General features: G+C 36.5%; 6 protein-coding genes and 1 non-coding gene across 9 annotated transcripts; 5 read left to right on the forward strand and 2 right to left on the reverse strand.

Moving 5' to 3' along the window:
* The first annotated feature begins 289 nt into the window (after nucleotides 1-289).
* Nucleotides 290-10,825, forward strand: LOC147866791 (kinesin-like protein KIN-UB). Of its 2 annotated transcripts, none has more exons than XM_087317279.1 (20): nucleotides 290-431; nucleotides 917-1,309; nucleotides 2,497-2,597; nucleotides 2,689-2,811; nucleotides 3,471-3,656; nucleotides 3,968-4,189; nucleotides 4,331-4,493; nucleotides 4,656-4,805; nucleotides 5,927-6,015; nucleotides 6,097-6,309; nucleotides 6,394-6,531; nucleotides 6,865-7,011; nucleotides 7,149-7,280; nucleotides 7,534-7,654; nucleotides 7,728-7,820; nucleotides 8,078-8,203; nucleotides 8,838-8,963; nucleotides 9,812-9,955; nucleotides 10,032-10,160; nucleotides 10,441-10,825. In XM_087317279.1, exons 2-20 carry the CDS (start codon nucleotides 1,099-1,101, stop codon nucleotides 10,599-10,601), a joined length of 2,775 nt encoding a protein of 924 aa, XP_087173405.1. In that variant the 5' UTR covers nucleotides 290-431; nucleotides 917-1,098; the 3' UTR covers nucleotides 10,602-10,825. The 2 variants fall into 2 exon arrangements, with proteins under 2 accessions (XP_087173405.1, XP_087173406.1); XM_087317280.1 differs by having other exon boundaries at nucleotides 291-431; nucleotides 7,158-7,280.
* A 3,418-nt stretch (nucleotides 10,826-14,243) lies between these two features.
* On the reverse strand, nucleotides 14,244-15,374 carry LOC147866792 (pentatricopeptide repeat-containing protein At4g18520, chloroplastic-like). The gene is made up of 2 exons (XM_087316780.1): nucleotides 14,913-15,374; nucleotides 14,244-14,489 (listed from the first exon to the last, which is right to left on the reverse strand). The coding sequence occupies exons 1-2, from the start codon at nucleotides 15,372-15,374 to the stop codon at nucleotides 14,244-14,246; spliced, it is 708 nt and encodes a 235-aa protein (XP_087172906.1).
* Nucleotides 15,375-21,632: 6,258 nt separating this feature from the next.
* On the forward strand, nucleotides 21,633-26,541 carry LOC147866793 (UDP-rhamnose/UDP-galactose transporter 2-like). Its single transcript, XM_087317281.1, has 5 exons — nucleotides 21,633-21,943; nucleotides 23,954-24,138; nucleotides 24,385-24,585; nucleotides 24,891-25,052; nucleotides 25,884-26,541. The coding sequence occupies exons 1-5, from the start codon at nucleotides 21,796-21,798 to the stop codon at nucleotides 26,238-26,240; spliced, it is 1,053 nt and encodes a 350-aa protein (XP_087173407.1). The 5' UTR covers nucleotides 21,633-21,795; the 3' UTR covers nucleotides 26,241-26,541.
* Nucleotides 26,542-30,832: 4,291 nt separating this feature from the next.
* Nucleotides 30,833-36,574, forward strand: LOC147866794 (tyrosine sulfotransferase-like protein). 2 transcript variants are annotated; one of them, XM_087317283.1, is made up of 5 exons: nucleotides 30,833-31,025; nucleotides 34,890-34,970; nucleotides 35,052-35,109; nucleotides 36,046-36,110; nucleotides 36,262-36,574. In XM_087317283.1, exons 1-4 carry the CDS (start codon nucleotides 30,874-30,876, stop codon nucleotides 36,091-36,093), a joined length of 339 nt encoding a protein of 112 aa, XP_087173409.1. In that variant the 5' UTR covers nucleotides 30,833-30,873; the 3' UTR covers nucleotides 36,094-36,110; nucleotides 36,262-36,574. The 2 variants fall into 2 exon arrangements, with proteins under 2 accessions (XP_087173409.1, XP_087173408.1); XM_087317282.1 differs by having other exon boundaries at nucleotides 36,046-36,574.
* Nucleotides 36,575-45,767: 9,193 nt separating this feature from the next.
* On the forward strand, nucleotides 45,768-45,839 carry TRNAG-UCC (transfer RNA glycine (anticodon UCC)). Its single transcript has one exon. It is a non-coding gene; the product is annotated as a tRNA-Gly (tRNA).
* A 3,318-nt stretch (nucleotides 45,840-49,157) lies between these two features.
* LOC147866796 (Radical SAM superfamily protein) lies at nucleotides 49,158-51,655 on the forward strand. Its single transcript, XM_087317284.1, has one exon. The coding sequence runs from the start codon at nucleotides 49,208-49,210 to the stop codon at nucleotides 50,972-50,974; it is 1,767 nt and encodes a 588-aa protein (XP_087173410.1). The 5' UTR covers nucleotides 49,158-49,207; the 3' UTR covers nucleotides 50,975-51,655.
* A 622-nt stretch (nucleotides 51,656-52,277) lies between these two features.
* Nucleotides 52,278-54,124, reverse strand: LOC147866797 (transmembrane emp24 domain-containing protein p24delta4-like). Its single transcript, XM_087317292.1, has 4 exons — nucleotides 53,796-54,124; nucleotides 52,986-53,195; nucleotides 52,815-52,891; nucleotides 52,278-52,623 (listed from the first exon to the last, which is right to left on the reverse strand). Exons 1-4 carry the CDS (start codon nucleotides 54,090-54,092, stop codon nucleotides 52,479-52,481), a joined length of 729 nt encoding a protein of 242 aa, XP_087173418.1. The 5' UTR covers nucleotides 54,093-54,124; the 3' UTR covers nucleotides 52,278-52,478.
* Nucleotides 54,125-54,708: the final 584 nt, after the last annotated feature.

Here is a 54,708-nt window from a genome sequence, read left to right on the forward strand (position 1 = left end):
ATATATATATGTATATGTTATTGAAGATATATAGAATATAGATATACATACATATGTATGTATGTATGTATATCATATATGACATGGGGAGCCTCATCCAAGATGGGTGGAAAAAATAGAAATAAAAAATGGATTAAAGAACTTTGGGATTTAAATAAAAATTATATTTAGGACAGAAAAAGAAATAGAAAATAATTAACACAAAAAAATGTTCACACAACAGAAGAAGAAGAAGAAGAAGAAGAAGAAGAAGAAGAGGAAGAGGAAGAGGAAAAAGAAGAAGAAGAAGAAGCAGGAAGGAAGAAAGAACGAAAGAGAGAGAGAGAGAGAGAGAGAGAGAGAGAGAGAGAGAGAGAGAGATAAAGAAACTGGTCTTGATCTGCTTGACCAGTATTCCTTTTTCTCGCCATAGCTGACGACAACCCATCACGGTAATTTCTCTCATCTTTTCTCAGTCTCCCATCCCCCCCCCCCCTGTTGGAGTTGGGTCTTCCTCTCCTCAGATCTTCGTTTTTTTTACTTCGTCTTTCCTGCTCGCCCATTTTACACACTCACCGGTACCTTCAGCTATACAATCCACCCGTCTCGAAGTTTAATCTTCCTTTCTCCCTTCTTTGGATCCTGCATTTTGTGTTACAAACTCTTGTTCTTTGATTGGCTTCCTTTGATAGCGGTAAGAGAAAAACTTGTCAGCTCACAGAAAAGCTACATGTAACCTCGGGTTTACTTATAATGGGCAATACTCTACCTTACTAGGAAATTTTGATTTCCTTCAATCATTTTATGGGGAAAATGGTGGTATTCCGGATACATGGTTGGTTTTGATCTCTCTTCTGCTTTGGTAGGGATATTTTTCTTTTCTTTTGGCCAAGGGCGTGACTTTGGTTTGATTATACTGTTCTTTTGGCAATGGCAGTACTCTGGCTCAATGTGCAGTTTTGATGTCTTCCTTACTGTGATGGGAAGTTTCACTTTTTGCTGCGCAAAGGGAGGTAATTCAGATACAATGGGTGGCTTTGATTTCTTGCCAAGGTTCAAACAGAGAGGATAAGGTTCGTGAGAAGCTACAAAGGAAGCTTGATCTGGTTGGGAAAAAGAATGGCTTATAGGAATGGACCAATTCGGGCTATTCCGAAGCTTGAAAGACCTCTTTCAGTGAATAGTAGTAATAATGCTCCTAGTAGGCATTATGGGTCTTCTCCACCATCTACTCCTTCGGCTAATAGATTGAAGAATGCATCGCCTTCAATACCTTCCAGCAGACGGCAAACTTCTCTGTCTATACGGAATGGAAAAAATGAATCAGAAGGTCAGTAGTTTGCATCTATGGATGTCACATTTAGCTGATTTTTTGTGTGGTTGTTTCTCTAAATGTGTTCTAGTTTTAATTTGAGGGAAAATGCAATTTGGGAGGTTAGTGTTACATTCACTGAACCGAACATTTTAAATGTTTTTGTTGGTAGTTAATCTAGAAACGTTTTTGTTTCTGTGTGACAGTTTCAGTTTTTGCATTATAGTTAAGCTACACATGTTCTAGTTTTGCATTGAAGAGAATGTGAATTTTAGTTTGCATCCATTTAGTCACACATTTTGATGATGTCTTGTATTATAGTTAATGAAAACATCTTTTAATTCAGGGTATCATAAGTAGGTGGTCCAAAGAAAGAAATGGAAGAAGTGAATAGGGAGGTTAGTTACATTCACTTAACATGTCATAGTTTGCATCCATTTAACTAGACATTTTAGCAATGTTCTGTATGATAATTAACCTATATATATTTTATTTTGAGGAATATCATATATACCCTGCAGGGTATAGAAGTGAATAGGGAGGCAAGTTTTGCACCCACTTAACCAGGCATTTAGTTGATGCTTTCTCAATAGTTAATCCAGACATCTTCTTATATGACAGTTAATCTAATCATATTTTAGTTTTGTATGCTAGCTAATCTAAAAAACTCTTCAGTTTTTGTATAATGACTAGTCTAAGCACGTTTTAGTTTTATTTAGTGTATATCAAGTAACTGGGAGGCTGGTTTGCATATACTTAATCAGGCATTTAGCTGAAATTGATTTGTTAGATAATTGGAACATTTTTTAGTTTCAATATGAGTATATCATAAGATGTCTTTTGATAGCTTTGAAGCTCATACTTCCGATTAGAGTTCTTCTTGTATTTAGCTGAATTTTTGTCTGATAACTATATTTTAGTTCTAATTTAGCGATACTTTAAGATAGTGTCTAATGGGATGTGGATGTTATATTTTTCATCTTCTGATGTGATGAATTGATGATCTTTGTCAATAGCACAAATGCTGATGAAAATAGAACAACTGATCTGTCTGTACTTCAAGAACAAAGCATATATGTTGTGTATTTTCATTATATCTGGTTTCATGCTGTCAAACTTGAACATCATTGAGGCATACTTTGTTTAGTAAGTTTCAACAGAATCACATTTTCTTTATTCTGAGTGATTTCATTACTTTTGCTCAGTATCAGGAAGAGTTCGGGTAGCTGTGAGGTTGAGACCAAGAAATGCAGAAGAGATGATTGCAGATGCAGATTTTGCAGATTGTGTTGAATTACAACCTGAGGTACTCTTCCTCTCTTTGTCTTTTGCATGCCATTTCTGGTCGATGTCGTATTTATTTTTTGATTTTTCTGAGCAAGTTCTCTTGATTGCAGCTAAAAAGGTTGAAGCTAAGAAAGAACAACTGGGACTGCGAAACCTATGAGTTTGATGAAGTTCTTACAGAATTTTCTTCCCAGAAAAGGGTTTATGAAGTTGTTGCGAAACCCGTAGTTGAGGTTGTCATGTTGCTCCTTTAGTGTAATTGGTTCTAAGAAATTTGTTTGTAGTGCTTGTTTTCAAGAGAGTGTGTGTAATAAGCTCTTGTCATATTTTTGGTTTAAATTTATGCTGGAGAGAAGCTATTATGGCAGCACAAGAAAGGAAGATAAGTGCAACACTCAGGGTAAGTGTCTAGCTAAAAGCTAGAAACGTATAAAGCAGAAAAACAAAAAGACAGATCTGTGAAACCAGGTTTAGGATTTGTGTTTCTGTTTTCTGTTTTCATCCTATAAAGCAGAAAACCAAAAAGACAGATCTATGAAACCAAAACTAGGGTTTAGGATTTGTGTTTATGTTTTCTGTTTTCATCCTTTGGTTCAGTATTCCCAAACCATGGTAAGATCTGTGAAGCATAATCTGGGATCATACCTCTCATTTATGTCTTCAAATTGTACATTGATGGAGGATTTTGACCTCAACACTGTAATATGTACATAATTTAGAACATGATGTCAACACACAAATCTCAGAGCTATAGTTCTAATAGCAGGGAATTTATGCGGCTTTTAAGTTATTACACGTGAAACTTTAGTCAGGAGTTGGTTTTATGGTGCATTTTAACTTTCCTTCAACAGAAACATAATCAACTGATCATCTCTAATTGAGTGTTTTGCAGAGTGTCTTAGAAGGATACAATGGTACAGTCATGGCCTATGGGCAGACAGGAACAGGGAAAACCTTTACATTAGGAAGATTGGGTGATGAAGACACGTCAGATCGTGGAATAATGGTACGAGCCATGGAGGATATCCTTGCAGACATATCTCCAGAGAATGATTCTATCACTGTATCATATCTACAGGTGAAGCATTGCTGTTTAACTGTATTGGTACATATTTTAACTGATGTGGATATTTACACACCCTAATATAAAACTATGCTTAGTTGGACTTCAATGTCTTGGAGATGAGATTTTTATTCTGTTCACATCATAAATCCTGTAACTTTATGATTGGCTTGCAAAATATTAAAATCCTTGCACTGATGGAATAATGGCATTATATACACATATATTAGTGGAATATTGTCGTACTTGCATGGGAATTTTCTTAAATTATTTGTAATAAAGTTGTTTTTATAGATAAGTCAAAAATTTCTATTGCTTGCAAACAGCTATACATGGAAACAGTACAAGATCTACTTGCTCCAGAAAAGTACAATATACCAATAGTTGAAGACCCAAAGACAGGGGATGTGTCATTGCCAGGTGCCAGTGTTGTACATATAAGAGACCAACATAGCTTTTTAGAGCTCCTTCGAATAGGCGAGGCAAATCGTTTTGCGGCTAATACTAAGCTTAATACGGAATCTTCTAGAAGCCATGCAATACTAATGGTTAGTTTTGCTATGTGGAATCCTTTATAATCTGCTAGATTTTGCTCTATCGTTTGTTAAGTGTACTTTGTTGATCATGTAGAATTTCAGAGAAACAATCTGTGTTTCAACTTTGCTTTTTCTTTTGCTGACTAACTGTAGGTTAATGTGAAGAAACATATTAAGGGACAAACAGGAGACTTGATTGCTATGAATGAGAATGGAATTGGTGTACATATGGTCAAAGAATTCAAAGCTCCAATAGTCAGAAAGAGCAAGCTAGTGGTGGTGGATCTTGCTGGATCTGAACGACTAGACAAATCTGGTTTGTGACCCAAGGATACAATATTATTTATATATTTTAATACATTTGTCTTTTCTTTCTGCTTTGCTGTTGGTGTTTATTTGTTTCTTTTGCAAACTATTTTAAAAAACGAATTCAAGCTACCGGGTTATGAAATTCAGTTTTCTATTTTTGACCTTATAGGGAGTGAGGGCCATTGCTTGGAGGAGGCAAAATCAATAAATTTGTCACTAACATCTCTTGGGAAGTGTATCAACGCAATAGCTGAAGGCAGTTCCCATGTTCCAATCAGAGATTCAAAGCTCACAAGGCTGCTTCGTGATTCCTTTGGAGGTTATTTCCTACTAATTTCTATACAAACTCAACAACTATGTTTTAAAGACACTTCAGTTTAATATGATTACTGTTACATAATGATGAAGATTTAGTAAAGTTTTCACTTTTGATTTAACCCAATATCTGACTTGATTCCTTTGAATTATCACATTCACATTAGATGCTGTGGAAGATGCCTTTATTCTTGGCATTTAAACTTCTTGGATGAGAAATTTAACGATGAGTGCTTTCTTCAGCAAATTGTGTAATGAATACCATTGAAACTTTTGACTTCAAATTTTTTGAGTCACGAGCAGGCTTTAGACTTCACGATAGAGATATATATGACATTACCTCATTTCTTGCCTTAGCTTTTTGGCTATCACAAAGTCAGTTACTCCCATTATCATCATAGAAATTTTGTCGCATGTGTCCTCTTAAATTTCCTCTATATACCATACATGGAAGTTAAAAAGTGGAATGTTTAATAGAGTCAGAAAAAGAAAAGATTAAGCATAATCTCTTAATCATAGAAAAGTTTGAAAATTTGAGATTATTAGAAGACGAGTTCTATAAAAATAGTTCACCTTATCATGCAACATTTCTTTTGACTGGAGAAACAGGCTCGTACACAACTTTCTATTCTAGCCCTTTCCACTGTTTGCTTCCCCACTTTTCTTCATGTTGAATCACCCTATCACCCTGTAAAGAAGTGTTAGAAATTCAGAGAAGCGTTGCCTCCAGTGTAAAATCAAATCTTCACATTGACTTTGGATGAGTTTTCAAATGCAAACCTATGCGTATATGGGTCCATTGTCTTTGAGCTACAAAACATATACATAAGTACCAGTAATGCCCCAATCATCTTTTTTGACCCTAACATTAGTTTTTCACTATATTTATATGGCAAATAAGTGTTAGAAATTCATAGAAGTGTTGCCTTGTGTAAAATCAAATCTTCACATTGACTTTGAATGAATTTTCAAATGCAAACCTATGCATATATGGGTCTATTAACTTTGAGGTACAAAACATATGCATTAGTAACAGTAATGCCCCAAACATCTTTTTTGACCCTAACATTATTTTTTCACTATATTTATATAGCATGGTATTAAAGTTATACTGTGATTTTTCAGGTACTGCACGCACGTCTTTGGTAATTACTATAGGACCTTCTCCACGGCATAGGGGAGAAACAGCAAGCACTATACTATTTGGTCAACGAGTACGTGATGGTATTTTACCTGAAGTAACCACTGTACATTCATGTACAGGTTCTGACTTCCATCACTTCCATGCAGTGCAGGCAATGAAGATCGAGAACATGGTGCGGATAAAAGAAGAATTTGATTATAAAAGCCTATGTCGTAGGTTGGATATGGAGCTTGAGAAGCTGATAGCAGAGAACGAGAGGCAAGGCAGACTTATGATAGAACAAAAGGAGGACTTCCAAGAAAAATTGGAAGAAGCATGGAATTGTGCAAGTGAAGCTGAAAAGAAGCTTGCCAATGCTCTGGAGGTATATACATTTTACTTTGTTTTGTTGCCAAGAAGTACTGATTGTTCAAGTAATACAGAAATCTTATTGGAGTTACATCTCCAGACAATGGCTGCTGAAATGGCTAAACTTGAAAGAGAGCATTCAGAAGCACTGCAAAGCCTTGAATGTGAACGAACTGAAAGACAAAGGATAGAAACTGAGCTGAAGAAAAATATTCATAACATCCAACATCAGAAAGAGGTATGTAGTGCATATGTCTGATATTAAAAAGAAGAACCTGAAAATTGATCGAATTTGCACTTGCAATATTAAAAAAGCTACCTTTAATTCGTTGTACATATCTATATGCCTCTCAAAATTTGCGATCTTTTAACTAAAAATCTTCCAATATTTGGAATTTCTGCTCATAAATAATCTCTCAACAAATTTTGATAAAGTTTTATTATCCTTTGGTATTATAATTATTTGTTTTGAATAATGAAATGTTTAGGTCTTTTTAGTTCTTTTATCTATAGTACTTATGCATAGTAGCAAAAGTAAATGATACTAACAGTTAAAATCTATATATTCCAGATGACTGATTCATCTAAAGATTTCAGTGATGAAATTCTTGAATTAAAACTTCGATTAGAGAATGAACGTCAACTGAGGCTACAAGCAGAAGCAGAGCTCCAGGCTAAGTGCTCTGGATTTTCCAATGGCAACATTGGATCTGCAGAGGTAAGAATTATACTGTACCTTGACTGGAGGATCGCTAGAAGAATATCAAAGATAGTTCTTCAATCTATTTTTTCTGCTGACAGTGAAATCCTCAAGGTTTAAGGAAGTTTGCTGAAATGTTTACGGTCTTTGACAAGGGTAAACAGGGACAGGAGCTTAGAATGCTTAGCATAAGACTGGAAGATGAAACGAGTCAAAGGAGAAAACTTGAAGATGAGATTGAGCAGTTAAAATGTCAGCTAGGCCAGATCAGTTTTGGAGCAGATGAGGTAGATGCCTATCTCTCCTTCGAAATGAAAGTATAGTGTTTATCAATGTTCACCAATATGGGCTTATGCATATGTCCGTGTCCGTGTCTGTGTCCATATCCGTTATTCATTATCTGCTATCTGTTATATGTCAATACATTATACAATCTTATTAATAATTGTGGTACTAGATATGTGCATGCACACATACTGTTACTATTGTTATTTACAATGCTATAATCTATGGACGTTGCTAAATGGCTGTAATATACAGACTAAGAATTCTGGTCGAAGCTCATTTGGGTCAGAAAGCCATAGAAGCACACCAAGCACTCATAACACCTTTGAGACCTCTGTGGGTCAAAGATTGACCATAAGCAAGCCCCATGATCATGGTAAAAGTTTGACTGTCCTCTTCAGTTTATTGAGTGTATCTTTTGAATTGGGTCTAACCATGCACAACTGCAGTGGGATTGCAGAAAGTTCTTTCATTACTAGAGTCTGAGGAAGTTGACATCCGGGTACATGCTGTAAAAGTTGTCGCAAATCTTGCTGCAGAGGGTATGTAGAAATCCTTGTAACCTGCTATATATATAAGAAAAAACACCAAACTATCCCACTTTTAAAACATGACCAGCATATCCTATTGTAATACAAAATTTACTACTCTAAAGGAGCTATTCTGAGAAATACTCAACAAATTAGCGTATTTTGGTGTGTTTTGCCATATATATAGTCTTGTTTGCTGGAATGTAAGGCAAATATTTGTGGCCTGTATCAAGATGACAATTTTTCTCTGTCCTTTAACATTTAAGCAGAGAAAAACCAGGAAAAAATAGTGGAGGCCGGAGGTCTTCACTCTATGTTGATGCTGCTAAACTGTTCAGAAGACGAGACAATCCGTAGAGTTGCTGCTGGAGCCATAGCCAATCTTGCAATGAACGGTATGGATTACTTCAATTGCTGGTTACAAGCATTCATTATCAGTTTATAATTGAGATGATGTTGGATTCTTTAGTAAGCGTGCATAGTGTTATGACTGTTTAAGCATGACCATTCTATTTATTTATTTCTAATTTTTTGTATCAGCCTTGTATTAACTCAATACTATGACATTGGGCATTTTGCCTGTTGTGAGGCTATATGGGTTTTTTGTTTTCAAGATTGTACAATGTGTCTAATGTTATATTGAGTAATTGAGATTGTGGTAACAATTGTGATGGATAAATCTACCAAGTTCTCTTGATAACTCTTTGAATAAATCGGGAGAAACATAATGGAAGTAAAACAATATCGCACTGGGAACCACTACCATTGAAACATAAAGAAAGAGATCTGATCTCTCACCCTCAAACGCTTCACTTGGAGTTTATTTAATGCAATATCTCACCCTGAAACGCTTCACTTGGAGTTTATTTAATGCGATATCTCACCCAGGGATGCTTAACATGGCCTTTTTGTATAGCTCCAGTCATTATGCATTTCCTCCCTCTTGATATAGTGGCGTTTAGTTTTTTTTTCTCATATTTTCGTGTATAAGCTAATGATAATGTTTTCTTCTGCCATTTTTTTCTTCAGAAACCAATCAAGAGCTGATAATGTCTGAAGGTGGGATTTCATTGCTTTCTAGAACAGCTGAGGATGCCGAAGATCCACAGACCCTCCGAATGGTAGCTGGTGCAATAGCAAACCTTTGTGGCAATGGTATTTTAGCTTGATTAAAAGCTTTTTTTAGCCTCCCTTAATGGTATAATAATTAATCTGTGTGGGAATGATATGTTAACTTGATTGAACGCATGATGGTTTTTGCCTTAGTGATGCAATAGCTAACCTTTGTGCAGATGATATTTCAAGTGGATTAAAAACTTATCTTTCTAAATGGTGTAATAGGGAAACTGTTGTGGAAATTGTATTTTATCTTTTGATTAAACGCTACTTTTGTCTCTTAGATTGTGCAATAGGTAACCCTTTGTAAACCCTATTTACCTTGATTAAACTTTTTTTAACCTCTGATGGTTGATGCTCATTTTGCTGCAACCAAAGGGTAGGTGCAGGAGTTGATCCCCCGACCTATGGTGTAAAGGGCAATGATCCACTTTATCCCTTGATTAAACATCCATAACTTCTGAATGTTACTTGTATTTATGAGTTCTGGTAGTATTTATTACCTACAACCTCGAGTGGCATTTCCAGAAATCATTATGAAAATTTGATGTTTGAGCTTTTGTCAGAGTTGATTTGCTTGAGATTCTGATTAAATATGTGCAGCCAACTTTGATTAATTTAATCATCTTTAATACTTTAATTTGGATTAATTGATTGCTTATTTCTTGATTAAAGTGGATTAATAAGCAACCAATAAGCAGCTATAAATGATAAAATTAAGATGTTTGATCCTGAGGTTTATCTTGATGTCACACAAAAAATTGTGGCATTTCTTACGAATAGGTAGAAAATTGAAAATATTGTTGCCATTTTAAAAAGAAGAAAAAAGTAATTTCTATAATATTATTGGAACTTGGCTTTAAAAACTATTCAACCAATGTTTCCAGATAAGCTACAATTGAAGCTAAGAGATGAAGGTGGCATTAGGGCACTCTTAAGCATGGTTAAATCGAGGCACCCTGATGTGCTTGCTCAAGTTGCCCGAGGTATTGCAAACTTTGCAAAGTGCGAGTCTCGAGGAGCTGTTCAAGGTATAAAGAGAGTTTTATGTTCTTTTTTTCAAAAGATTTTGTATAGATATTTGTTAGATTTGGGTTTCTTGGACAGGATCAAAGAGAGGTCGGTCATTGCTAATTGACGAGGGTGCACTCCCATGGATAGTTGCTAATGCTAATAATGGAGCGTCACCCATCAGACGCCATATTGAGTTGGCTCTTTGCCACCTAGCACAGCAAGGTATTATATATCATCATCCTTGTTATTATTTATCTCTATAGTAGCAGAAGTGGTTAATTTGATAGGAGAAAAGTGTTGTATGAGAGCATCTTGTACATTTTGATTAAGGAGTTGATTTAAGATGGTTATTTATCCCATCCCTAAGATACTGTTTCTCGGGGTAGTAATTAAAGCAAAGTGCCACCATAATATACTAAATATAGTATTAATATGCTACATAAACATGTGTTCATTCGCCTCAGACAACTTGTTTTTTTTCTCTTTTTCTTTCATTTTGTAGATGTGAATGTAAAGCATTTGATAGGAGGAGGGGCGTTAAGGGAGCTAGTTCGAATATCAAAGGAGTGTTCGAGAGAGGATATACGGACATTGGCCCATCGGATGTTGACTGGAAACACATTATTTCAAGCAGAGTTGAGAAGGTTGCATATAGTTCTTTAAATTACCTCTCATCCTTGATGACAAATGTTTCTCAAGGCGAGAATATGAGATGAGGGTGAGGCCTTCATTCAATATACACGTAGTAACATATGATATGCACAAAATGTTGTAATATATTATATCTTGTTAATACGGTGTATCATTTTGTAATCGAGGGAATGAATGCTTCAACTTAAAGAAACGGGGAAATGAGATTATTTTTATTACACAGGTGATGGTTTTTTTCAGCTTACTCAATTGTTCTCCTTAGATGAGCCATATTTTGAAGCTTAATGTTGAGATATACCTTTTTTGTAAATGGTATTGTATCTAGTATAAAGACGAGAGAATTAAAAGAGAAGTTTGAAGCAGTGTCTATTCCAATGGGCTGAAATTATGCAAAACTTGGATTTGCCACCGCATCGAAAATTAGAAATAGTGAAGACACCTGAGAAGTTCCATGTTTTGGAGATATTTCTTCACTTGTAAGCTTGGTCAAAGTGGCGCATAATTACAATACATTATTGAAGAAGAACAAGAAGAAGAGGTTGGCTGATTGAGATGGGTATCCAACCTTGAACGAAGGAATGAGCACAACCATGAAGTCAAAAGAGAATGGAACCGGTAGAGGGATGCAATAGATTAGCTTCATGATGCACCATTACATTCCTTTGTAAATGAGGCCTTTTTGCAATGCCAATGTATCATGACATGGGACAAATGTGGAGTCTCAAGCTTCACACATTATACTACCCATGTTGCATTGCTTCCATGTGACTTAGCTCACATGCATTGCTATATGAGATGGGGTGTTGAGGCACAAATGATAAGAGTGTTCACACATGCACACACACACACACATTATATCAAAAATATATTTGTGAAAATTATTAATATGGTAACACAACTTTGTGGTGTCATTGTAACATGTGACATGGGTATTGGGTCAAGATGAACACTTGCATTGAGGAAATAATTTCAACTTGTCTAAATGAACAAAGCTACTACTGTCAACTTTTGTAGATATGTTCTAATTCTATGCGATCAAATACAAAAGCATTACACACAAAGGTCTCCATCATCTTTGACTTTGAATCAAGCTAAGTGAAATGTGAAAACACCACTTTTCTTGGTGTCAATTAACAACACGACAAAGCTCTAGCCAAATCAAAGAAATACGGCACCAAATTTGAAAATAAATTTAAAGGAAACAATTGCTTGTTGCTATTCCACATATTTATACAGGTAAATCCCCAATCAATACTCTTTGAATGAAAACCTTTGTTCAAAGTGGAAATTGAGAAAATATGACTATATTTCAAGATTTGGCACCATCCATACATACTTAACGTTGCTGCCTCATATCTAACATAAAAGTCATAAAATTTAGAGAACCTAATTTCGATCCTCTCCATTGGCTAGGCCTCGCTCGTCATGTAGATTGCAATCAATCACTGGTATACGTTATATATATATATATATATATATATATATCAAATACATTTGCACCCAACTATGTCTCTCTATAAATCAATGGATATCCAACACAACAATGATGAAACAATTCATGACATGACCTTGAGGTGTAGCTAGGGAAAGTTTGACAAAATTATATTTCTTTAATTTTGTTGGCCAATAGCAAGTTTTAAATGCATAATATGAAAGCCATTGAATTTGATTTTGATGGGGGCATCAACGATCATTGAGTCTTAGGTCTATCATGTTTGAAATATTCACAAACTAGGGTAACTTTACAAAGATGTATTCCTTCATTTTTGTTACCCAAAAGAAGGTTTTAAATCCATCACTATGTGAGGATTCTGTGGACTGGAAGGAATTAGGGCTCACATGCACAACACGATTGCTCGATCGTTTTGTGAAAGGAGAGGTGCATGGGCAAGCCCGAATCAACCCCTAACCGCAAGTTGAATGAATGCACGTTAACAAGGCACGAATATTCGAACGTCTTGTGACTACGGGTTGATTCGGGCTTGCCCATGCACCTCTCCTTTTCACACTTAATTATGTCGTGAAAATTTGTCACTATGTGCAAATCGTGAGGCGGAACGACCGGGGTTATGGACTGGAAGGAATTAGGGCTCACACGCACAACACGATCTCTCCTTTTCACACTTAATTATGTCGCGAAAATTTGTCACTATGTGCAAATCGTGAGGCGGAACGACTGGGGTTATGGACTGGAAGGAATTAGGGCTCACACGCACAACACGATTGCTTGATCATTTTGTGAAAGGAGAGGTGCATGGGCAACCCCGAATCAACCCCTAACCACAAGTCGAATGAGTGCATGAGAGGAAGGCTTATACACACAAGGCACGAATATTCGAATGTGTTTGTGAAAAGGAGATGTGCATGGGCAAGCCTGAATCAACAGTAGTTCTTGTGTGTTTGTGTGTCTTGTGACGAGGGAACGTTTCGGGCTTGCCTATGCACCTCTCCTTTCACAAAGGCATTCAAACTTTGACTTTCCTTATGACCTATATAACGTGGTGCACAACATTCATCCTAAATTTGAGAAGATAGAACCAAATATTCATACTAAGGCAATCAACTTTAATGATATAATCTGGATGGTGATTTGTCTATCATAAAATAGCCCCATTTTTTTGTGATATCAACATCTTTATAATTGATATTTGTCATCTCTTGAAATTCTTCAGGATAAGCCACTATGATAGTTTGTAATCCAAAGCTCTATGATATATAAATAGATTTGAAAATGGGACATAGAGACTAAATTTCCTCATGGTGCATGTTTTCCTTTGTTAACGCTTTTGGATTTTGAAATACTTTGAGTTGTTTATCAATGTCCACAATAAATTCATTGCCTAGACTACATTATTTCAATATCGTCAAATAAGGAACCCTGTAGGTCTAAAACGCTTGATGAATTGGCTATAGTTGAAGCAAAATTCCAAGGATCACATTTCATGCACATTGTCATGATTGATCTTTAACCTTTTTGAAGAAATCACATGGCCAATATCATTTATTTTGTGTATGAACACCGACTTTGCTAAATATTCCTCGAATGTGAACAATGCTCCTCTTCATTCTTTCTAATACAACAATGTTGTATCCAAGGTCCAATATATTGGTAACAATTGATTTTCACCAATTTCATGTGATGTTTGTCTTACTTTGTGCCCCTCTCACACAACAAACACAACTCTTTATCAAATGTCACTTTCTCCCATCAACCAGTCTCTACTTTGTGCCATGGTATTATAAAATCATAAGAAATACAAAAGTTGTGTTGGATATACCAACCGATTCCCTTATACTCTCATCATGGCCAATTTGATGTGTATATACAATAACCACACATAGTTTTTTGTACATTGATGTTCAATATTCCTTGCTTTCTCGAAGCCCTGAGCTTGGGTTCATGACCCTTGATTTGTGAAATCAAGTTCCCCTAGTTCTATGCATTATGGGCAGAAATTTCATTGCATGTTCATCAACATACATGAATATTCATGTTCATAGGTTGTAGATTTAGGTTCCCTTATATACAACCACCATCGATATAGAAATCCATGTTAATCTCATCAGTAAATGCATCCATGACATGCTCATTGATATAGATATTAATGGTGTGTTCATGTTTATGAGTTGTTAAAACTCACAAGATCTATCAACTCATCCATGATCAATATAGGCATCCATAGTATGCTCATTGACATAGACATCCATGGCACGTTCATATTCTTGCTTTCTCCAAGAATCATGTTTTATTCTAATCATGTTCTCGATTTTTTTTGCACCCTCTAACATACTAGCACTTCCAAATATATCAGCCATGCGAACATATACCGCCACACCACTATTATCTAGTTGTACGGCTTGATCAAAGTCAATCTCCCAAGCTTCACATTGCCCCATTTCCTACAAGCACCCAATAGTGAAATCCCTATGGCTGAATACTCAAAAAATGGCATTGCCTTGATCACTGAAATAGCCTTATCAAATTGCCCCCCCCATCCAAATACTACAACCATGCAATTAAGATGCTCTAAGTTTGGAGAAATACAATATTTTGTAGTCATAATCTCAAAAAGCATTTTGGCATCGTTTACGAGCCCAGAGTGAGCATGTGCACTTAGCACACATAATAATGTTATGTTGTCAAAAGATATGCTCTCACTTTTCATGTGTTTGAGACACTTCAAGGCTTCATGTCCTTGTCCTTGTTGAGCATAGCCAGCAATAAGGGTTGACCAAGCAATCACATCTCGAAGATGAAGCTCTTCCAGTACTTTTCTTGCTTTCTCAAGCATACCACATCTAGAGACTAGCATACATATGAACCAAAGCATTGCCAAGAACTATATTCTTCTCCAACAATTTCCTTTTCACGACCTCATCATGAATTTGTTTGCCCTTGTTTATAGCACCCATGCTTCCACAAGCCTTTAGAGTGCAAATAAACGTAATAACATCAGGTGATAAACCCTCATTTTGCATTCTTTTGAAACTATCGGGTGCGTCATGGCTTTGTCCATGTTGAACATACCCATAAGTTATTGCCGACCATGTGATGACATTGTGATTAGAATGGTCTTCGAGTGCTTTTTGGGCTTTGTCAAGCATTCCACATTTAGCATACATATCAACTAAAGCGTTACCAAGCTCAATATCCTTCTCTATGAAGTTTCGGCTTCGAATTTGATCATGAATTTGTTTGCCTTTTTCTATAGCCCCTAAATTGCCACATGCCTTCAAAATAGAAAGGTAAGTGACTCCATTGGGAGAAAGACACTCATTTTCCATTTGTTTGAAACAATTAAATGCCTCATGGTCATGCCCTTGCTGAGTATGCCTTGTGATTAATGCATTCCAACAAATAGTGTCAAAAAAAAAACCATTCTCTACTTTGAGTTGATGTGACGAGGTACATATTTGCGCAATGATTTTGTGCATACCATGGGTAGAGATACATAAGGGCAATCTAGGGTAAACCATGAAACAATTAGAGGAGAGATGTAGAAAAGTTTGTATGGTGTATGGTGTTGTGTCACCATCAACCCATCAAGTGTTGGGGAGTTAACACATGCCTTTTTGGTGTTCAAGTTTAGTATGTGACCTTTAATCAAGGAGAAAGAAACTTTATTACAAGTTGAATTTAAGGCGAATGTAGCTTTATTAGGTGTTGAAGTTCCATAGAAACTAATGCTATGGGATACTTTCTTTCCTACCAAGGATATGTATCATCCTCCTTATAGGGTGCATTTTTAACTATGATTTTCATTGCTCAAACCTAAGTCAATGTACTTGCACATGCATGTGCACATTCTCATCAAGCTTCCTTACTGATACTATGCATGCATCAAGCACAAGTTCATGTAATAAAATATTATCAAGTTCTTTGTATTGTTCTAGAATACTATCCTGATTCCTAACCACTTCATAGATATTTTTTAACAAGTTTTTGTAAAAATAAACGGCTTTTGCAATGTTTCTCCACCACAAAAAGAGTATCTTGTTATATATTTGACCATAAGGAAAACACAAAGTATTATTCGAGATATAGTATGTATATGCTAGTATTGACCTTTGTGTGTACATTGACATCTGCTTGTTTTGTTGACTTGTTTGCATTTTATAATTACAATTTACAACTGGTTCCAATCACTTATTAAAGAGTTCGTTTTGAACAAAAATCATTAGTTAGAACTTCATATTTATAGTTTCCATAGATATTTACAAGCTAGCATTCACATCCATCAAGGCCCCTCGAGAATGCCTCTTTCTTTGTCCCATCCCTCACTCTACAAATTTGTGTACATTACATGTGTCAAGTACGTATAAAATCACACTACAATAGGCCACGTCGGTTGTTTTCGTTCAAATCAATACCGTTGTACTCATGTTGTTCTAAAAGCATTTGTGAGAGTTAGAGAGAGACATAAAGATGATTTATTAAAAACTAATCTTGATATGCCAAATTATGTTAGTATGCACCATTGACGTGGAAAATATATTTAGTGCAAGCATATAGGCCGCCCATATGCATCATTATTTTGTGTTGAACATTAAAAGTAAAGCAAAACAAATCAGAGCCAGACAAAAGTTTTACATAGTACAAAAAATGAGAGAAAAAATCATTCCAATTTCCATGGATATATCATATCCATATAAGAATAAGAAAGAAGAAAATCCAGCTTTCACTAAGACAAATTTCCCCAAACCATCAAATGCTTGCACATTGTGAGCTGATGGTTTTTAATGACTCCATGATTGGTGAAAGGTAACCATCAAATCAAGAAGATATGCAATTGCATCTTCTCAAATGGCTTGTACTCACACCAATTCACAACTCTTCCATGTTGAAAATTATACATATTGTGGGGACCCCACAATATATGTTTGTCCACCAATTCACAACTCTCTAAATTTGTCAAAACCAAACCATGCATTTGAACTTTCAACTTGTTACCATGAATTTCAAATTCCAATGTGCTTTATACAATCAATGTAATAATAATATGCCACAACTTAATTATATGGAGTGTCCAAGCAAGTAATAGTGCACAAAAGAGCCATGGCCATGGGTAAGATAAACCTGCAACTTTATCAACACAAGAACATGATTACTTGTACTTCAACCACTGTAAAGTCAAACCACCCGACTTGGGGAAGGGGGGTGTTAGAAGCCAAAACATTGGTAGCAGCCCAACAAGAAAAGTAAAAAATCAAATTGATGAGATCATAATCATTTGTCCTCCCCATGCCATTTGATTGGATACACCTCACTTGTCCATTGGCTATGCGGAGAACCACATGCTATCTAGCATAGACACATACTTTTATGTGCCATGGTCATATTCACATACATTAACACATGCATACATATACGGTATACCATACTTGCTAAGAAACTTTGATTTTGTTTTCATATCTCATAAAACTTATACTGAATTGTTTACTACACAAAAAAGAAGAAGAGAAAAGTTGTTTTGGAGGGTGAATCATGAATCTACATGTTTTAAAGAAACACGATTGTATCAATTGGAGATCCAAAAGTGTTTTTCTTTCTTTCTAATTAATGTGAAGGATCACAAATTAGTGTGCAACCTCTATCTTTATCACAACATTTTATCATGCTTTTTTAATGTGCATGATGCATGATGTATGTTTTTTTATCGATCCAGAGGCAATGATTTTATGTGCTGGCAATTGAGATTGAATATACTTATTTTCCAGCACACGAGGGGAGGTATAAAGTTGGTGGTCACTCCACCTTTTTCGATTTTTTTTGAAGAATATAGAAGTGATCGCAAAAGTACACAAATCTTCCGTTTCTCTTTAGCCGAGTTCGTCATGACAACTCAAGAATTCATTTTCACCCAACAAATTCCACCTTGCTTTTCTTGTGTTTTGCAATGGGCTACACACAATAACTTGAATTATAGTGTGAGTGGCATGTATCAACTGCAAACATAAACTTTAGTCGGTTTTTCTTTTTTAACCATAGCTCTATCCATGTCAACATAATGATGCAAATAACAAGTGACAATTTCTCGCATTTACAAGCTTCTATAATCACCATTGGCATTTGAATCAATGATTGTGTATAATAGGACTCAGTTTAGGAAAGCATCATTGTCGTCGTGGTACATAGTTAAGAGTGTTGAATATCTTCCTTTATGAGAATGGTCAATAAAGTAAAAATATTATGAAGGAAGCATTTTCAGCTCAATCATTACGAGTTTGAAGATTGATAGAGTAAAGGAGTGTGCCCCATAATCGATGTCTACATTTGAAATGCACCCCTCAAACTTCATGGACACACGTATCTTTAATATGATTAGTCCTTTTGGCTTGGCACCTCTTTAGTTTGCTAGTTCATTGACATTTTATTGATGTCCAAAAGCACATATGCACTAAATACATTTGTTAAATCATTTTCTAAACGTAAATGGTGACATGCGATATTACATTATGAATAAAAGACATGGAAATGAAACTTTAAAGATGAAATATAACACTTTAAAATAACTTATTGCAAAAGGATCGTGTTCATGTTAAGACCAAGAACACAACATGGTGAAGATGTCTTCAACGATGCACTGCTCTTCTTCATTCCTTCCAGCCCACAAAATCAATGAATTGAAACTTCCATAGAATAGTTTATTTCTAAGCCTAGGTTTAAGCACATACTACCGTAACATCCTCTACGACATGTATCCAACTGCACCAAATGGGTGAAATCGTTTAGTCATGTTTAAATGTTTCTTAAATATAAGCTTCAAACCCAAGCTAATTTATAGTACGTGCACACGTGTGTTTTATGCATGCATAGTCTCAATATGTACTTTTAATTATAGTATATGCTATATAGACTATCGTGGGTATTAAGTTATAGCTTAAAAAGTTTATAACCACGTCCATCTTGACTTGAATAATGTATGTGTACATACTACGTGTGTTTTATGCATGCATAGTCTCAATGTGTACTTTTAATTATAGTATATGCTATATAGACTATCGTGGGTATAAGTTATAGCTTAAAAAGTTTATAACCACAACAATCTTTACTTGAATAATGTATGTTTACATACTATACTATATAGCATATCAATATACTCGAATTATGTATACATGTATCTATGTGTGGGTGTGTTTTAGACGGCATTTTCGCCACTCACACATCGGTTTACACTCATAAAATAAACATGTGTCTTTGTGGAATCTAATTTTTAGTTTCCATGTACATTGAAAGATCTCCTCTTCATTTGCATGTCATCATACACATTTGCAAACCTTGGATTGTCATCACCTTGATCTTGTTGAGAATATCCTGAGATCACCGTTGATAAAGATGTATCTTTCAAAAATTTGTGACTCATGTACTCCATTTTAAAATTAAAATATCCGTTGATATGGTTTTCTACTCTATGTTCTTAAAAACCCCTTGCTACCATCCTGCATAGTTAATATGTTTTGAGTCATACATTGTGTCAAGGGCATTGCCAACATAGCAAAAATACCCTTGTCGAAGGCGTTGTGCCATCTTGTGTTTCCAATTTTTTAAGTTTGGTTCAATCAAGCTTGTCTCAACATTGAGCTTCCCATTTGCATATTCACATTCATCTTGTTGCATTCTCTTGTTCTTAATGGGCAAAGATGTGATGGTGATCTTTCACTGATTGTGCTTTGTAGCTTCACGCCAAAGCGTTAGTGACCCTCAAGTTGATTTGAGCAAGCCAGTTCTTCTCGAACAACAACATCAAACACAATAGACAAGAAGTGATAAGCTTACATATAAGCATTTGACTTGGAATCAAAATTTGGAACATGCAACGCCTTGCAAATGTTCCAATCTTGAAATCTAGAATCTTGATGCATACGAAATTCTTCGTATTCAAAACTTGGTAAATGAAAATTTCTTATGATTATAAGAACGTGGGATGCTTTTTCTTGAGGCTATGATACCATGTTAATGCCTTATATAATGGCACAAGGTTTAGTAAGACAGCGCAGAGCCTAACTTTTCACAATCAACTATTATTTTCGCAACTACTAGACATTGGAGTGCTAATGTCAAGTGTTTATGTAAGGAACAAAGAACAAGCATACTTTATTTGAGTACATGTAAAGATAGCACCAGATAATGGGTTGCGCAAAATGTTATGCACATAAAGTGGGGAACCCCTAAAGTAAAAGGATTGCAACGAAATAAAGTTAAGCATTGAAAGAGGCAAAGTATCTCAAGGCACGTTCATGAAATATAGCCATGGTATATGGAGGATGAGGTCACGATGTCTTGGAGTGGAAGTGGGTATGTGGGCAAATGTTCCGTAGAATGTTAGATTTGGAGTGTTGGAGGATGATTGTTGCATGCATTACTAGATTGTTCAACATGTGCAATAATTAGACTCAAATATCCAATTGACTTAAGATTGACCGGCTAGGTTTTTATTGATTTTATTGGACTCCCATAAAGGAGCATACATAGTTTAAAAACTAGAAAATATGGCCCAACTTCTTAGAGACAAGGCTACAGTAGTGGGGGCCATTTTTACGATGTTGGATAACCTTCTCGGGCAACAAAGTTGGCCCTCACATAGATTGCAATAATATGATTTTGCTCAATTCCATTTCATTTATCTATAAGAATGCATGAGACAACCCCATTTCACAATTCTTGTACTCTCTATCTAAACAACGTGACACGCCTCTCTTTCCCTCTCTCAACCTCATGCTCTAGATTCATCCCTATCCAATTCCCATCTTTCTTGTGAGTCTAACCTTATGAATTGTGTTGTTATTAGGTTACCAAATTGGTTTCTAGAATCTAGAGAACCCAACTTCGACACACACCATGGGTTCATTGTCCTCATTCCCCTCCCCTCCCCTCCCCTCCCCTCCCCTCCTTCCTAAAAAGAGAAAAAGAAAAGCAAAACCCCAATTTCAAATCTCACCACGAGGTCCAAATCGTCGGTTCAACAAAGATACATCTACATTGTGTGCGCAGGTTGTTGGCAAAGGCCTGGTGGGACCACCAAGACACAAAAGTGGGATGAAAAGTCACACAAAGCGAGAGAGAGAGAGAGAGAGAAGCTCAAAGCCATGGGGCTCTCGGGTGGACTGACTGACTAGAACTAGAGAGGTCGAAGGCGTATTTGTCTTGGTCAGGAGTAGTATTTTCGGTGCTATGGGTGGGGTATTTTGTCTTGATTAGACTAGTAGTATTGTGGTGGTGGTGGCAGGGCAGGTTGGGCGAATCCGAATCAAGTGTTCCCATCTCTTCTCTCTTCTCTTCAATGTGTGTGTAGTAAGTACATAAATCTAATGATTAATCTCTCTTTTTCTTTCTTTGTAATTGTAGCTACTTTCTTGGCTCTCTCTCACAACCTTGATGCCCCCTCCTCTTCTTCCTCCTCCTATTTTAATACTACTACCACTATTACTACTACTACTACTACTACTACTACTACTACTACTAATAATAATAATAATATCAAATTACAATAATGCCCTTTTTCTTTTTCTTCCTTTTTTAACTAGAAAAACAGAGGAGAACAGAGGAAGAGAGAGAGAGAGAGAGACAGAGCTTTTAATCTTCCTTTTGTCTGTCTTTCATTACAAGTCTTTGCTCAGAATTAAGGAAGAAAGACAGAAGGACACAACGAAAGAAAGATCGAAGTAAGTAAGGAAGGAAGTGAGTGAGTGAGGAGGAGGTATCGCCATGGCTAATTCTTCTTCTGATGAGGCTCCCAAAAACAGAGGAGCTGTTTCGGATGTAGGGGCATGGGCCATGAACATCGTTAGCTCTGTGGGAATCATCATGGCCAACAAACAGGTCATGTCCGCAAACGGATTCGATTTCCGATTTGGTAAAAAAAACAGAAAGAAGAAGAAGCCCTGTTTCTATTCTCCTTAGTTTGCATTCTCTCTTTCTTGTTCTTCTCCCATTTCCAATTGTTCACATCATTCTTTGCCATTCTATTCTACCTCCTTTTTCGTTTTCTTTTTTCTTGCCTTCTTTTGGTTGAGGAATCTCAACCAGTGGTAAGATGTTTAGGCTTTCAACATAAGGTCCCGGTTTCCAATCGGTCGTGCATCTTGCATATCTTTGGTTCATACCATCCATATAATCTCAACAATGGTTGGATTATATTGGCAGTGGAATTATTCCCTTGTCTATTTTTCTTTCTTTCTTCATTCATTCCTTTCTTCCCCATTACATCTCAATGAATCGGTGAATTGAGTGAGTGAGTGAGTTTTTGTTTTCTGCCTTTTATGATGCTGGTAGTCCGTGACTCTTACTCTATCTACTCCCCCCCTTCCCCACATTGTATCAATCCATTTGAATTTAGTATTTTTGTTTTCTTGATTTGTCTTTATGTGGATCTTGATGCATGAGATCAATGAATCTTGTAAGAGATTTCAATCAATTCATAAGGTGTACCAGGGTTTTCTTGATCGAAGGATGCTTGTAAGGATTTGTAGATTGGTGGATTATTGTGTAAGGATTTTAGACTGAGTTCTTGATGTATGCTAAAGCTCTTAATGACATTCAATTAGTGGACGATTATATGTGCATCTAGTTGAGTGGGTTGTAAGGCAGTTTGGACTGATTGATGCAGAGTTAAGATTGATGATGGATTGTTGCAAGGATTCAAGATTGTTGAAAGTTAATATGGATGTTAGATTGATGATGGATACTTGGTAAAGATTTATGATTGATGGACATTGGATAGCTATATGGGTGCTGGATTGATGATGGCATTGCCCAAATAACCATCGAACCATCCAATATATATATAGACACTGGTCAATCTTAGTATATCTATCCCTCCAAGTTAGGCTGTTTATTCATCCCATTACCTCATGCACTCTAGCACCTAGGCATAAACACCTCGTGTGATGCATATTGTTAGTCCACACTCAGATTAATGTCCAACAGACAGATGGATGTCAAGCCTTTTAGATTGATATAGATGGTAAGCCTTTTAGATTGATATGGATGTCAAGCCTTTTAGATTGATATGGATGTCAAGCCTTTTAGATTGATATAGATGTCAAGCCTTTTAGATTGATATGGATGTCAAGCCATTTAGATTGATATAGATGCTTGATTAATCATAGAATAGCCCAACAGTTGTTAAATATGACATATTCAGCCATAATTGAGCATATTTATGCATAATGAGATATGCTTTTATGCATCCTATTACAGTACATGATTCTACTCAAGTCGTTAATATGTATCCGAGTACCTTCTATTCACATGTGTATGAGCTTCATGTGGCTTTTCCATTTGTGCACATTTCATTACGTTTTTTGAGTGTATCATCTTACTTGCACTTTGCTTGATTCATTACATACTATTACCAATTTCAAACAGGGCCAGAAAATTTCAAATTCTTGGGGAAACACAGATTGGGAATTCAGCCGAATTCTCACTATGTCAATGCCATTAAATTTTCAGAGATCCTGAACTACATACATTAGGAAAGCTTTGGATATCAAAAGAGCCCGTAATTAACCTCTTGACACTTTCCCATTACAAGAAAAGCTGATTCTGTCTAGATCTATATGTTGCACTAATTGGAAACCTTACAAAAGAAGACTATTCATTTGAAATAGCTTGATGATATGATTGTAGAGTTTCAAATTCGTCTATTTGGAGTCATATGAGAAGTTATGATTTTTTCTTTAAGAAAAGTAAGTGGGTTCCTTTATAGGTCCAAACCTTGGAATCCAACTAAGTTGAAAAAACTATATACATGTGGAAATTGCGAGTCTTGATATGAATGATGATGTAAATGCAACTAAAGATCAGACATTACCAGTCAAATCATTTTCTAACCTTCAGTTCTTTGTCTGTTTTGTTTCTGTAGCAACCACTTTGACTGGCTTCCATTTCATCGTAACTGCTATGGTAGGGTACATCTCATCGTTGTCTAGCAATGCACCCTCAAAGATGGTACCCTTTTGGGACCTTTTCTGGTTCTCTCTCGTTGCCAACTCATCCATTGTGTGTATGAATCTCAGCCTTATGCTCAACTCTGTCGGATTCTATCAGGTTTGTGACCTCTGTTTGCATACCCACGCGTACACATACATATGTAAGCATAATATGCATATATACATAGTACATACATAACTTGCATGCATACGTGCATGCATCTGCATACATACATTCATCCATCCATGCATTCATATGTACATCCCTACACCCATATACACATTCATGCATATTTGTATGGAAGAAACTTTAGTAGATTTGATAAATGCATATATTAAGGAAATGTGATGTGTTTCTGATCAGATTGCAAAATTGAGCATGATACCAGTCGTTTGTGTCCTTGAATGGTTGCTTCATAGCAAATCTTATACTCGCGAAGTTAAAGCGGCAGTCCTAGTTGTAGTTATTGGAGTCGGTGTCTGCACGGTGACAGATGTGAACATCAACTTCAAAGGGTTCATTTCAGCATTATTCGCAGTATTATGTACATCTTTACAACAAATTGTAAGTCTGCACATAACCTTCTTCTAACCATAATCCCCAAAACCTTAACTTAGTTTTTTGTTTCTTGGGATTATTAGAAAGGAGCCCTAAAAGACTAAAAACCTAACCTCAATGGCTTACCTAACCCTCATAATGTAAACTTTGTGGTTGTTTTATTTTTCTTAAAGACTTGAGGATTATCAGAAACAAACATTAGGCCTTAACACTTAAACCCTAAATTCCTTAATTGTATTCATAACCGTAACCTACTGAATGTTAAATCCTAAATTGCTATTTTATGTTTGGCATTGTTCATTTTTTCTCAGTATATTGGATCATTTCAAAAAAAGTATTCTATTGGTTCATTTGAATTACTCACGAAGACGGCGCCAATCCAAGCTACCTCCCTACTCATTTTTGGTCCTTTCTGTGATTACTTCTTGAATGGGAGAAATATTTTGGAGTATCAATTCTCGTTTGGATCTATTGTAAGTTCTCGAAAAACCATACTCTTTAAGATATTGAATGGCATGTTTAAGAAAACAAATTATTAGATAGTTTTTTAATCAAATTTCTTAGTCTAAATGTGGAGAAAAGCTTTTGGATTATCTGCCACTCTGTTTCGATATATGTCATAACATATCTTAAATCCACATACCAATACAATTTCTATAGCATCATCAAAGAAAAAAAGATTAACAATTTCCACTCATGCATGATTAGTAACTTTTTTTATTTGGCAAAATGGATTGGTTAGATACTTGTATACTCCAGATTTATCATAACATATCGTAAAGCCACATACTGCTACACATTCTTTAGCATTATCAAAGGACAAAAAGAAAAAAAATTCCCACCCATGCATACAATTGAATTAGTAACTTTTTTATTGAGCAAAATGGATTGGTTAGATGCCTTAATTGTATTTTGGCCATACAATTACATTGGCCAGCTCCCAGAAGAGAGACGAGAGGGGTTAGATTGACAATATATTTGCTTGAAATGGGGCACCTTTGGAAAATAAAGAAAACTTAAGGACATTTGGGGCATAACAAAAACATAGGTTAGGGGCATCTGGTGAAATAAAGAAAAGCCAGGTATTTCATAGTTTTGTCCTTTTGAAAAATTCATCTGAATCTTTAGTTTATGTAGCTCTTCACTACCTGATCCTCTTATTGAGACCTCGATTTGGTGCATGTACTCTAGCCATAGTTGGCAACCTGAATATCCAGAAGATGATTTTATAGATTTGGAGAGAGAAGTTATTTTTACTAAGGCAATGTTTGGATAGATCTTTACTAAGGCGATTTTGGGTGCAGTTCTTCATAAGTCTTTCATGTGCTTTGGCCGTGTTTTGCAACTTGAGTCAATATATATGCATCGGTCGATTCTCAGCAGTATCTTTCCAAGTGTTGGGCCATATGAAGACAGTTTGTGTTTTGTTGCTTGGGTGGATACTTTTCGACTCCTCATTAACTTTTAAGAATGTGATAGGCATGATGATGGCCATATTGGGCATGGTATTATATAGTTCAGCTATGGAGGCTTCAAAACAAGTGCCACCAAAGACGCCTCTACCTCTCATGAAAGGCATAAGTTTTGTCAATGACGATGAAGATTTGTCGTTGCTTAAATCATCCCAAGATGTTGAGGGAGGCAAACCAAACTCAAACTGAACTGAGTCGAGCAAGATGAAAAATTTAGGCAGCAATCCATAAGTATCAATATTTATGCATTTAAAATGCCATAGCCATAGCCATAGCACTAGGCAAAGGCTTGCAAATTTTTTTATCTTCGATTTTATTAACATCCACCATATTGAGGTTATTTGAATCTCATGCAAGATGTACAGCTATGCAAAACCCCAAACCCTAAATCTTGAAACCATGAATGCCACACTAGGGCTTCCAATCAATATTCGCAATGGGTGATTTGTTCTGAATTTGATTAATTTATTTCTTTGATGTATTTGCTTTTCTCGAGGATTAATAATAAATTGTAAAACCTCTTCCTCTTTCCCATTGGTAAAAAAAGATGGCACTCTACATCATACACTTCATAGAAACACAAACACAAACCATATCCCATCAACTATGCCCCGTGAGTGTGTGTTGGCATTTGAGCACTCAAGTGTGCTTTGGCACTTTTTTGTTTGGATATGTGAGCAGTCAAACACAATGTTGTATGGAGACAAGTCTACAAAGTTTGAACCTATCCAAGAATCAAGATGATGAATGCAAAACCAATGGCAACAAATGGATGGAAAAACAACCTAATGACTAGTCACATGTAGGCATGGCATGGATACCCCTACCTTTGTCTTTAATTGTGCAATTCTTAAGGAAAATAACCACTTTGATTTTGACACACCAATGTCCTCTTAACTCAATAAAATATGCTATGTGCGTGAGTTAAACATCCATATAGCACTAGCATTCATGAAAAATATTTTTAATTGTTTGCCACCCTTTGCAACGATGTGTCACTCAAAATGCTAGATCTAATAGACCAAAATATTGGATTTAGTAGTATAAGTTCTTTCAACAACATTTCCATCAAAAGACTTGTGCAATGGTTACATCGTCTTGGGTGGCACACATAATAAGATTATCATAACAATCATAACCAAGTGATTTGTTGATAGCATATGCATATGATGCAATAGGAAAATCTTGAATAAATAGATCACCAAAAACTTACAAATTGCCTACAACAATCATGCATGAGTATATATCCGTTGAAGATGAAGTACTAATTTTGAAATGGAGGATGCATATGATAAACCATCTCATTCAATATTGACAATGAAATGTCATAAAATTTAAAACATGGACAGGTATTAAAATAAAGAACTCTTATGGTCAAATTGTTTGGACAGACAATCTTAAATTCAATCATTGATGGAGTTCAAGGGTTCCTCAAGAGTGATGAAAAGATGCAATAAAACTATAAGATAGTACATTGCACTATCAAAATGCTTAAGAACAATCACACATGGCAAAACTTTTGGGAGTCACGACACACCACCATCAAAGCATCTTGATGGCTTAATAATAACCATTGCAAATGAAGTAGATGAAAAGTTGACACAATTTAGAAATAAAGATACTTTAACACCATGCTTTTGATGGAGACAATTGGTTCGCTCATTGGCTTGAAACCCATGGAAAACTATGGACCTTGTTTACCAGTACCCGCATCATGCAAAAGACAATTGACATCCAACAAACACTTCATATTAAGTGGTAGATCTAGCAAAATACACAAATTGAACTCAGTTACCATTATAATGTGACTTTTCACACTACAATTTGTTGTCGTCGACCATGCACCATGATGTTGTCCTCACATAATCAAATACTCATAGAGCCCTTTGTTAGTTAATTAACATATGTTTGAGGTGAAACCCCACAAGAAATACAAAATAACAAAACTCAAGAGCACCCAAAATACAGTAATAAAGAGGGCTTGAAGAAACTAAAGTTAAAATTAGGCGTTGACCAAATACCACATGATTTCATGCCCAAAATTCAAGCCAACGGAAAAAGGTGGTGTTGCCTCATAAATGATCGAGAAAGAGTCTAGTACCCAAAAAGATTTTCCACACTACATGTTTCGAAACCCAAGTTAAAGATTGTCCTTGGCTTGATGGATCAAAACTCTTGTTGATGGACAAGTCCATTGTTGGAGGGAGAGCCAATGGTGCACCGACTCCCAAATGGGGTGGTGTGCTAAAGGCAACAAAAGAAAAGGAGAAAAGAGTGTCACAAATACTATATTTGTACTAATGTGTGTGAGGCCAACTTCAAGGTTACAAAATGTTTGGCTTTTATATGTTTTTTTCACTTGGCCGTTAAGTCACGAGGAGATGTAAAAACTAACCAACCATTGCAAAGTTCTCACTTGACCATTAATTTCTAAACACATAAGTAACTAACGACATCCTAGTTAAACAAAATTCTACATCTATTAGGTGAATCAATTGGTCAAATAATATCCATACAAATCCATCATTGTTTCCAATCATCTTAAACACCTCACACGGAGAGAACGAATTATTGTTTGAGTATCCTATTGGAATTGAATCTAATAAGCATCTCCACAAGAACACCCGTTGTTAAAATTGTAAACTTGAATTTTAAAGTTTAGCAAGTATTTTCATCCACGTACATGCCTAGGATTTAGTGATTTTCCATAAAGCATTTCCATGAGCTTGTGGCCAATAGGGGGGGGGGGGGGGGGGAGTAACCTCCATATGTTAAGAGTTGATGACCCATTTATTACCTCCAATGTGAATCAAAAGGCTTATGTAATTCCATATGGGTAGTTGATCACGCAACTACCTAGACACGTGCTACCTCTGGTTGTGAATGAAAGGCCTATGTAATTGCACATAAGTATATGGTTGATGTTATCCAATAGATTTAAACCAAATGTTTATGTGATGTACACTAGATTAACTTTGCATTGTCCATATTTGAAACTTTAGCACATGTCTTCATTAGTGATTGTGTCTACATTAACATAACACCTTTTTTGTCTATGAAGAATCCTTAATGTGGCTCCACATAAACTAAGAGTTATGAATTCTAACATCGTGGGGTTACCAATGTGGGTTCCTCAGCCAATCCAACAAAGTTTCTATAGGACTACCAAACTTTAATCAATTTAGTGGTATTTGGGACACCCTTTCATTTCAACCATCAAACTTCCCAAACACATATTCCTAATAATTGTAAATCGAACATGTACCAATATCGTGGCAAGAATCTTTATACACAAGAGAATTTGTTGGAATTGTGAAGATAGCTCTATGGCTTCCCTTGCCATCATGTGCCTCTTTGAATCAAGAAAATCTAATCCATGAGGAACGGCTACCTATAATAACAACCTTAGACCTCTCTTAGTATGTTTGGAGCACCAAAAAAAGCAGAGGTTATGTTTTGCTACATGTGGTTAGGCCAATCATTACTCTAGAGGTAAGTAATATTATGGATAAACTAACATCATAATATTTATTTGTAACCATATGTGTAAACTCAACCATGCATATGCATATGAATCACACGAATGCATCTACAAGAGTTTTAACTTTTCAAAGTTAGCACACAACTTAAGAGCATTTATTATTGCATGCATACTTTGGGGGTTATTATATGACGTAAAATGTGAAACACAAACTGCCTCTCATAATCTCATCAGATAGTTGTAACCTTGCAATTGTCCATTTGTCATAAGGTTATCAACACATAGTAGTAGTGGATGAGTAGCAATTGTGTAAAGTATTGCATTGATGGGGCAATCTTGCCATAACGAAATATAGGCGCAAAAGAGCATGCAATCATATTTGTGTAATGTGGCTTCTATAAAACTCTGCTAGATGGTAGTAAATATTTTGTTTGTATCTGCTCGCATATCATAATCATTGCATCTTGATATATGTATATTTGCATAATTTGCAACAATGTAAGCATGGAAAATGTTATCTAGGACCCCCCTTTGTGGTATAAAACTATATTGGTTAGTATGGATGTTGTTAGAGAAGCATTCTTTACTTCTATTCACTAAAACTTTTGCTATGAGGTTGTAAACCACAAACATAAGTGAAATTGATCTTGAATCTAAAAGAGTTTCACACCAATCTTCTTTCTTCATGATTGAATGCAAAGAAAACATTTTAAAATTTTCATGAGAAGAAATAACCTAACAACATGGGACACAATGTCTTGTGATTGGACCCATGGGGCCACGATAGGCAATCATCTCATAAACCATGTGTTGTGTCCCTTCTCATTCTCTTCATTGATTTATGACAGATTTGACGGACAACACGGAGGTTTAGATAATGGTGTGGATTTTTAATTTTTGGTTTACTATATGTGCTCCATAAAACAACTACGATGCATGTGATTATTGGCGGTATGGAAGCTCCTAAAAAAGGGTTCGAATGAAGGAAAACTAAGCTCAAATCAAAACACATATCACAAATACTTGATGGTTCTTGGTACACAATTTTCTCGCTTGCGTTAATGCTATATCTTTATCTATTAAGCGAAATGACGGAATTTAGTCTATCCCATGGTCACAATCACTAACTTCTTAGTAAGTTCCTTGCATATGATGAACTCTTATCGATGTACTAATAATGGGATAAAACACAGAAAGAAATGCATAGAGGGGTATTCTTGTAATTATCAAAGCACAGGGGCATTCTTGTAAATATCGAAATTTGAAGCGGGGGGGGGGGTCTTTCTTCAGGTTTCTCTGTGCAAAGGAGAGACTGAGAAGAAGGCAGGAAGAAGCGGGGAGATGGTGTTTGCGAGAGTATATAAAGCTTCACAGAGCTTGGAGGAGCTAGCAAAAGGGTTTTACGGGCACTGGAAGGACAGGAAATGGGTCCCTGCTGCCATCAGCGCCAGGTACCGAGCTCGGCTTCGCAAAGAGACACTCCTTTCTGGAGGGTAAGTCTTTCCTTTACACAGGAGAGATTGAGCGATGAAAGCGAGCGAGCGAGCGAGAGAGAAAGATTAACGTCTACTTGAGGTCAAAATCTGCATATGAGAATAATCGTGATCACAAGTATGAGTGAATTCATGTTATCCGTAATGAAATAGAGATAAAAGCTATATAGTTATGCATTCGACTGCAACTTTCTGCAGTTACATCTACTAGAGTAGTGCATTAGCGATATTTGAACCGGGGTACATGGATTAGTTAAAACGTGCCTGCCAGTTGTGACAGATCACAGAGAGATAGTGGTACATTCGACTCGAATTCAGAGATGGAGATTGTTTTCCTATTTCTGAGATGTTGGGATATGCACAATGCTTTTATATTTCATGGTAGGCATGGAGTCAGAGCATATCTATGAAAGTTGATGGGAGTATTCATTGACAATTTTCTTAATTGGGGCAAGTTGAAATTCCTTCCTCAGTGGAGTGTTCATCTTGCCTATTGCCGACTTTGCATGTTCCACTACCCCACTACCTGTGTAGTGGTGACCACACTCAATTGTGGCACCATTGTATTGTTTTTAACACACATTTATTAATATAATTGTGTTTCCACCAAAAGAAATGCTAGAGGTGAGTCCATAGCTAGAATCAAACTTAAGGTTGTGTGAATTTGTGACTTTTAATGCTACGATGTAAGTCACCAGGCTAGCAGCCCTCGAGAGAGAAGACAACAAGTAAGATCCTTTACTAAGATTATCTGTCAGAGACAACGATTTCATGTATTCAGGTTCCTACATTCGGCAGTGGCATTGAGTAACAAACTAAAGGTACTGAAAATGCAGGTGGATTGGTTTGTAAATACAATGTATTCTGAAAAAAAAGAGATGAAATTGAAAATTACATCTCAGATTAACTGAACCCACCTCAGTGTTTTGTAAACACAAGCGTTGCGGCTGGGGTGCAGCCCTAATACGACAAAAAAGGAGATAAAATGAAAAGAAAAATGAGATGTCATGTTCATATTTCCAAAAGCCAAAGTGACATGTGTGACCAAAGTTACCATCATCATCTCATACATGATACACATACTAGGTGTAAGGTCAGAAAAATATTTTAGTGAATCAAACTTGTTGAACAATTATCTCCATGATCTGTTTCCTGTATGGCCCATCTGCCTTGTAGCCTGCACTCACAGTCACTGTTGTCACTGGCATTCCTCTGATTGCTTAATGGTAACTCCTTGGCACATTGTCGCTGGAGGTGCAGACCTATGGAAGCAGTCAGAAATATGTGATTGCCTCAGTGCCCTGTGTGCTAATAGCAGGAATATTTTTTTATGCTTCTAAAGTTCGAGTATGTTTGCTTCTTAAAAAGACGTTAGCATGTCTTTCTTTCTTTCTTGCTGATGTGGTTATAGGCTGGGTATTTGCACATGAGTTTTCCTTTTTCTCAATCTCTAATCCTTTTAAAAACTTCATGACATGACTTTTGCAATAGGGAGTATTGTGGAGGCTCTGATGGTATGAACCAATTTTTATAGCTGTATAGAGTTGCAACAAATCTTGCTCATGCCTCTTTGTTAGCGCCACAAAACATTGCTTACTCACCCCTCTCTGTGATCTCAAGTTGCCATATATTATGCCCATCTGTAACTCATCAAGCCACCACACTGTTTGCCACCTGCTTACGTGCAGTTTACACCTCAAGCTACCATCCTGTTCGTATTGTTTTACCTGCCACCTCCTCAGACTGTGAAGGTTGCTATGTTAAATTGATTTAAACCAAGCAATATATGAAAGTGGAATATGGTGAGGCTATTATTGACTTTAGTACAGTATTTTATACAAGGTATTTCATGCAGTTGCAAAGTTCATCTAAACTGTTGATTGTGAGGTGAAAATCCTGAAGCTTGTGAGCACCATCGTTTGAACTTTGGGAATGGAACTGGTATAATGAGATAAGATATTACTTTACTGGATGTGGATAATTGATGTCGAGAATAGGAACATAATCATTTGTTCCTAATGTTGAACCCCTTTAAATAAAAATATTTATAGTTGAGTGGTTTTATGTTTTCTCCATGCTTTGTTATGTTCATACGGTTAATACATGACTGAGAATTGATGTGAACTTAAAACCTTGGAGAGTTTCTTTGAATCTCTAATCCATGGGCATGTTTCTGTAGCCATTGTCCTTTGGCAGCTTGAGTACCTGTATGAATTCTGCTTCTGTGGAAGAAAGGGTGACACTGCCTTGTTTCTTAAAACACCACAATATTGCTTCTCCAGCGAAGGTAAACACAAAATCTGTGGTTCATTGTCTTGTGTCTAAGTCTCCACTGTAATCTGAGGCGCATCATCCTAGTAGACTGGATCTTTATTGTGATGACAATGTGGATCCTAGATGATGCGTGTGGTAAGAAACCTCATAACTTGTTGTAAGACATTCCAATGAGCAGGCACTGGATTCTGCATAAAGCTTGAAATGTAGCCTGTGTTGAAACATAGATCTGGTCTGGTGCAAGACACTAAGTAGCATAGGATGCTCAATATCTCTCTATAGGGGATTGTCTTCATTTGTTTTCAGGGATTAATTTGAGCTAAGATTTAGACTAGGGTGAGATGGAATTAGAGTAGGCGTACAATCCAACACATTGTACTTTGTGAATGTATCCCTTATAAACTTCTTTTGACTGAGATGGTGGCTGTATGGAGATTCTGTGAATGCAAGCTCCATACCTAAGATGTAATGCAGTCGTCTTCCATCCGTAATGGTTAATATGCTTGAAAGTTCTACGTGACCCGTTTTACAGCTTCAAAAGAGTTACTTTGTACGATTATGTCATTGACATACATGTAGTGCACTCGTCCTCCATCTGTAATGGTGAATATGCTCCAAAGCTCTACATGACTTGTTTTACAGCCTCAAAAGAGGTACTTTGTACCATTATGTCATTGACATAGATTGCCAGAATGAGGATAAGGTTTTCAAGAAATCTAATGTATACATCTCAATCTGACTTGAGTCTCTTAAATCCTTGTTGAATGAGAAACTTTTGGAGGCAGTAATACCAAAAGTTAGAAGAGGATTGTTTAAGACCATGTAATGTCTTTTCTAGAAGACATGCATAGTGAGAGTTAGTTGGATCTTGGAAGCATGGAGGCTGTTCCTTACTAATACCCGTATCTAAATTTCCATTTAGAAATACTGTTTCTATTTTATTTATTGTGACTTTTAAGAGCATACCTATAGCTAAATGAACCTGAATGATTGTGATTGGAAGTAAGCGAGCATAAGCATCGTAGTAGCTTTGCCTTGTAATTTACTGAAACATTTGGCAACTAGGCGAACTTTGTGTTGATATAGGGTGCCATCTAGGTTGAGCTTTTGCCTTAGTATCTATTTACACTTAATGATTTTGCAGTTCTTTGGTTGTGACACCACTAGTCTCCGTGTTCCTTTCCATTTGATAGAGTCCATTTATGATTGCATGGCGGCTCTCCATTGGGTTACCTCTGGTCCTTGAAGTGCCTTTCTAAAGTTTGTGATGGAGTTGTCTTATGATGAGGATATACCGTCAGTGATGTGGTGGCTGCATGGTTTTGTGACTTATGCTCTAAGCTGTTTTGTAATTTGGGTGTCTAGAGTGGAAGGAAAGTTGCTTCTAATGGTATATCTGATGTGCCACCACCTGATCTAGCCATCGACCTAAGATTACTACATAATGCCATTTAGTGATGCAGTGTATATTATGTTCCTTGTAGAGGCATTGATTGCAGGTATGGTGAGCATAATAGTAGGTATGGTGAGACTTAGAATTAAGAAAATATGTTTAAGGAGTTAAGAAATTGATATTTCATCTGTTTACAGCGAGTGGACCTATGATCGCCCAAGGAAAGAAATGAAACCAAAGATGAAAGGTCACAAGTGCGATCGTCTTGCTGCAGAGAAGTAATGCATCAATATGATTTTCTGTTACATTTTCTTTTATTGAGAGCATTGTCAACCTTATATTTTCTTTCGATTTTGCAGACGAGCAAGAACAGAGGAGCTGATGAAAAAGATGCCGCAGATGTTGTTTGACATGAAGGTGAGTTTTGTCGTTTTTAACTTGTATTGCAATGAGGATTAGAGACATCATTTTTTTCATGCTTCAAAACAATCATATATATACACATGCATAAAAATGATGTGCATAAACTTTATATAACCATGATTCTGCGTGTACAAAGCTTATCACCTAAAAATGCATGGTTCAAGAACGAATGGGCATTGTAATATCAATTAGGAAGCAATTCCTAGTTGCAGTAATGGAATTGCAAATTGTACTATAGCTGGAAAATATTGACATTTTGTAATAAATAACATGATATTTGTGAATTCTTCTTTCCAGCATTAAGGTCATAAACGAGGGATTGTATGCTAAGCCCAATGTGATTTCACTGCCTATTTTAACCTTTCTTTTTCCAAATGGAATGATGATCAACTGCTTAGAACTTAAGAAAGGCCTCATGGTACTGGAGCTCTAGTTTATTACACCCCTTGTAAATGTCAATAATACGTCTATTGAAGAAAGAATAACGTGATGATTTATTGGGATCTTTGTTTGGACCATACAATCCTTAATTTGTTTCCTCATCTGAATCTCCAGCAACATTTTCGTTACAAATAAGTTTATGGATAAGCCGCTCATATGTTCTTACAAAAGACTGCATCTCAACATCACAATGATGCAATACAATTCAGTGGGAAAAACTATGTCAATCACGAAAGCTTTCTTGGAATGTGGATAATGTCTATTGTCTAGAGAATGTTTGCTGTGTAGATATGAATATCAGTGTTGTCATGCGTGTGTGCATTTACAAGCGACTATATTTTCGGAATGCTTTATATTTTCTTTATGGGTTTTTGAGGTTTCTTACTGTAATATCATATGCTTTGAAGGAAAACAAAACGCAAATAATAGTATGATGATCATTCAATTGGTCTTCATACACTGTTTAATTTTGTGTCTTCATGTTTGCAGAAAAGGACATGGGAGAGAAGGCTCAAGGCCAAGTTAGCGGATTCATAGTTATTTTTGAATCGATGGTGAGAAGCCACTATTTCTTTGAAGTTGCTCAACATATCCAAAGACCCAAAGCATTTTTTATAAAACAAAAATGTTTTTCGAATGTGAGTGTCATGATCAGAACAGACAATTTTTTGCTTGATGTTCTCTCATTATTAAAGTTTGCTCAAGATATCAACTAAGAAGTTTAAAGAAGGATATCGTAGAGCATGGCATAAGTGTTATTGAGATAAAAAGACAGTTGTGTTAAAAGGTGCAGAGACACAACGATATTTCAAACTTTGAACAAGATCTGAAAATAATCGGTAAGCTATGGAATTTGAAAATACTGAGATTAGGCAATAGTTCTTAATAGTAGTGCATAGTATGAATGAGAGGTTCTGCTGCCGAAGTTGAGTGGTATTGCAATCTTATCTTGTGATCCTATTCTTGCCTCATGCATCTTGACAATATAGTATGCAGTTTGATACAAATCTTCAGTTAATGATAATATCAAAAGTTTAATTAAGGCATTGTATTTTCATACGAGTTTTGTGCATATTCTACCTATCACTAGAACCTTTTCATTTTTTACCACATCTATATTGACTAACTTTATGGTGAAACTCGCATTATGGGGTGAATGTTCCTTCTAGGGTAATTGTATTGAAAGGAACTGCTGAACATGATTGGTGTGTTGTGAGTTTAAATTTCCATTTATTTTTAATTATGTTCATCGAGGATGGTTGCAGTGGAGATTCTACAAAGACTGCTTGAAAAGTGTTTTAAGAAAAGTTTATTCAGAAATGTTTGGCAGGTATTTTGCTTAAACATTTAGTTTGTGGGTGAGCATCATGCAGTAATTTTAGAAATGATATGTATTCTATATCTATATGTGCCTATGATAGATGTCCCCAGAATATTTTTTATGGTGGTGGGGCTAACAAGCAGGAGTGTGCCTGGAATATATGTACCTTACTCATGACGAGAAACCATGCTTAAGTATACCCCAGCTGCCTTTATTAGAAGTGGGTCATGGCCAATGTGTCAATCCCAATTGCCAATGATAAATAATACAAAGGTTGTAAAACCCATGCATTGATCTAGTAGATAGAAGTGCAGGCAGACATTGTAGGCAAAACACGTCCTTAAACACTTCTTAATTAATTCATGATTCCTAGGACGGATGTATACATATGGCATGTTTTAGTTATAAGCTTACATAATGAGCAAACCTATAACGAGATTGTAGATACATTGTCATGATATGTATGGAATGGGAAAATTGTTATTATATCTATATTTTATTATCTTAATAACAAAATTGTTAGCTCGTTTGCTTTAGAATACCATAGTTATGAGTCCTTGATCAATCTTAGGGTCGACATTCTCTTTTGTGTTGCCAAGTCTATGTTCATAAACAAGTAAAAAATTGACATTGCATTTGCATTCCCTCTCTTTTTCGATACACGTGGGTGATTCTTGTTAGCTTATAAATAGTTTGTATCCTTACCTTTGGTCAAAGTTTATATATCTCTTTGCATCACCTATCATACAAGCAATGTTGAGGCAATGTCTTGAGACTTGTGATATGAGGGCATCAAATAATGTAGCTAAGTATATAGGGTAGTGTTCGTGGTGGACTTGTCTCCAACAAATTTATGTTAGTTCATGGGTGAAATGCATGATAGAGCTTGTTGGTAAAGTCATTAATGAGAGTTAAGGTGATGGTGATGGTGATGGTGATATTATATTATTCTATGGTTGGTGAGGAATATGGCAAGATAATTATGATTCACACTAAATGGGATTGGGCCTTGGTGAGGAACATAACACAAGCTTTGAAGGGTTCTCGATTGAGTTTAAGGGTTTAGGTTTTTTTTAATTTTGCTATGCAATCACCCAAGTCTTGACGCATGGAGATGCTATATAAGTCCAAATCAATGGTAGGACTAGACAATTGTCTACCCATCCAAGCCATTTGAAAATATCACATGTGTAAAAATATTTTGAAAGAGTTGTAGAAATTGAATAGAAAACTCTTGCTTATTTACATGAATATGTGTGTCTTTTTTGTGTTGTGTCCTTGCGAAACAACAAAACATAATACACACCATAATTGATATGGTATGTGGATAATTACATAGTAATAATATACCAATGATTCTCATATTATTGTTTCATGACTTCTGGTTCTCCTCAATACTATATACCTGGATTTATGCTTTATTAAATACATGAAAATTGGAATTTGTCATATGTATCTTGAGTAATAAAAATAGTTTGCATCGATATTGTCTCATTAGAGGGTGCAAATTTTGTTTCGCTTTTTTTAATCATCCGCTTAGATAGTTGAAGCAACATCCAAGTATTACTAACATTGCAAAAATCCCAAATCAACTGTTTAATGTGTCCCATTTGCCATTTCTTAGCAATATCCTTGCTACAATGCATTTTATAGGAAGCCTTTCAAGAGATAGGTGCTAAATGAAAATGGAATTCATGATTATTGTCGATATTGAAGGCATACGACACTGCATCGCCTACTTTTAGACTCAATAATAAAAGTGATGAAGTGGATATCCATGGAAAATGGTCATATATAATATAATCTATTTACATGTAGTCTATCTATATATTTGAAATTTGATTATCGTATTGTGTAATAAGGTATTGCAAAGTTCATTCATCCAAAGCAACGTGGTAAACATCTAAATAGAGATTACTTGCAAAGAAGAGCGGCTACTAGTGTTGTCCATTAATTTTGTGAATGATTTGTGTGCATTTATTGATCAAGGTGGATATAAAGGAGACCAATGATATTTACACGCATTTTATTGTTTATGTGCAGGAATTTGGTGGATTCGGCAAGATGGTTGATGATAACTTAACGAAGCAGTTATTATGTTTTTGATAAGGATGAGTGATGATGGTGTGGGGGCTGAAGAATAAGCTCATGAGGAGAGGAGGGAACTTGACTTAATTTGTTGTTGTATGTACAGGAATTTGGTGTAATCCGGCAAATGCAAGTAGAAGAAATTTCTCCTGACTTTGCTTGATTTGTCTGTTTCTTGGAAGCTTGTTTTGGCTTAGAGTCTCTAACAAGAGGAGGGGAAAGGAAGGATTTGAAAAAGATCCTTTTATTGGTATAGTAAATGTGAACCAATAATTGAAGCCCGAGAGTTTTTTGATGGATTATTGTTGGTTGGAGATGTGGTACAATGCACTGCCACGTTATTGGGCTATACTGAACATGATAAGAATGACGATGCTATACAACTCTATCTTCAAATGCTTGTGCAAGGCCTCTTACCTAATATGATGACATTTTCTGGTATGTTGAAAGCATGTGGCAACATGGGAGATATACAAAAAGGGAACAACTTCCATGTTCAAATGTCCTCGTAAAACATGGAGGTCACACAAACAAGTGCCGTATTGAGAAGTATGCTTGAAGATTAAGAAGTCTTCGCCATAAGACAAGCAAGAAGTCTTTTTGAATGGTCTCGTTTAATTTCCAGATATGCTCGAACGGAGAAACTGTGCAGAAAACATTTAGCACAATTATGGTTTCAAATATCGTCTCATAGAATGCACTAAAAAGAGGCTATAGAGACTATGGATATGCTGAGGAGGGGTTGTATTAGTTTTGAACAGATGCAACACAATATATGTATATAGTTTTCCTTTAATTTTAATACCAATGGAGGATTTTTTTATGGAAAAAAAAAAATCCGGCAAGATGGTTGATGTGGAAAGAGAAAGCATTGTTGTTGACTTTACAGTCAGGAATGTGAATAGTGGTTCTCTTGAAAAACCAAACAAAGTAGTTGATCTTCTTCAAATCCGAGATGTACAGGTTGAAGAAGTATTGAATGGCTCATAACTATGACCTGAGAGGGCTTCTTTCTAAATAGACCTACTTTTGTTGTTGTCTATGGATATGGATACCTTGCAATATGTCTAGGGAATAGATTGTAATTATTGGATTGTTTTCTCTATGTTGGAGTACATAGATTTGTTTCCTCAGCCATTATCTTGCATAAGACGGGCTTGGAAAAAAAGACTTTGTATGTTAAACCGTTGTGACCTTTCTATATAACTAATGGAAAGATTTTTTTTTTTGGAAAATAAAATAAAATGATATTTTGTTTTGAACATTTAAAAATGTGCACGATTCTCGGAAAAGGATTGTTGCAATCATGACAAATGGCAGCAATGTTTTCCATTGATAACCAAGCTTTGGAGGAATAGACATTGTTTTGCCTCTACTATGATCCGCATGTGAAAGAGGGTTTTCAAATACGAATAAAAAGATCAAAACCATTTCCCCCCTTTAAGTTTGTTCACATTTGTGGTCATGAATACAACAAGTGAGACAAAATTTGATGAGGTTAGTCAATTGCACATCAAATTCTTAATGTTGGTCCCAATACTATGTTTCCTCATAGGCTTGTTGAGGGTTCTTATTTGATTTTTGGATACCTATTGGTGTATTTTCCTAGGTCATACTTTCAGACAAAGTTGTCAATTGGTGTGATTTGGTGGTTGTGTGACTTTGGATGTTCTTATATTTTATTATAATCATTGATGTAGAATTACATATTATGAAAACAAGGAAAGTTTAGTAATGTATAATGTATATCTAAATGGTTAGAAGTGATGCCCACTAGCTCGATTCCATATGTTCAAATCATCAAATGGCTATAACAAGTGCCTCCAACTAAGGGTTCAGAGGCCCTTGTCTCTAACATGTCGGTGTTTACATTTAAACAGGACATAAGTGAAGGTGCTTATGCTAATTTTTGTCTTACCATCTCAAAATCTAGCACATACATTGATGATCAAGATTCTAGAAAGCTGGCACATACATTGACAAACATAATGCATCTCATATATTGCCAATGCTTGGTTATTTGGCCTTGAAAATTGGTCAACATTTGGAAAGTGTAACCTCGACTTCAAATGCAAATGTTGATCCTTTTCTTTACTAGACAAGGTCTTTCGGCTATAAATGGTAGCGTGCACCATACCATGTCTTATGGTTGATGGTTTTATGATAGATGCGTCCTACATGCTACTTCGAGTAAACTACACTTTAAAATTCAACTAAAATGTAAAAGAATATCATAAGGTTTAACATACATAACTTGTAGTGATATGATGAATGGTTCATATTGCTTCGTTCAATACCTAGTTGATTTAGTTGGACATGCAACGAGCATGTTACAAAAGATCCAAGTGAGGTAAAGTAATAAGATATAACTTCTTGTTGCTTTCTAAGGTAAAGCTAAGCTTGGAAATTGAATCATTTTATTCAAAAGAACATGGGAGATGTGTAACAAATGCATGAACCCTTGAAATTGAAACAATCATAAAACTAAATTCTATGTAACCTTTGGGCCATCTAATGCGAAAGAGCAAAAAAGGTTTTCCTCTTCTTTCATTGATGTGTTACTTTAATAATTTACTAGTTATCTATGTCATTGATAACTGTATCAACATTGATCGCATGGGGATTGAGTGTTCGTGCACGCATCGGTGCTTACCACCAAGCTGCGAATTAAACTCTTAATATAATGCATGCCAAGTAGATTGAAGTAAATGAATAGGTGGAGAATTGCCGCGTATCGATAAATAAGATATGGTTTACCAATACATTGCTAGGTGATGACAGAAGATGGGTTAGATATGAAAACTTCAAATATCTTGTACGAAATTATAACCATTGCTTTGCCAAACTTTCAAGGATGGAAACAAACAAAAATGATTAATATTATCAAAATGAGTGGTGCGACTAGAGAGAATGCGTCTGATACATATTTTACACCATGACACTATCTGAATGCCAATAGTAGATAGGTTGGGTGATGAAGAAGATTTGTGGACATGTTCAAGATGGGTTCTTTAAATCAACATTCTAGTCTCTAGACATTGAGTGTGTGAAGCTAAAAGACAAAAATGAATAGCATGTGTTCACCCAACTTTTTCAATGCATGAGAATTAGTGTGTTGGATACGAGATTTTCAATACTTAAAAAGTATCAATTGGGAAAACGACGTATTGCTCTCATAAAAATATTGTGTTTGGTTGGCAAAACTCCAAGGGTTTGCTCAAGTACATTAGATGGATACAGATGGGGACTCTGTCATCTCCGTCGGTGTTCACACGGGGCCATAAAGTAAAAATCATTGAAATGTTCAATCTCACACCTTATCCAATTACATAGATGGAATTGGACAAGAGGGGGAGTCTAAAACATTGTGAATTTGATCCGCCCATATCGAGTGTGAGCATTCAATTGCAGATATAACCAACTTGGGGGGGGGGGGGGGGGGGGGGGGCATTGTGCACATTCTAAGACGTCGTCATGGCCGCAAGAGAGACTTTTTGAAACACTCTGTTTGAGCTGCTCGGTTCCATAGAGGTGAAACCAACCACACGAAGTCGACACACACCCTCACTCCTAGCCTTGTCCGTCTCCCCCCAATGGAAGCATAACAAACCCAAAAAAAAGGATAGGCCCTGGATGTTATATACAATAAGGACGATGTCCGAGAGTGTGCACGTAATCCTGCCATTTCTCTTGCCTCAGAAACCCTCCTCCCCCCTCTTCGGGGTTACGGCCTTGTTTGCGGCATTACACTTGGAAATGCAGACAATATACATACATACATACATACATACATACATACATGTGTTTAGAGCGAGAGGTGGATGGATCGATCTATCGAATATGTTATCGTGTAGATCGATCGACCATGTTATTTGTGTGGATCGATCCATCATGTTCATAATGTGAGATCGATCGATCCATCAATGTTCATAATGTCAAAGCAAATAGAAGGATGCATAGATTGTTGGGACCATGGAACCCCTTCTCAATCCAAAAAAGAACATCTGACACACACACACACACACACATACATACATATATGTATGTATGTATATATTTTCTCACAACCCTCACTCATGGAACCCTAATCTTCTTCTTCTTCTTCTTCACGGAACCCTAATCCTCTCTTCTTCCTCTTGTTCATTCATATTAGACCTTCAGCTTCTTCCACCTGTCCATTAAACCCTAATCTTCTTCTTCTTCTTCTTCTTCTTCACGGAATCCTATTTTTCTTCTTCTCGTCGAAACCCTAATCCGCTTCCAATCTGCTAGTTGTCTCCCGAACCTGCCTTCTTCTCTCAACCTTAAGCAACGAATAGGAGGTTCGTTGGATCACTGCAGAGGTTTCTCGTATCTTGTTTATTCTTCTTCTGAAACATCGATCTCTTCAAACAGAGTGTTTTTCTCGTATCTTCTACATATCAAATCCATTTCTATACAGTTTTACTTGTCCCAAGTTCCTCCATCTCAATCTCTTCACAGTTGGTTTTTTCTTTTTTCCTTCTTACGAAGAAGAAACCATCTTTCTGTTTTGTGGAGATCAATGGGGAGTCGGGCCGATTTTGATATGAACATGAAGGAATTCACTCACTCAAAATCAATGGGATCCTATTCCCAATCACAGTTTAGACAGCAATCATCATCATCATCATCACCACACCGGTTTGCTATGAATTCGAACGGTAATATTCAGACCAGTAACAATTTTAATCATCAAGAACAAGGTCGTGCGAATTATAGTGGCAATGGAAACGCCCCAAGAATGACGAAATCCAAGAGTGGCTCATGGATCCTCGACGAGGCAGAGATTCAAAGACGAAAAAGGGTCGCGTCTTACAAGTCTTACACTGTGGAAGACAGGTTCAAGTCATCATTCCGTAAAAGCTTCCGTTGGATCAAAGACAAATGTTCAAACATTCGGCATGGATTGTGGTGAAAAGCAGGAAATAAATAAAGAAAATTCGTTGATATAAAAACAATTGATAACACACTCTTTCTCTCTGCAAGCCAAATTCTTGGCTTTTGCCTTCCTTCTGCATTCTGAGTCATTCCCCTTAAATTCCGTTCTTTTCTTGGCTTTTTCCGCAATGACAGAATCTCTCTTATGCTTCTTTTCCCCTTTCCGTTCTTTTTTTTTTTGTTTGGCTATGGGCCTCATGATCTGAGGCATATTTTTCTTTTCTTTTCTTTTCGGCTATGGCTTTGAAATTTCTGATGATGGCTGTTGCATCTCAGATATGTTCCTGACCATAGCTTCTAAATCACGGGTCTTCTCTTCTGAATTGTCTGTTTCCTTCGCTATGGATTCTTAATTAAAGAAGTTTTCTTGGCAAGCAATGAATTGCTGAATCGGTCTTCTTGGCTATATACTACTGAACCAGACGTGACTGAAATGTTCTCTTCTTGGTTATTGGCTGCTCAAATCAGATGTCTTCTTGGCAGTGAATCAGACGTCTTCTTGGCAATGGCGTCTGAATCATTCTTTTGCAGATACGGCTATAGCCCTTTCTGGATTCATTTATGCATGTGGCTATGTCTACCGCCACCGCTTCTGAATCATCAATCGTTATTGGATATGGCCTTGGATTCACCTGAATCAATTGTGTATGGTTTAGCGACATCCATCTTCTCTCCAAATACCATGGCGGCGGCAGATTTGAGCAATTTATGTGGTGCCATTTTTGAGAGCCAGGAGGCAAACTGCAATCAATGGTCGTCATCTCTTTTGGTTTTTGCTCTCAAGCTCAAGCTTTGCTTGGATTTCCTGTAATTCCACTTAAGCTCTGGTAACTATTTCCACGCGCAAGCAATCATGTGCAGTATTTCGATTTCGAGAGGCAATCGAGTGTGCTATTACGGGAGGAATTGGTCATGTAAATTTGCTATCACACCCTGAGTAATTGGAGTTTGCTTTTGCTAGAGGAATTGGCGATGTAAATTTGCTACCACACCCTGAGTAATTGGAGTTTGCTTTTTGCTAGAGGAATTGGCGATGTAAATTTGCTACCACACCCTGAGTAATTGGATGAAAAATTACACCGGAGTTTTCTGATTGTGGCCTCAAATGACCCTTCTTTTTCGAGCTATTTGGATTAGTTCTACGCAAGTAGAAATGCTCCCATCCATTTACATCCTCCGTCCTTCCATGGTTTATGTAACAAGGGAGCATTTTGTATGTTAATGGGGATGAAATCAGAGTCTTAAGGGGCCATTTTGTATGTTAATGGGGATGAAATCAGAGTCTTAAGGGGCCATTTTGTATGTTAATGGGGATGAAATCAGAGTCTTAAGGGGCCATTTTGTGTGTTAATGGGGATGAAATCAGAGTCTTAAGGGGTCATGTTGTATGTTAATGGAGATGAAATCAGAGCCTTCTCGTGTGATTAAATTTTTAGCTTGTTCTCGTTGTACTGCATTCTAAACGCTTAATTAATTGTATGGTTTGATTGAGATCAAGTAAATGCTTAATTAATTATATGGTTTGATTGAGATCAAGTAAATGCTTAACTAATTATATGGTTTGATTGAGATCAAGTAAATGCTTAACTAATTATATGGTTTGATTGAGATCAAGTAAATGCTTAACTAATCATATGGTTTGATTGAGATCAAGTAAACGCTTAATTAATTATATGGATTGATTGAGGTAAATCAATCTTGCAAAGTCATGAATTGTCGACAGCGTCCTTAAAATACTCTGCAGCTTATTCGAATACATGTGCTGAGTTTTAAGCAATTTATCATAATCGATCTGAGAAATTATTTAGATGTTTAATAACTATATTCTATACCTCATCACGAAGCGTTTGTAGTCCAACGGTTAGGATAATTGCCTTCCAAGCAATAGACCCGGGTTCGACTCCCGGCAGACGCAATTCTATTTTACGTTTAGTTTTATCTAATTAAACCTTTTTTCCTATGTTTAAAAAATGTACATAAATTTCCTACCCCAAATGTTTTAACATACTCTTTTGCCTATATAGCGCCGGCAAGCATTTAGCATGCGTTTTCTTTTGGTTTTCATATTACACATCTTTTACTCATCAACATGTAAGTAGTGTAATTTTTCAAGAACAAGGGGAGATGATGAATGTGGATACACTTACGCCACTCGGCCTCTCCTTGAGGAAGCCGAAATGCAAAGAACAACTAAACGCCCTCGGATGTTGGGCTTTAAAACAAGTCGACGTGGAGTAGAAAAGATTAAGAAGATAAGGGAACGTGAGCTACGTCGACTAGAAGCTATGGTTGGGGTATCTCTTACATTGGGACCATGGGCCACATCCACATCACAACCCTTTGACCTCCCGCTTCTCTTCGAGACACTTGGATGGAAATGAAATTAGGCCTAGTTTAACATCATTTTCATTGTAGAACATGTTTTTTATATAGAACAGTCTTGTTATTTTCTTAGAACTATTTAGCTTAAACTCTATTTTTATCTTATTTTTATTTTTACTTTCGATGAATGGGTAAATATCCCATTTTTTTTGTAAACCATTTGTCTCATGGGCCAATTTTGGCCTTAGAAGACATTAATATTTCTTTCTTTCTTTCTTTATTGTGTATCAAAAACGTACATAAATTTTCTCTCCAAGGGTCTACCCCAAATAATTTGACACACTTGTTGCCTATATAGGGCAAGCGAGCATATATTATCATGCATTTGAGACTCTTTACACTTGCCTTTGAGCAAAAGCATTTACATAGTGTAGCAGTATTGGTCATGTTGACTGACATATGTTGTTATGAGCATAAGCATCTAAAGTTAGATCCTTTGAGGCATAGACGTTTTATCACAATGGAAAGATAGAAGGAATGGTGCTCACATTCAGTGACATATCTTGTTATGTGTATAAGCATCTAAAGGTAGATCCTTTGAGGCATAGATGTTTTAGCACAATGGACAAATAGAAGGAATAGTGCTCATCTTGAGTGACATATGTTGTTATGAGCATAAGCATCTAAAGTTAGATCCTTTCAAACATTTTAGCATAGTGGACAGATATAAGGAATATGCAACCTTTTGCAATTGGACGCAACGAGAAACCATAGAACAAGTTGAAAGAATACAAAAGGATTTGAGGCGTAAATGCCTTGTGAGAGCACCCAAGATACAAGTCTAAATGATGTAGGTGCACCTTGGAACACCACCATCTACCTTTCTTTTCTTTTCTAAACCCTAAAATTTAAAATCAGGAAAAGAAAAAGTTTTTGTTCTTTTATGTGTGTCCATTTCTCTCAAAGGGCTTATATGAGTTATGTCTAGATAGTGGCCTTCCCCTCATTCATAAACATTTATGCTAGTGTGCATACACATCAATGAGCAATGAATGATTCATCAAGAATGTTTATGTTCACGAACTATCGAAGATGCAAGTAGCTTTTTGTGTCTTCAACCCATTGTCATAGTGCAATCAGAACATTAAGTGCATCACATGACGATTTAGTCGAGTATCTATTAGGGATTTGTTATAAATTGGAAACTGATATTGACCCATGTTGAGGAGTCTATAAAGTTCACATTTTCCTTTCAATGGCTATTGTGTGAATCAAGCATGACCATCCATTGCCCACATGCATGGTCATGCCAAGATGCATTCATGATCATAGAGTGTGATCTATCTCTTTGTGGATTTTTAAATGCCCTTGGTTAAACATTCAAGTGCTTTATATTGTGGTTAATTGAATTGTTACTCTTTGAATTGATTATGTAAGACATTTGATAATATTGTGATTAGCATTATACGTTGCAATTGTTATGATTGTGATTGAAGTGATTAACCGTGTATCTACGATATTTCATGGTACGATCAATGCTATTGTAATAGGTGTTATGATGAGTCGGATGGTTTCTTGTTACATGAAAATTGACATGTGAGCTTGCGTTATGTTCTTCTATTATATTTTACATATCAAACCAGTTATTATGAAATAGCTATATTATGTAATTCACATGAGTTCTATAATATGAATAGTGTCTCCGTAGGCGTTGATTAATTTGGTATAATATCTCAAATGGTTATGTGCATAATACGAAAGCTAGATGAATTACATGGAATGGGGACCAACTTAGAAGCTCTTCATGGATCACAAAAAGATAAACACAATAAAAAGTTGCATGACAAACAACACACCTTCATGTCCCAAGTTCGAGAGTTCATGATTACTTGATGGCAGGAATGGGATCCGACTATAGACCTGCCATGATCCATGGCACATGTGTCACATTAATATAGGTTCACCTGCACGAGGATTTAGAAAGCTGACATTCCTACCACTTGATAACCCTGAGTATAAAAGGTTGGCAACATTACGAAAGGGCAACAACTAATGAGAACCCGAAAGAGGATCAACCAAACCAAACCATCAAGTTCTTGAGGGGTTCTCGACAATTGAGCGAACGTCTGAAGCAAACATTGCATGTAGGCAAGGCAAGGCAAAACACATGAGAGAGGGATACATATGATGCTATCAAATTGCATAAAAAACTGAAGGAATGCTAAGTAATACATGGTACAACACATATTTTTATGGAACACATTTTTCTTGGATATGCCGAACATGAACAAGATTGCCTAGAAAGATTATTTATCTTTACCTATAAAGATTGGCTACGGTCATTCGTTCAACACGGCTATACAATATTCATTGTAATAGTGGACTATTTGTATATTGCCTCTGGGCCAGTTTAATTTTAATACCAATGGAGGATATTTTTTATGGGAAAAAAACCATACGAGAGAGGGGTGAGAGAAAGTTAGGTCTTGAACCCAAGAGCTAGGATTAGTAGTTTAATAGCTTAGCACTAAGGCAAGCTAATTACCATTAAGTTAATTAGGGAGAGAGAGAGGTGAGAAAGTTATGTCTTGAACCCGAGGCCTAGGATTAGCGGTTTAAAAACCTAGTACAATTAAGCAGTAAGCTAATTACAATTAGAGAGAGGGTTAATTAGAATTAAGTACAATTAAGAGGTAAGCTAATTACAATGAGAGAGAGAGAGAGAGAGTTAATTAGAATTAAGTTACAATTAAGAGGTAAGCTAATTACAATTAAAGAGAGAGTTAATTAGAATAAAGTACAATTAAGAGGTAAGCTAATTACAATGAGAGAGAGAGAGAGAGAGAGAGAGAGAGAGAGAGAGAGAAATCCTTCATGTCCTGACAGACTGACAGTGGCAGTGGGAGGATAACGTCTAGGGTTCGAAGCTTTCTGACAGCAAGAAGAACCAAATCTCGACCTATGGCCATGGCCATGGCAGCTCCTTCTTCTTCCTCCTCCTTCTCGTCTCTCCCCCTCAGAAGGATGTGCACCCGATCAGGTCTCCTTCTCCTTCCCCGTTTCGCAGCTGTATGGTGCCGCCTTCCCCACAGAAGGCAGAAATCCACACCGAAACAGATCCATCTCGCTGCATCCGCTGTTGTTGCCTCTTCTTTTTGTTCATCCTCCTCCAACGAAAAGAAAGAAAACATCATTCCGTTCCCTACATCTGCTTATGTTCATCTTCCTTTCTGCAAGAAACGTTGCTTCTACTGTGATTTCGCCATCGTTGCAGTTGGCGAAAGAACAAACAAAGGTTCGACCTCTGATCTTCACATTGATTCGATTATGGAAAGTTACGTGGACTTGATATGCACGGAGATGGCATCATCTTTCAAGTTATGGAATCCTTCTTCTTATCAGGTTCCTCCTCTCAAAACTCTCTTCTTTGGTGGAGGAACACCCTCGTTGCTTCCTGCAAAGCATATCTCACGAATCATTCAAGCTTTCCATAGTTTCTGCGGCTTCGAAGATACCGTTGAAATTTCCATGGAGATGGATCCTGGAACTTTTGACAGAGATACGCTCCCGGCATTTCTTGACTGTGGAGTTAACAGGATTTCACTAGGCGTTCAAGCTTTCCATGAAAACTTCTTGAAAGAATGTGGCAGGTCGCATGGTCTTGATGATGTATATGAAGCCATTGATCTCATCCATGGATGTGGAATGAAGAATTGGAGCCTTGATCTCATCTCTTCGTTACCGTATCAGACAATAAATCTGTGGGAAGACTCTCTAAAGGAAGCCATTAAAGCTTCGCCTGCACATTTGTCTGTATATGATCTCCAGGTTGAAGAAGGTACCAAATTTGGAAACTGGTATAAACCAGGAAAGTTTCCATTACCTGATGAGGGAAGCTCAGCTTCGTTCTACAAATCTGCATCTTCTCTTCTTAGAGAAGCAGGATATGAACATTATGAGATAAGTAACTATGCTAAACAAGGTTATCAATGCCAGCACAATATGGTTTATTGGAAGAATTTACCTTATTATGCATTTGGCTTGGGTTCAACTAGCTATGTCCAGGGCCATAGATTCTCGAGACCCAGAAAATGGAAAGTGTATGCCGAGTATGTCAAGGAGTTAGAAGCCATGGTAACTAAATGCCATACCCATGGCGCTAAATCTACTGGAAAATGTATTGGAATTATGCAAGATGTTGAAAGAATCACAAAGGTTGTAGGTCTTGGCCAATCCGCTACATTAAGTGGGAATAGTAATGACATGCAAGATCTTGATGGGAATCATATTGAAAGTACAGAAGATCATGATGCCATGAAATCTCTTGATGCTCAAGACATTAAATACTCCATTAGGTTTGGTGGAGATGGTCATGAAACTACAATAGAAGATAGATTCTGTGATACGATTATGCTCTCTCTCCGACTCGCACAAGGCTTAGATCTCACGGAAATATTGCAATCATTTGGCAAGGACTTGTATTTATGCCTATGTGAAGCATTTTTAACATTTGTGAAGAGTGCTCATGCAGAAGCTCTTGATAAGAACCGAGGAACTATTTCTTTAGAATTATATTCTAGTTTAGTTGCTCAGAGGTCAGCAGCTCATATCAGTGAGGAGGTCTTCTTCATACGTCTCTCGGATCCAGAGGGGTTTCTTCTGTCCAATGAGATTATTTCATCCTTGTTTTCTGCTTTGCCAAGTATGAAACAACAAAACAAATTGTAGTTTATAAAAATTTCTGTGAGTATCAACATGCACAACAAATGCATGTTTAAGTGCTTCACCATTTTGATGTCTGAGACTGTCAAGCTATGGTCCCTGTGGTGGCAAAACAAATATAGTGGGATTGGTCTGTAGATGCGTTACAGGTTTTGAAGTTCAAACATATTAATAAAGCATGTTTCACATGATGGCCGTGGGGATTGTGAGTCGTGATCAGTAATGCCCTCATGGAGTAAGCTTGCATCGAAGTGACTGGACTTCACATGAGATCTTATCACCAGGGCATAATGTGGTAGCAAATGGATTGCATTTCATGTGCAAATACTCTCACTCTGCCATTGGATCCTGATATTTACTCTTGAAGGAATCTCTTTTTGGATGCTTTGTCCGTATACATGACTCTTCATCTTTCTCACGAATATATAAGAAGGAATAATATTTTGCAAGCTAAGAAAACACTAGGGGGACTACCTCACGGAATATAGTTACTGCTTTGTATCAATATCAGCCTTTTTCCATTGAGCTACCCATAGTGTAATCAGATGAATGAAGTTGGCCAAACTAAAATGCATATTTGTGATCTAACCATAACACATGAAGTGAAAAACCGCCTAGTATTAGGTAACTAGTTTGGCAGACTTTTAGTCACAATACCAATACAAATGTAACATAAAATGACTAGTATTGGATGCTTCATTCATCAAAAGATTCAAGAACAATTATCTACACCTTACAATTCCAAGTCAACCTCTAACAACTTGTCACGTCATAGGATACAACATTCCCAATTGGTAAATGAAGTGTATTGTAAAGTCTTTTGTCCTCTAGAAATGATGAAGGATTGTCATTAAACCACCTACGATTTCTTTGATATTGTGGCATTACAACAATGTGACATACAAGCCACATCTTTAGTTCTTAAAACAATAAATGGATTAATGTTAAACACCTTGTAATTTCTTCAAGGATACCTTATCATCATGATAATGCACCAATGATAATGTGAAGTCTTTTGTCCTCTAGAAATGATGAAGCATTGTCATTAAACCAGCTATAATTTCTTTGATATCGTGGCATTACAACAATGTGACATACAAGCCACATCTTTAGTTCTTAAAACAATAAATGGATTAATGTTAAACACCTTGTAATTTCTTCAAGGATACCTTATCATCATGATAATGCAACAAATGATCCAGCCATGTCTAGCACTAACGCAATACATATTAACAAACTACTTTGAATTAGTACAATTTATTCATTTTTTTGAGAAGATTCACTAGAAAAGAAAATGTTATTGAAACTATAGCCAAAGAAAGCCTGGATTGTTCACTCTTTGTTTAAATGTAAACATGGCTAGATAAAACTAAACAATTCAGATGACTAGTTGAATGACAATGGTGGGCATACTAAGTTGTTTACTTTTGCTTTAATGTGAACAACAATCTTCACATGAATTATGTGTTTCTTCCTCTTGTTGAAAGGAACTGCAAAATTTATAAGATGATCATATAAGTTTTTTCTTCTTAAAAAAGCTTTGTATGTGCCATATTTGCCATACAGCTGCCGATAAGCACACCAGCAAAGAAGCAATGCCAAAACGAGCTATTAGAGTGTTTGTCTTCTCATTCACATTCCGCATCTCTATCTCCCTGAACACATCATACGATTGAAACAATAAGATATAAGACCTTCATTGAATTAAGTTATGCAGATTGACATGACATTAACTGCCTTTGCCTTAGATTATTAGCCTCCCATGCTATAAAGATAAATTCTTCATAGAAGGTTATAAAGATAAATTCTCTGACTATTTCCATTAAAATTGTTTAGGCATTATTACTTTTCCCTCAAATACATGAGGTTGTCTCGTATCATCTCGATAGCTCCATGAACTCTCATAAGCTCAAGCTCGACACCCTATACAATACAATTGGGATCAAAGGACTCAAACAATTTATATTGGCACGAGCTATTTTAATGTGAAACTTCACTAGCTTCCATGCGTAATAACCTCGATCTTATCTTTCCGTGCAACCGAGTCCCAATCTTTAGCTGCAATCCCCATCTTCCAATCGAGCTCAACAGTCAAGCTCCGAGTGCTTGAAGGTGATGGCAACCAAAAACATGCCACATAAGTTCCGGCCTCCACCGTGGTGAAACCAAACTCACCTCCTAACACACTCTCTGCGTGATGTAGAGCTCTTCCGGATGGAGATGACACCTACTACAACCATTCACAACAAGGGCATTATTAACACTCCAAAACACAAACAATGTGAAGGCACTGCATACACAACCATTCAGAATTGTTCAGCTCACTGGATTGTAATCCGGGGGATTCATATATCTATCTATCTATCTATATGTGTGCGTGCGTGCGTGCATGTGTGTGTATACATATACAAGTTTACCAGTACTCCATAAAAGTCTGTACATACATACATACATACACACAAATATATATATATATATATATATATATATATATATACATATACAAGTTTACCAATACTCCATAAACGTCTGTACATACATACATACATACATACATACATACATACATACATATATACACACAAATAGAGAATGTAGGTATGTATGTATGTGCAGACTTTTATGGTGTACTAGTAAACTTGTGCTTCCGAAAGTTTCTGGTCTCTAGCAGTCGGAGTTTGTTAAGGCAGTGTGACCCAGCATTATGTGTTCAAGGTCTCCAAGCAAAAGCATTTGTAAAGAGTATTAACTCGAAAGGCATCTCCCAAGTATCCAGAAGCATTTGTAAGCCGCGAATGATTTAGTGTTTTTGGGATCAAGGATTAACCTTGAGGGAGACAGTATGATCAGAAGAAGAAGAAGAAGAAGCATGAGCATGGCCATGGCCATGGTCCTCGTCCGAGAGGAGGACTCTGTAGTGTGCAAGCACCAGAGCTTTGGGGTGAATGTACTCAGAGAGGCATTTGGTAGCGATGCCAGAGGGAACATCGAAGCGGAGGGCATCCGAAAGAAGCGCAGGATTCGGAGTTATTATTGTGAACAGCAGGAGCAGAAGAGGAGGAGGAAGAAGAAGAAGAAGATGATGATGATGATGATGATGGCGAAGCACGCCATGGGAGCTCATTTCTTCTGAATCAGTCGTCTTTCTTCGTTGGAAGCTTCCGCAGAGACATGAAATTAAATTTTTTTATTTTTTTATTTTTTTATTTATTGATTGTTTTTTTCTTTCACGTGACACTCTGATATGGTTCAAAGAAAAAGGGAGGGGGAGAAATATCACGTGAGGGAATTGCAAAGAGACAAAGAGACAAAGTCACGTGAGTTTTTTTTCCCTGGACGACCCTCAATGCCAAAAGTCACGTGACTTTTTCAGTGAAGGAGTTTCAATGGCAAAAGCCACAACCGGTTTGTCCTTAACCGGTTTGGGACAAAACAACAATACAGTCACAACTAATATTCAACTTCAATACTATTACAACTAATATACAACTAATACAGTTTGATCACAGTCAGGATATGTCTGTCCCGTCCTATAGGGGGGGTAGAAAGGGGTTGTACACCCAAGGGGATTATCATTAAGGCATGCACACATTAACTAATTAATCATGACATCGGGGTGTTGTGTTTTCTGTTAACTGCGATGTAGCATAACTAGATTATATTGTGATCATTGGTTATTGAGCAATGAAGAATGCTCCCTTCCTTATAGGAACCTTATTATTAAGCATGCTAAAGTAAAG

This window comes from Azolla caroliniana, unplaced genomic scaffold, assembly GCF_043228905.1.
Source record: "Azolla caroliniana isolate FFs.n. ecotype wild unplaced genomic scaffold, voAzoCaro1.0.p SCAF_3, whole genome shotgun sequence".
NCBI lineage: Eukaryota > Viridiplantae > Streptophyta > Polypodiopsida > Salviniales > Salviniaceae > Azolla > Azolla caroliniana.

What these genes read in the sequence shown, in the direction of transcription:
- LOC147866794 (XM_087317282.1), top strand. Translation starts at nt 30,874, where the DNA reads ATGGTGTTTGCGAGAGTATATAAAGCTTCACAGAGCTTGGAGGAGCTA. An exon ending in GAGACACTCCTTTCTGGAGG is followed by an intron (nt 31,026 to 34,889) that starts GTAAGTCTTTCC and finishes ATCTGTTTACAG; the next exon opens with CGAGTGGACCTATGATCGCC. An exon ending in GATCGTCTTGCTGCAGAGAA is followed by an intron (nt 34,971 to 35,051) that starts GTAATGCATCAA and finishes TCGATTTTGCAG; the next exon opens with ACGAGCAAGAACAGAGGAGC.
- LOC147866797 (XM_087317292.1), bottom strand. Translation starts at nt 54,092, where the DNA reads ATGAGCTCCCATGGCGTGCTTCGCCATCATCATCATCATCATCATCTT. An exon ending in CACGGAAAGATAAGATCGAG is followed by an intron (nt 52,892 to 52,985) that starts GTTATTACGCAT and finishes TGTATTGTATAG; the next exon opens with GGTGTCGAGCTTGAGCTTAT. An exon ending in CTCATGTATTTGAGGGAAAA is followed by an intron (nt 52,624 to 52,814) that starts GTAATAATGCCT and finishes TGATGTGTTCAG; the next exon opens with GGAGATAGAGATGCGGAATG.
- LOC147866796 (XM_087317284.1), top strand. Translation starts at nt 49,208, where the DNA reads ATGGCCATGGCCATGGCAGCTCCTTCTTCTTCCTCCTCCTTCTCGTCT.
- LOC147866791 (XM_087317279.1), top strand. Translation starts at nt 1,099, where the DNA reads ATGGCTTATAGGAATGGACCAATTCGGGCTATTCCGAAGCTTGAAAGA. An exon ending in TTGCGAAACCCGTAGTTGAG is followed by an intron (nt 2,812 to 3,470) that starts GTTGTCATGTTG and finishes AGTGTTTTGCAG; the next exon opens with AGTGTCTTAGAAGGATACAA. An exon ending in TTGCCACCTAGCACAGCAAG is followed by an intron (nt 10,161 to 10,440) that starts GTATTATATATC and finishes TTCATTTTGTAG; the next exon opens with ATGTGAATGTAAAGCATTTG.
- LOC147866793 (XM_087317281.1), top strand. Translation starts at nt 21,796, where the DNA reads ATGGCTAATTCTTCTTCTGATGAGGCTCCCAAAAACAGAGGAGCTGTT. An exon ending in ACTCTGTCGGATTCTATCAG is followed by an intron (nt 24,139 to 24,384) that starts GTTTGTGACCTC and finishes GTTTCTGATCAG; the next exon opens with ATTGCAAAATTGAGCATGAT. An exon ending in AATTCTCGTTTGGATCTATT is followed by an intron (nt 25,053 to 25,883) that starts GTAAGTTCTCGA and finishes TTTTGGGTGCAG; the next exon opens with TTCTTCATAAGTCTTTCATG.
- LOC147866792 (XM_087316780.1), bottom strand. Translation starts at nt 15,374, where the DNA reads ATGGAAAATGAGTGTCTTTCTCCCAATGGAGTCACTTACCTTTCTATT. An exon ending in TAGTTCTTGGCAATGCTTTG is followed by an intron (nt 14,490 to 14,912) that starts GTTCATATGTAT and finishes GGGTGCTTGTAG; the next exon opens with GAAATGGGGCAATGTGAAGC.